This window comes from Oryza sativa, chromosome 2 (genome assembly GCF_034140825.1).
Source record: "Oryza sativa Japonica Group chromosome 2, ASM3414082v1".
Taxonomy (NCBI): Eukaryota; Viridiplantae; Streptophyta; class Magnoliopsida; order Poales; family Poaceae; genus Oryza; species Oryza sativa.
In genome coordinates, this window is record NC_089036.1 from 26,235,424 (window position 1) to 26,304,637 (window position 69,214).

Below are 69,214 nucleotides of genomic sequence, written 5' to 3' on the forward strand. Positions count from 1 at the left end.
TTGAAGTTTGTGGTAACTCAGCCAAGACATTGTGCTTTGTAAACGGATAAGGACGTACATTCACCGTGGTTGGTTAGCTTCTACGGCTATGTTCTTATGTCAAGGTTCCCAACCTCTACTCATTCGTTTCCCGCGCACACACTTCCCAAACTACTAAATGGTATATTTTTATTTTAAAAAAAATCTATAGAAAGATGCTGTAAAAATCATACTAATACATTTTTCAAGTTTTTGTTAACTAATACTTAATTAAGCATGTGCTAATAAGTCGTTCTGTCTTCCTAGATTGGTTCCCATCCACTGGTGACGAACACAACCTTATGCATGTTGGATCACATTCCATAAGGCTACTAGGTCCAGGATGGTTTGCAGATGAGGTCTTGTATCCAGGTCTTATTCTTCAAGTCTTGGTGCATTGTCCTTTTTTTTTCTTTAGATGTTACATTCATTGGTCGCTTATGTTGATTTTGGAGGCTACAACAAAGAGGGTTTTGTTTGTCTCGTCACAAGGCGTTTCCATGCCCACCCATGGCTTCCAAGATTCTACCCATTTGTGCCACAACCATTTAAGCCTTAGGGATTTGTAAATTTCTCGAGATCGAGCGTCCTCAACCCTTCATTTGCCATAGGTAAGTGTGTTCTCTTTCAGTCGATCTTGCATTTGGCTCCAATGAAGTTTCCGGAGCCAACCCATATGAATCGCTAGCATTGCTTGCCAATCTTCTCCAACGACTTCTTGTTGACTGTAAGAGCAGTGATTACATCTGAGGTGGTGGCATTTACATGCACAAATATAGTTTTAGACGATATTTGTAACGGAACTCTGGCTACAAGGTACAAATGCTCACTTCCCTATTAAGTACTTGGGCATGCCGCTTGCGTCGAGAAAGTTGTGCAAGCCACCTTTGAATGGATGGCGGGGCATCTAGGAGGATGGTAAGGAAGGAACATCGGGTTAGCAGGATGCACAACCCACGTCAAATCAAAGCTTTCCTTTTTTCTTTGCAAAGAAAATGATATCTTCAAAGAACAAGCCCACAAGAGACTTGTAGTCTACTAAGTCTCGTCATGACTAATTTTTTTCCTAAAAGGCGACAATTAATCTTAAAAAAATGTGTTATATATGCCAACATCATGTCATATCATGATATTCATGAGGATGACAACGCAAACGGCTAGCTACATGAGCGCCACGCCGTCACGTCAACCTAATTTAGATTTTCATTTTTTTTTTTGAATTGATCGTTGTTAAACTTTGTAAAGTTATGCATGATAAAAACGTCCTACCATTCGGTAAGAAAAATTACGTTGTGAAGACAATACTTACGTATTTGTCTTTCTAGCAGACCGACAGATTAATTTCCTGCCAAAGTAATAGCCCTCGTGCTAATAGAAGTATAGAACTTCTGTAACTTTTGGGGAACTTTTGGGTGGTCAAAAAAAATGTGAAAGAAAGTCGTTCCAAAGAATTTTAGTTACTGTTATAACTGAACTTTCTAATACTGCCACTTGGCCAGTGACTCGGCGAGAGGTACATAACACCCAGTTTTTTTGTAAGTATTCCATGTTAATTTGGACGTCGACAGATGCAAAAATTATTTTGATATGACGTAGAGGAAGCAAGACCACAGAGAAATTAGATTTATGTATTACAACAAATCACCGGCCTCGACACAAATTATTTTTCGCCGTACTTTTAAGTCGTGCTCAACGACTGGCTGCATTATATGCACAGTTACTTTGGGCCCATTAAATTATTAAAATGCTTTAATGTAAAATTTTGCTGCTAAAAATGCTTAGTCTATTCGTTGCATCGGTGGAAAATGCCCTCAAAACCAGAAGATAGGACGGTGATAGATAATATTGATGTCTTTTCTGTGTTTGTTACCCTCCATTTGTAGTTCTCGATGTCGTTTTATTGAGTTGTGGGACATTTGTGTCTTGTGCCTTACGTGGAACTGCATATGTTCCTGATGATTGCATCTGATGATCTAATAAGTCCTTTGGTTTTGGTATAAGCAGAGTTTCGCTGTAAATAATTACTCCCTTCGTCCCACTCACTATGTCATGTACGTATTTTAAAATTTAATTTATATTTGATCAATGAATATTTTATTATAAGTTAAATATTATTTGATGAAAATAATATCATTGATTATCATTTAAATTTACTTTTATATGATTATGATTTTGTTGCTACAAACATTGTAGTATAGTAATAAATTTAAATTTAAAGATTAGTTAGAAGATTGTGCCAAATTTAAATGTATCTTAGTGAGTGGGACAGAGCGAGCATTGTTTTACAAATGTTAAAAACTACTTAATTCTATTCAAAGAGATTTGCTCCGGTCCAGCACAAAGTATCTCAAAGTACCGGTAACTCACGGTACCAAATCGTTTTCGATCATTGGATCTAGCTGGGCAGGATGGGCATTGTTAGATCCAATGATCAGAAACGATTTGGTACGGTGAGGTATTGATACCTCGAGATACTTTTTATTGGACCGGAGCAAATATCTTAGAGTGGCATTTTCCTTTTCAAGCTTCAGACTAGTAGTATTTCACGAAATTCCTCCTTTTCACATAAAGTTAGCGTTTCTTTTATACCGAAAGCAAACTTGAATTTCTCGGGACTATTCGGTGGAGTAGTACCAAAATCTCCAGGATGCCCTGAGAGCATTACCTATTCCAATCTGCAAACAGTTGTACTTCGTTCCAATCTCAAATTAAAGTCCATTAGTCCAAGCAATTCATCAGTACAGAATACGAGTATAACAGCTCTGTTGACTTCCAAGTTCAACATGCTCCTCCTCCATCTTGATCTGGTCCTCCTATCCTGCATTGTATTGATACCTGATCAAGAATCTATGGGCTTTGCTAAATTGATTGCCTCTATCCCGGCTGTACCGCCGTACCAACTAGGCAACTATGTACAATTCAAAAAGGAAAAAAGAAAAGCTATATATGCAACCATAGAAATTGGAGCATGATATTATTAGTACTTAGGAGTGTATATGAATTCAGTTGTTAGTGACTCTAAATGGGCAGAGTTTCTCCCATTTTTCAAAAAATATCACTTCTGGCATTATTGTCCTTGTAAATAAGTAAGCTATTGTGCTCGTGAGTAAACGCCAATTGGGGGGTGTTTAGGTAGGCTCTGCATGAGAAAGTCTTGAATGTCACGTAGTAGCGGTCAGTGTCATAGTTGTTAGTAGTTACTGACCAACCCAGTACTAGGTACAAAATATGAACATAACAGATCAGCACATGACGCGTCTGGATCATGGAGTTTATGCACGTCTGTCTGTCTTGAGCCCCTGACTTACAAGAAGAGATTGCCTACTGGCTACTGCGATAACCCTGATTTGTCTACCTTTTTGTATAGTGAGCAAAAATAATCTGATGAGTCATGAGTTTCTTTCTTCAAAAAATATCTGATGGACTTAACATTAGCACTTCTTGCCCACCTTTCACGAACACTGACGTTTCCTGAAGTTGTGCAGTGGCTTCGGTTTCGTTCTCTCGTATGGCCCTTGATCATAGTTACTCTGTCAAAGCAAGCCGGATGCGTTACAACTTGCAACACTCTGAACACAAGAACAAGAAGTCAGATCAAAGAAGAAGAATCTGCTAGTACCATGCATGGACCAAGCTAAAGGCATAGAGAAATGCCATGTATGTTTAGTGTCCTAGACGATTAAGGCATCCCATCGCCACAGATAACGTAGGGTCGTCACACAGGAAGACTGTCGCCAATAATTGCATCTGTCAATATAAAATTGCTGGGATATCATCGGAACAAGTTGTGTTAAGCCGCCAAGGCTCGTGTATCGATCGGTTTCGGAGAAGATCGGAAGAATGCATGTCTGATTTGAGTTGTTGCACTTCTTTCAGTATAATGCATGTGGCTCAATTGTGTGATTGCAGTGATGATGTAAGATACAAGCACGTAACTCTTGAAGTTTGGCGGCTTCCTACTCTTTGCGAACTGCGGCTATCGATGACAATATGGGCTGGTGGTCAGGCTTGTACCTGCTGCTGCAATTAGATGCAGTAGGCCGGAGTAATCAATCTGCAGTTCAGTAACAGTTTGTTACTGTTTACAGAAGCACGGGGGAATTGGAGGTTCAAATCAAACTTGAGCAGCATCTTAGTTTTCGTCCCATAGGGAACTTGATTAAACCATAAAGGCTGCACAAGGGCACAATTATCTTTTTTTAAAAAAACGATCCGGCACTATACATGCTAATTTTATTGAATAGAGCAGGACTAAAAAGTTTTGTACAAATATAAAAGAAAAATATAAAAAAAAAAGTAAAACTAAGTGATAAGCTCCGAGAGACGTTCTGCTAAAGTTCAGGTCTTGGTTTCCTCCTCCATTTTTTGCCACGAGCACTATTGATGGATTTTATGAATGTTAAAATCCATTGGTGGAGAACTTTTTGATGAACTGCATTGGCTTATTGGTCAGTACATTAAAATCATCGGATCAAATTTCACACTACAAAGTGGTAGCTACTCAATCACCGTAAAATTACTCATGATTCAACATGAATGTATCTTGATCAATTTTATGGTCTGAGAAGGTAAAAAAGATGCCACATTTGTAGTACAAAATTTGTTAACAAAACTTACACTAAAAATTTAATGTATCTCCCTGTACCTCCCAAAGTCCATAAATTTTTTCTATATTTTGGTTCCGTTTTGAACTTATTTCATTTACATTATTTGATGGATTATTACCGTGGATTATCTACTTCATTGTAGGTTATATTAAATATTTTAGAAAATAAACACACAAATAGCTTAAAACAACCTAAATAATATAATAGCAGAATTTTTTTAAGAAAAATATTTTTCGAAGCGTGGAGAAAAATCCGTTTCAATAATCTAATGAATAATCGAAAAAAAGGGCCACCAGAACACTCTGTCCTTGAATTAGGACATCTAAAACGCAAGAGTGAGAAAAGGTCACAGAAATTGACACTACCTACTAATGCAACTGCATACCATAAGTTAATGATCACAGTCAGGAAACGACTTTAGGGAGACCACATACGTATATTTTCTTAGCACTAGCTAGCATAAGCATATCTTTCTGCAGAGTCCAAAACCCAGTTTGCTACCCTAACAAAATCCCCTCTTGGGGGAAGGATTGTATTTTTAAGAAGCATGGATCTGTCTTGTGCAATATTAATTGGGGTACTAGTACTAAATAAACTCCGTAGAGAAATGTCAAAGAAAAAAAAGTATTGTGCAATACTAAACTCCATAGAGAAATGCAACAGAAAGAAAAAAAAAAGGAAATGATTGTCAAGCAATATGCATTCACCTACTCCACGAGGTGATTAAGTTTAAGAAACAGTCAGCAAAGCCAGCAGCTTAGCCTTTCGTCGTTTCCCCTGCCCTATTCAGCCAAAATGCAAAAGAAAATGCTCCCGGCTCTCAAACTTGAGAGTTGAGACAATATCAATCAATCAACAACTACGCACATTTTTGCATGGTGCATTTTGCGTCCATTTTATCTTGACGTGGTCGTGATCTCACTACGACTCTAGAAGGAGTACAAAAATACTTGCTCGTTGTTTGCATGCGTACACAGCGAAAGTCCCCTCCTCTCTTTGTAGCCGACAGAAGCCAGCCGACATTTTGTTCCGTCAGGCTATACCACTTGTAGTCAGTAGAGTGATGTTCAGATTGTGACAGTGAATACCAAATACTGCACATGTCTGTACAAGTGGCTTGCGTGCTTGATCGTATAAGGGATTTATAATTATATAAATGGAGAGGCTAATTCAAGAAACTAGCCCGTGAAAGGACAAAACATTACTTCATGTATTCCCAATAAAATACTCCATCCGTTCAAAAAAAAAAAGCAAACCCTGGATTTCTGTGTCCAACTTTGACTGTCCGTCTTATATGAAATTTTTTTATAATTCGTATTTTTATTGTTATTAGATGATAAAACATGATTAATACTTTGTGTGTGACTTGTCTTTTTAATTTTTTTCATAATTTTTTCAAATAAGATGGACGGTTAAACGTTTGGCACGAAACCAGGGTTTATCTTTTTTTTTTTTGACGGATGGAGTATGTGTTCAGTACAACAAAATTCTCTGAACGTCACTAAATAGGTTTATTTTAGTTCATCCCAGTTCATAGGCTAAATATTTGTACGTTTCGTAGCTGTCCGTGAGCTTTTAATTATGAGACCAACATATATGTGGTCGTCATGAAGTATATCTGTGTATACGAAGTGTTATTATACCACTTTGATACAGACACTCTACCGTGCGCCAGTAGTTCTCTGTCAACGCCAAGCAGGGGATACATGCAAAACAAACATCTGGAGTTCATGTGTCCGCTTCAAATGCTGTTGCGGTCAAATTTTATTGAACTATCAACCTTATGTAAGATTTGATTGAGTTCTTGTAAATATTTTTTCAAGTTTTAATGAATAGTTGAGCTCTCTGCTTTACTTTAAAGAAAAGGACCGAGTTCGGGAAAGAGAAAGACCTCGCTTCACTAGAAGACATATGTCCACATAAAGACTAACTGAAATGCACAACATTAACGCTTTGACAATATTATTATACGCTAGGTCCAATCTTCAGGCATACTGGTCGCAAATTTGTTTATTTCTTGAGATAAGATACGCTCTGATTAATGAAGATTGCATTTTTCACTGGAGACAGACGAGAGGTATACTTGAGTAGTGGTTCTTTTGTTGAGAGACAAATCATATAAAAATAATGAGCTTGGTTAACTAGAAATGATATCGTAAAACACAGCAGTCTCCAAAAGCTAGTTTTTTTAACGAAAAAAAAAGCTAGTTTTGTGTACTCTCGCTATTGGTGGATCGCAGAAGTCCACAACCAACCCACATTTATGTATGTGAACTGGCAATTTCAAAATCAGATGATAAGGGAGGATTCTTGCTTAATTGGCTGCAGGTATCATTCTTCTGAAGTCGTTTGTACCAACCACAAAATTAACAAAAGGGGTTCCATCATCTCCTGATTGCAGGTGTTGCTGAACCGAGCAAACGAATTCTCTACTGCACAGTTGTACTTCGCCTCGTCAGAAAAGATTAGCCACAGTACGTCCTTAAAAGCCACTTTGCCATTATAAACTAGTACTAATCATGAGCTCTGTACAATGCGATAAGATTTGTTCCCATGAGCAATCATGCATTTTGTGGCGGCCACTGTATATATGTCCCCCACAGGTTAACAGGATGGGATGGAAGTGGTGCCATAAAGTTACGTATAACCTAATTAGGACCCATTCTTGAAATCGACAAAAGCAAGAAATAATTCTAAGCATTTTTTCAGAGAAAAGATTGGTGTGTGTCATGCAGATATGCAGTTCGCTGGCCCGGCGAAAAAAGATATGCAGGTCGCTAGTTCAGATAGATTTGAGGGCACTAGTCGGTCTACTTTACTGTATCAATAGCTCTAAAATTCAAAGTTAGTGATTACAAAATTCAATATATATAATCAACCATTCCAACATACTACTTTTGATTTCTGTTTTCTTAAATTTAATATTCGAAAAATTTATAAAATAATAGATACAAAGTTATTATACTCCTACTTGTCATATGGCCTTCATTTTAGTTTTTCTTAATTAAATAATATAATTCTGAACTTGGAATTAATCATTACAAAGTTGTCCTCGGTACGGACTATATCAGTTTATAGTATTTGACTATTGCCAGATTTATTTGCTACTCCTATTAGCATGAGATTTTTCTCCAAGTATCAATTTAGTGTGCGTGTGTGTGTATAATGGGAAAAGAAGTGCACTTGAACTATTTGCTCAATCCTGTATGTACCTTTTGTTACAAATTTCTCTTTTGTAGCAGTTAATGTTTGAAGAATGGTCAACTGTAGTCCTTCATTGGTACATGAGAAAAAAGAAATACTTTACCGTGTAAAGTCCACTGAAGAAATTTTCGATGAAAACCGACTTTTTCTTAATCCTTTATGTCTCCGACTACTTGAAAATGTGGATAAACATTATAGTTGTATTAATGTTCATACGAGTAGGATACGTAGATACCTGTCTACACTTCTACTGTGTTTTTTTTTAAAAAAATAAGTTTACAGTCTTTATGCCTTGGACTACTTAGAAATATGAATGAATATTATAGTTGTATTGTTCATACGAGTAGGATATGCCTGTACATGTTTATAATGGTATGTGCGTATGTACGAGCGTGTGTTAATCTGTACCGTGCTTTAAAAGGAGAAAAAAAAAACATAAGCTGTCCTACGAGTCCTCCTGACCATGACAATTTGTCACTAGCATCCGAGGAGGAAAATCTCCTCACCGTTGCTAGAGACTTGGGACGATGCGGGGAATCTTCCTTGGAAAGAGGTGCGAGAGAACTAGAGAAGGGCGTTATCAAGATGCAGGGAAATCCTCCATTCCTCCCATCAAATGCAAAGAACAAATGAAGTGGCGGGACCGCGCTCCCCTGCTGACAGTGCACTCGGCAGCCTACAACAGCAGCAGCATGGCATCCCCTTTTTTCTCTCGTAGCGCCATGCATGCACGATCAGCACCTACGCCCCCGCAATATTATTATATGGCTGTCACGATCCCACCCCTTTGATGAGAGGCCCATGCATATGCACGGTTACATCACGGTGCACACGAACGACGCACCCCTCTCGTCCTCACTGTCCCTAGCTCTTTTAAATTTCTTTATGGTTCCTTCTCTTCTAGTACTCGTGACCTTCTCGCAGCTCTCCACACGGATGCATATGCTTCACCCCTCTCTGTACATTCACACCTTCTGTCGGTGTGTCGATTTTAACCTGAATCATCTGGGCACTATCACACTACTAGTAGTTTATTCAGCTGTTAGTATGTTACTGCACGACGTGCACATCTGTACTTGTTCAGGCTCCTGTTGCAAACGCACAAGTCCCACTCACATCGAACAGTCCATACAGTTTTCTTTGTGTGGGGGAGAGCATGAAGGGGAGGATCCCCCACGATTTCACCGGGGCCTAGTGCTCCTCTTCCCGATTCGGCCAACTGGGCAGCTCCCATCCCTGCAGGTGGCCACGTACACCGTATCCCTGATTTCCTATGCGTGTCCGCTGGCCACCGAAACAGATAAGCTTATTTCCTACTCCTAGCTAGCTTAGCTATCTCCTGGCAGGCTGGCACCACCACCAGCTCCCGGCTCCTGACAAACCGAACCATCCAACACGTACACGTACACGCGCGTGCGTCGTCGCTGCAGGCGACACCGGGCGAGTGATGGCAACGTCCGGACGTCGGGTCGTAACCTGTGCATGCCATGCCAACCATCCTGGGGATGGACCGGATCCACTGCTCACGTCGACGCGACGTAGCGTTTCCAATTGACCGCGGCGGCGTCGGTGGGGCGACGACGAGAACGTACCAGCGCGCGCGCGCGCGTCGCGCGGGAGGAAACGAGACGAGAGGTCGATCGCTAGCGCCCGCACGCGGCACGGGGTGAAACGCTGGGGAGGCCACGTTTTTTTTTTCTTTTTTGGCCCCGTTCTCGTGCGGTTTTGCGCCGTCGGGTAAGCGGTTAAAATCCCCACACCTAATCAAACGCGGGCTCGATCCGTAGCCGGGGGAGATGTGGTGCTCCTCCTGCTCATCATCATATGGCAATCTTGGCGGATTGATTAGCAGGGGGGAGGGGGCAGCACAAAAGCGTGGCGTTGGTTCCGGGTCCAACGGCCCCGAATCTGAAACTCTGAAACTTTCAACAACGGCGATCGATGATGAGTATCATCGGCCAGTATGGCTGATTGATTACAGGGTCTGCGTGGCTGCAATTCGATTTCGTTTCCATCTTTTGGACTTTCTGTACTCGCGCGGCGTTGAATGGATAGAGGGGACGGGACAGGGTGTGAGCCCCTGTGTTGGTTCCTGCTGTGCCTGTGCTCTGCTACATCATTCTTCGCTTCTGCCACAAGTCACAAGGCCTCCTTTTTCTCCTATATATGGAGAAAAAAGCGCAAATAAATATTTTCCGCTTTTTAGACTCTGCTGCGCTTTGGGATAAAAACAAGTGAGGAAAATATGCAAAAGAAGGAAGAGTTAATTAATTAATCAACGCTACGTATATGCGCGCCGTGTTACGTATCTCTTGCTGACTTTATAGGTAGGAGTACTGATTTTTCCTTTTTACCGCTGATGATAGTATATACAAACGATGTTACTTACCAAGTGACAAGACGTGGACGTGTTGCTCACAATAGTTTGAAAAATAAGTAAAGAAACTAATAATGCGTTTTTAGACGGGCCGCGAGAGGCCAGCAAGGCGAAGAGAAAAACGGTGCCGTTTGGTAGTCTTTAAGCTGGCTACGTCATCGCACAATTTGATCGTTTTGCCCCCACCACGGGGACTCGGGGAGAAGAGCCAAGCCATCTCTGCAGCTGGCTTCGATGATTTTATGAAGTGCGTAGTACGAAGTTTACATGCACGGCTTGACTTTCTTTACGACCTCTCTCTCACATCTCACCTCGTGACCAAGCTGGATATAGCAGGAACAGTGCCATGCGCCCATGCTTGCCCGTGAGAAAAAAAAGGGGAGAAGTTAAGTAAGGTGAGAAAAAAAAAAGTTTAACCAGGATTCGACTGGATACGCCTTTGCGTATTTATTTGCGAAAAAAGAGAAGAAGAGAGTGAGAGGAAAACCAAACACTTCTTTTATTAATCACCACCGTTCACGTCGCCTATAAAACTCGTACCTACCTGTCTCCTCCCTGTTGAAACGGCACAAAGCTCCATCCGTTCTGAAGGCTTTGTGGCCGAGTTCTCCTCCCCCACCTCCTCCTCCTCCTCCTCCTCTGTAGCCGAGCTGAGGCCAACGCGAGTAGTGACATTCTCCTGCAATGGGGTGCAAGTCGTGCGAGAAGCCCAGGCCGAACTACCGGAAGGGCCTGTGGTCACCGGAGGAGGACCAGAAGCTCCGCGACTACATTCTCCGCCATGGCCACGGCTGCTGGAGCGCGCTCCCTGCGAATGCCGGTAAGACCAATCGCCGCCCGCCGATGCCGCCGACGCGTAATTCACTACCCCTGCCGGCCGCCGCATGCAGCATTTGCGCTCCCCAAGCATAATTCGCGAGCTCTAGGCGCATTGCACCGACAATTATGCACCGAGGCACACACACAAAATCGGTGAATTCGCGTAGCCTGGTTGCATGCGGTTCTCTTTGCTGAATTTCTCTTGCCGACCCGTCTGAATTATGAACCAAACCGTTCTCTGAACAAACAAGACTCTGTTTCTTAGCCAATTCGTGATTAAATGTGCATTGTGTGTTGCTGCTTGAGAGCTGGTCTCACAAGAATTTGTCCGGCGATCGGTGCAGGGCTCCAGAGGAACGGGAAGAGCTGCCGGCTGCGGTGGATCAACTACCTGCGGCCGGGGCTGAAGCACGGCGTGTTCTCGCCGGAGGAGGAGGAGACGGTGATGAGCCTCCACGCCGCGCTCGGCAACAAGTAAGCTTTTCTAACTAGCAACTCCCCCGACGAGTCTCGTCCCAGTCGGGTCCGTGCCCAGTCCCCACACACCTCACCGGCAGCGCGCACTCGATCGTTCGCCTTTACACGCAAAATGATTGAGCCCGGAGACAATTCTCCACGTTGTGCTTGCTAGCTGCTGCTGCTGATGCTGCCTTTTCCTTTTTCAGTTTAGTACTAATCTCTCTCTCCACACTTAATTAAGCTACCTAGTGTAGTACTAGTACTACTACTACTAGACTAGACTATTAGTACCAACGCAACAGCGGCACTAATCTTTTTCGTGAGAAAGCTAGTTACTCTAGCTGATTTGTCCCAGTCCGGGCGCGCTAGTGCCGAGCTGGCAATTCGGGTTCTAGAACGCGCTGATTGACAGATTGTGAGTGACAGAGTGAGTGAAAGGAGAGGAGGAGCGGAGCGGAGGAGCGGAGAAATCAAAATATGAAATGGTGGAAAGGGAGAATTAACCGGGGTGATGCTGGCTGGCCGCCACCGCGACCTTTTCCGTAGTGGAGCTGATGCTGACGCGCACACGCTCCAAGAACGCTCCTGCGCATTCGAAAACCGCGAGATTTTTCGGTGCACGTTGCGATGATGGCTAGAGAAACCGTTGTGTGTTTTTTTTTTCCCCTTTCTTCCTTTCGCGCTAGTACATTTGTTTATTGTAAAGTGCGGGCCACTCTGGCTGAGCATGAGCAACAAGGACAAGTTGAGGGGGGACGGCTAGGATAATGTGGACTTGCAACGCTAAATGCCACACAGTACAGTTGCGTGCGTCCCAGAACAAGTTAGCTCGAATTAATTTTTTTTTTGGGGGGGGTCTATTTCTTCGATTTTTCTATCTTTTTTGTACAGGAAAAACGGACACTATTCATTTTAGTTGTACAGCGACGACGATAACATGTCGTCGACTGGTTGGACCAATCCGTTCTCAGTTGCGAGTTAATGAAAACAGCTGCCTTCACAATGCGAAACTGTCACGTAGGAGTACTAGTCTCGCGAGAAGATTAGATTCTTTATTGGGCGTCGCAATTATGTGCTTCCTTACAAAAATAAAATATCAAAGGATTAGTGGTCCACATGAATAGACTACGTACACGCTTGTCCCTTTCACCCCACAAGTGACACATTACATTTCTTTAAGCTGGTGACAGAGGAAAAGGAAACGAGAAATTGGAAAGAAACCTCAACTTGTCAATGCAAAAGCTTTGGGTTTTCCACTAACCCCCACCGACAGAAACCAAGATTAGTGAATTTTAAGCTGTGGCATACTACTAACCGTAAGGCAGAGAGAGACTGATCGATAGATCATTCCAAAAGGATAAAAATAACCTGACTTAATCACTGACAGCAATTTTTCTACTGCAGGTGGTCTAGGATAGCACGGCATCTACCTGGGAGAACAGACAACGAGGTGAAGAACTACTGGAATTCTTACCTGAAGAAGCGAGTGGAGAGCGGCGGCGGCAAGACGAGCCAAGGGCCACCAACCACGCCTGCGTCAGCCGCGAGCTCTCCCGCCGATTCAGACGACTCGCACAGCCTGCAGCAGAAGCCGCACGAGCCGGCCAACTCCGACTCGTCGGAGCCGGCGCACGAGTCGTCGTCGGCGTCGGCCGACTCGAGCTGCCTGACGGTGACCACGGACCACCCGCCCGTCTCGAGGCCCCACGCGGCAGTGACACCCAAGGTCATGTTCGCGGACTGGCTCGACATGGAGTACATCTGTGGGCAGGTCGCGGCAGCACCTGGTCTGGACGCTGCCGGATTCGCGGTGGTTGGTGGTGCTGCAGGCGATCAGCAGCAGCAGCAGCAGCAGGTGATGAGCCAGGACGGATCGGTTCATCAGGCCGATGGGCCATCGTGCGGCGTGGACGATTCTTCCCTGCAGCAGCAGCAGCAGGAGGGGTTCGGTGGCAACGGCGGCTGCTGGGATTTTCAGGAGCAGTTCGACAGCATCGACCAGATGCAGGCGAGCGGCGGCGGCGGCGGCTTCTGCGACCTGCTCTCCATGAGCGACTTCGACCTCTGGGCCGAGCTGGAACGTACCGCGTGATGGGGGAACGACGTGCTCAAGGATCGATTTTTAATTAGAGCTTGTTAATTCATAGATGTCCCGTGGAAATCAAATTAAGGGGTGTTTGTAATACTACTGCATTGTAAATTATCGCGGTGTATTTATAGAGCTGTTTAAATTAGCAACATATATAAGGAAGATCAGAGGCATGATAAGTCACTTCTGTACGAATTTATGTTTGCCACTTTGCTTTGGAGAGCATGGGCACCGACAGAAAGATGGAAAGGAAGAAGGAAAGCTGTAGAGAATTGCGCCTATGGATGCAATTATTTTGGTTTGTTTATTGTTGACATTATCTTTGTGCTTATAGTGATAGCATTATGGAACAATCTATTCATATCTCACTTTCAAAGACCCGCTGTGAAGTTCCAAGTTTTGTTCCACTCCATGAACTGTCAGTGTATCAGAGGTCCCTTCCTTTACACGTAGGCTTTCATTTCCACATAACTCGTAATGATTAAAAGTGTTCTTGTAAATATTGGATCAATTTCAACTAGTGTTAAGAAATTGCACCCTCTTTTATAAAGACCAATCTGTTAGTGCCTCCACTTTCTTCCCTTTTCTTCCTGCAGAACTTTAATTTTATTTCTTTTTCTTCCATTCATCTCTTTAAATGTACATATATTAGTAGAAGCTCCCACTTAATAAACGTCATAGGGTTCATTTGTTTTAAGGAAACAAATCCTATAATATTATTGTCCCCATGACGTGGTTAATGGCATGTGAGACCCATTCCCCATGGGCCCACTTATCAGCTACCACGTCCCTACTACTCTATGTTATATTTTGCATTACTCACTCCTAAGTTGTCTTTTTTTTGGACGGAGGGAGTATATTTTTATGTTTGACTAGAATATCATCGTTACATTTTTTTTATTACATACTCCCTCGTTCCAGAATATAACAACTTTGAGCACTCAACATTTGTCCCAAAATATAACAACTTCTCCCCAGCAATCTCGTTCCAACCAATCATAACCCTCTACCATTCACTTTTCCCACCTACCTTCACTACTTAACCAATCATAACTGTAACGTCCCGCCTTCCCCCAGGCCGGGCCCGCTTACATCTGATAGCTTTCATAGGTCATACACTCGTGTGCACCCGAGAAGAATTTCCCGGTCGGTCACCCATCCCAAATTGCTCCAGGCCAAGCACGCTTAACCCTGGAGAAAAGAAGTTGCAACTTGCCCTAGGTCGGGATGTTACACCTTCACCCCCTTAAGAGAGATCGACGCCCCCGTCGATCAACCCTAGGCCAGGTCCCACCTACCTTCACTACTTAACCAATCATAACTGTAACGTCCCGCCTTCCCCCAGGCCGGGCCCGCTTACATCTGATAGCTTTCATAGGTCATACACTCGTGTGCACCCGAGAAGTGTAACGTCCCGCCTTCCCCCAGGCCGGGCCCGCTTACATCTGATAGCTTTCATAGGTCATACACTCGTGTGCACCCGAGAAGAATTTCCCGGTCGGTCACCCATCCCAAATTGCTCCAGGCCAAGCACGCTTAACCCTGGAGAAAAGAAGTTGCAACTTGCCCTAGGTCGGGATGTTACACCTTCACCCCCTTAAGAGAGATCGACGCCCCCGTCGATCAACCCTAGGCCAGGTCCCACCTACCTTCACTACTTAACCAATCATAACTGTAACGTCCCGCCTTCCCCCAGGCCGGGCCCGCTTACATCTGATAGCTTTCATAGGTCATACACTCGTGTGCACCCGAGAAGAATTTCCCGGTCGGTCACCCATCCCAAATTGCTCCAGGCCAAGCACGCTTAACCCTGGAGAAAAGAAGTTGCAACTTGCCCTAGGTCGGGATGTTACACCTTCACCCCCTTAAGAGAGATCGACGCCCCCGTCGATCAACCCTAGGCCAGGAACGTCCTCTCTTGGCCACGTCCATGTGTCCAGTGCCAGCGCATGCGCCATGCTGTGTAACCACTCCCGGTCTACACCAGCCATGCGCACCATGCCATGTCTTTTCTGCACACTTTGTCCTCACTCGTGTGCACCCGGGAAGAATTTCCCGGTCGGTCACCTATCCCAAATTGCTCCAGGCCAAGCACGCTTAACCCTGGAGTTGTTTGGAGATTGGCTTCCGGAAAAGAAGTTGCAACTTGTTGATATGAGTATTCTATTAATCCTATTAAGCCTTAGGTCGGGATGTTACAATAACCCTCCATTATTCACTTCTATCTATTTTCTTAATAACCGTGTTCAACTCTAAAAATGCTTATATTCTAGCACGGAGGTAATACTTTTTATTTCTAATTTTCCAACAGTGTAACAAAAAACAATATTACCATATTTCAACTTAAAAAATTTAATCTTTCGGTTGGATCTCCCATCAATGTGGAGTTTCAGCTTTATTCTATACTGTACCTTCGGTTGTATGGTATACTATGGTTATGCATCATCCCGTATACGTGACGTAGAAGATAGGAATAGACATAGAGCATTATTTAAGAAGGATAAAGCTTTCTTCAATTTAAACCAAAAGAAAATTGATCGTAAAGAGGAAAAGTAAATGGCAAATATATCAATAGTCATTTCTTCTTTCATGTTCTTCTAAATGGCTATAAAAGCATCTCCTTTGTTGATCAAACAATGTTAGAGATGGAGTTCAGGTTCGAGTTCCCTTAATAACAACGGAAAATACTTGTTTTACAAATTAGACTTGACTTATCGAGCCAGGAAATTCCTATGCATATGCAACATCTTGTGATGTCTCACGTCTCTCTTTGCTTGCCAAGGTCTAAGTGAGTGAAGATCAAGCACACCCTTAATAACAAAAGAGAGAAGTTATGTTTCAACTAAATATATAAAACATAGCTCGCCCAAAGTTTAGCATCTCTAAAGCAGATTATTTCCGACTTCCATCCTCTGTTAAGAGGGAATCCACAAATGCCCCATAGATCATACGCAGACTCTAATTTGACTAATTTGAATAATAATTCAAAACTATTTTAAAGAGACAGTGATTACGAGACATTCATGCTAGTATGTTGCCATTCAAACCTTCCAAATAACAACGGTAAGCTATGGATTTTTTTAGAACTACGGTAAGCTATGTTGATATACTCTTTATGCTTAGGGTGTAGTCACATACATGTTCTTTTTTACCCCAATTAAATATCATCTTTTGGCACCTAAAATTCTATTTTCATATTATTTGTCGTAGTTACACTTAATAATAACAATTAAAACACTACAACAACCATTTACGATATATCTATATTAATTATTTAGTCATTATATTTCTATGCTCCTGCTAATAGATTAAGGGTTAAACTTGATAGATGGAATACCAATCACAAGTAGATTAAAAAAAAAGTAAAAGGGTCTCATTGTTTGCCTTATGTTTATAAGCCAAAGTTTAATTTTGAATATGATTTTTTGTTTTCTTCATCATAGTTTATTTTACATCATTTGTTTTTGAGTTGCTATGGACATGTATATAAAATTTTACTCATAAATAATTTTTATTTGCTAACAACTGTGGAGATTATGGGTACCCTATACCCACACGGCATGGTTATCCGACTAGTTATAGGGGATAACTTATATCTATAGAATATGTAACAGATTATGACTTGGGTATTACGTTTCCTTGTATATTACGGAACGGCCTAAAGTCCTGGTTTGATAAGATTGTAAAGTAGATTTAGGAAACCGATACCATATTGGTTAAGGTTTCTATCTTGTAATCCTGCCCCCCGTCCTATATAAAGTGGGCAGGAGGCCCTCTAGGGGGCATATGAGCACATATGATCGTTAGATCTAAACTACATCTGGCGGATTCAAATCCTCAAACAGGAGTAGGGTATTACCTCTCATTGAGAGAGCCTGAACTTGTCTAAATCTTTGTCTCCGCATCCATCCACTTTTAGGTCTCGTGCGCTACCCCTTTTATTATTGCCGAATTCATGTTTCGACAACAACATATTTGGAGTCTAATCGGTAGTGCTTACTGCAGCAGCGCAGCCGCAGCCAACCAGCCCAAATCTACACAAAACAGTTGATTTGCAGCAACATCAACAAGGTGTGTGCTACTTGTTGGCTGCTGCTGCACTGTGGCAGCCAGCACAAACTCAATGCCTTAGATAATAAGGGAGTGTTTGAAGAGAAGGGGATTGAGGAGATTGGGAAGATACGCAAAACGAGGTGAGCCATTAGCTCATGATTAATTGAGTATTAACTATTTTAAATTTTAAAAATGGATTAATATGATTTTTTAAAGCAACTTTCCTATAGAAATTTTTTGCAAAAAACGCACCGTTTAGTAGTTTGAAAAGCGTGCGCGCGGAAAACGAGAGCCAATCTCCCCTATCACCCCTAAACGAACGATGCCTAAGTACTTTGAGTAAGCGAAACAATGGAACTGGAAGATTGTTTTGAATTTAAAAATACACATAAAAAAGTTTGAAAAGAAGACCCTGATTTATCAGCAATTGAGCATCTCGGCAAGGTTCTCGCCGCTCGGCGTCCCGGCCCAGCCTTTTACTCGTGGGCATAAAATAGACAGGGCCGATATCGTAATTTCCTCCTTCACAAATCCCAAACCGCCGGTGCCCTAGCTATCGACGACTCGGCGGCGACGCGCCTCCCTGGCTCCCTCCCGTCGCTCCTCCTCCCCGACCCACGAACTCCCCCCAATAGGGCAGAAAGGAAGTTCAAATTTGCTCCTGATCCGAGCGCCAAACGCCTAGATTCCACCACCCAAGCCTCCTCTCCCAATCCGATCTGCCGTTCCCTCTTCGAATCGGCTCCCCCTTCTCGCCGATTACCGACGAATCCGAGGCCCTCCTCCTCCTTCGAATCCATGGATCCGCGCGCCAGGTACCCTCCCGGCATCGGCAACGGCCGCGGCGGGAACCCCAACTACTACAACCGCGGCCCGCCGCTGCAGCAGCAGCACAACCACCACCAGCAGCAGCAGACGTCGGCGCCGCACCACCAGCAGTACGTGCAGCGCCAGCCGCAGCAGCATCACCACCACAACCACCACCAGCAGCATCAGCAACAGCAGCAGCAGTGGCTGCGGCGGAATCAGATCGCCCGCGAGGCCGCGGGAACCGACAGGAATAGCGAGCCGAAGGCTGTGGCGCAATCCCCAGCCGTCGACGGCATCGATTCGAGGTGAGACCGTGAGACGCGTAGGCCTTAGAGTTTGGCGATAGATTATGTGATGTTCAACTTCAAGGGATGAATTAAGGACCAGTGTTGTGGGTGGCTTGTTTGTTTAATTTTTTTGTGGCGAAATTGGACCAAATGCAGTTTGAGACATATGCTTTCCCTGCAGCATCCTGCGAAGTGAGCACTGCAATTTCGTATTCCGTAGTGGCAATCACTGAATGTTTTTTGTCCAAATATGTGTTCATATGTTGCCTAGGCTGGTACTGGAACTAGGGTTTGCTGCATTCTAGGTTTGTAATTTGTGAAACTAGAAGTTCTACAAACAGTAGGTAGGCTGGTGAATAATATATCTGATCATTGGCGCAGATATGGTTATCACATTGATCATATGCTCACCTTTTGTGCAGTTCACAAGACTGGAAGGCCCAATTGAAGCTTCCACCTCAAGATACACGATACAGGACAGAGGTAAATCGCATTTATAAAATTTTCCCCTATTTTTTCTTCAAAGCCAGGCAACCGGTGCTTTGTATGCTAAGGATTACACTTGACAATTGTAATTGCAAAACATGTTGACTGTCATCTGCGCTTTGCCCTACCTATCAATTGTTATTCTGCCAAACAATTCAGTGTGGCAGGAGTTCCTTTACCTTTATGATTTTTTGGTGTCGCACATTGTAAGCTAATTACTATCTCCAGTCACAAATACATGTCTTGAAAATTGACATGGCCTTCCAAATACAGCTTTGACACTAATTTCTAATTTAATGTATTAATAGAACCCACTAAAGTTATAATGTTATGAAAAATCACCTTTCAAGACAAATTTACATATATTATGTTCATGTATCCAATCTAAATATTGTAAATGGTCTTGAAAGTTTTACTAAATGCTTGTCCAAAACAAGAATTATTTGTGACCCAAGGGATTATTAATTCCGATGATTGAAATTTAATTTGCTAAACTGGGTTTGAACATCTTTTCACACCCATGAGATATCCTAATGTTGCTAATCGATGCTCTTTATTTCTGTTATCCAATTCAAACAAACAAAGTTTAATCCTATGTGGTCATTGTAATATCATGTTGATACCTTCTTGTCTAAAACAAAATAATACCTTGATGACTTAAAACATGCACATTAAGTGTTGTTAAGCTGGAATGCCCCAAGCTCCTTACTATCCTGGAGGCCACATGACTCAGTTAAATAATTAAAGTTTCATCTTACTGAGTTACTGTGCTCTTATATGTTTTCCCTTGTGCTCTTTAATCTTATTTGTATAATTTTATCTTTGTATAGTTCTTCCCCACTGTCTTGATTGAAAGAATAATTGAATTTTCAAAAGAATGTGCTCTCATGGCTTGAGTTTGCTCTGGATATCGACATTCTTATTTTCTTGCTCTTATTTTTTTTGCCTATTCTTTTATTTTATTTGGAGATATTATTTATGAGTTTATATGATGTTGGTGTCATACTCTCTGCATACTTTATTATATTCTGCTGTTGTTGCACAGGATGTTACAGCCACCAAAGGAAATGAGTTTGAAGACTATTTTCTCAAGCGTGAACTTCTGATGGGAATATATGAGAAAGGATTTGAAAGACCCTCTCCGATCCAAGAAGAAAGCATTCCTATTGCATTAACTGGTAGTGATATTCTAGCCAGAGCAAAAAATGGAACTGGCAAGACTGCTGCATTTTGTATCCCTGCACTAGAAAAGATTGATCAAGAGAAAAACGCTATTCAAGGTTTGTTCCAGAATCCAAACTATTAAACTTATTTTGTACCAACTCTCACAGTCAAACATGCTATAAACCTGTGCCTTTATAATGCCTGTTGGACCTCCTTTGGTACCGTTTATTTTATATTATTACTTTTTTTGGGGTGTTGGGGGGGGGGTGGCCTGTAGGGGATCTTCTTTAGTAAATATAATATTATATTGTGCAAGAATGGTTCAATGATTGCTCTTGTTATTTGTAGTTGTTATATTGGTTCCCACAAGGGAGCTGGCTTTGCAAACGTCACAAGTTTGTAAAGAGCTTGGGAAACATCTGAAGATCCAGGTCATGGTCACCACTGGAGGAACCAGCCTGAAAGATGATATCATTCGTCTCTATCAACCTGTCCATTTACTTGTTGGAACGCCTGGGCGTATTTTGGACCTTACAAAGAAAGGTATCTGCATTTTGAAGGACTGCTCTATGCTTATCATGGATGAGGTAATTCATCTATTCTTTGCAATTGATATTATATTCTCATGAAAACTGTTCAGCAGTTCAGTACTCAGTGCCTTCCCAGTTGTATATGTTATTTCATGGCTCAAAAGATTATTTTATAAGGAGAAATTAGGGATTGGGCTAAAAAGAATAGTAAAAATCTCATTTACAATCAAACAATTAGTGACAAAAAAAATTAGTGTTTCTATATACTTAATGCAAGTATTTTTTTTAGTTGCTCTTTCCTAAGTTTTTCCTTCAAATTAATGTTTGCATCCTTCTTGGGTTGTGCTGAACCAATGAACCCCGTTTCTTGTGTTTACAACTGATTATTCTGCTTGCCAATACCCATATGCTGAATTCTTGTTATTACACTATCCCTTGTTTGTACTTCTTTCCAGATATGTTTGTCTTTAGTAAATTTCACGAAAGCCCAGGTTTTCAGGCATCTGTAATGCAAAACCCATTGTATTTTAATTTGTTTTAATGAACCCCAGATTTTGGGAAACACTTGACTACCTATTGCACTATTTTACTTGGATTGTAAATTTATTGCTTAAGACAACAGCAATGACAACACAACTAGGAATATTTTGGAACATCCTGCATACAGGGAAAAATAAGCACAAAAAAAAGATTTGAGTAGCCCATTCAGAGTGTGCGGTGTGTCTATGATAGGTACTTGGCCACCGGGAGGTAGGGACTTAGGGTGCGTTCACGAAACGAGAAAGCTCATTAACACATGATTAATTAAGTATTAACTACTATAAACTTGAAAAATGGATTTATTTGTTTTTTAAAAGAAACTTCTACATATATTTTTTTTTTCACAAAACACACTTTAGCACTTTGGAAAGCTAATGGAAAACAAGGAAGTTGTTGCTTGGAGTTGAAGCTTAGAGCAGGGCCTTAGTATTAGTCCTTCTAAAAAGAACCAGTGTAATGGTTCATGAGGCGAAGTAGTATCTTCAAGTGAGAACTGAGAAACATCGTGGTTTTTCTTTTTTGCACCATTTAAGATTCTAGTGAACTATATGAACCTCTGTTTTTTGAGAATCTACGTTGCATGATTTGGCTTGATAACGATAATTTGTTTTGGTTGTGTAGCATTGAACATTTTAGTTGATAAGAATTTTTATCTTCTTACGAGTGAAATATTGCCTTCTGTTCAGGCAGACAAGCTTCTCTCTCCTGAGTTCCAGCCTTCCGTGGAACAGCTGATTCGTTACCTTCCAGCGAGCCGGCAAATTTTGATGTTCTCGGCAACGTTCCCTGTGACTGTGAAGGAGTTCAAGGACAAATACCTGCCTAAACCTTATGTTATTAACCTTATGGATGAACTTACACTGAAGGGAATTACACAGTTTTATGCTTTTGTAGAAGAAAGGCAGAAAGTTCATTGCCTTAACACTCTCTTTTCCAAGGTTTTACCGATGAGCACCTTTGCTTTGTGTTCAGTTAGCCACTTTTACCTCCCTTATAGCCTGTAAATCATGCACATTTGTTTTGATGCAGCTTCAAATCAACCAATCAATAATCTTCTGCAACTCTGTAAATCGTGTTGAGCTTCTGGCAAAGAAGATCACGGAGCTTGGTTACTCTTGCTTCTACATCCATGCAAAGATGCTGCAAGACCATCGTAATAGAGTTTTCCATGATTTCCGTAATGGGGCATGCAGGAACCTGGTTTGTACAGGTATGGAATTCTCCGTGTTCCGCATCAACTCTTGACTGGTTCTATTCTTGATGGATATTTGTTACTGTTCACTGTCTAGTGAAATCTCATTAATGTCCTACTAGAACTAATTGTTTCAGCCGATCTGAATGTATTTTGTTACTTCATCCCTGCTTTTGTATATTCTTTTTCTTCTTAAAAAGAAGCGTTGATGACAGTGTTGGTGTGCTTTATTTACCCGCAATCCAGATGTTCCGTAGATGGATTTATGTGAATACGCATGTGTTATATCTTATTTTACTAATGTATTCATTATTTGTACATGTGCATATGTTGTTGTTAGCTGGTGGTATAATTAAAATGTATGCAACCTTTTTGATCCAAGTGTAATTAATTTTCAAACTCACAATGTGTCATACATATATTTGAGATGTGTGGCAACACAGGTACAATGAAAAGGAGGAAACAATATGCTAATTTTAATACTTCACTACCAAGTTCTGTTTCTTGCAAGCCTCCATAATTCACTTATATGGAATAGTTTTGAAATGTTGTGATTTTGTGCAAGTATATAGAAATGTGTGGATATATTGCTTACGGCTACACGAAATTCTGATATTCTTTCTTCTATTTTAACTTTTCATTTCTTTTTTCTTTGCAGATCTTTTCACAAGGGGAATTGACATTCAAGCTGTTAATGTTGTTATCAATTTTGATTTCCCCAAAACCGCTGAAACATACCTCCACAGGGTATGGCATTTGAATAAATTCAGCTTTTGATCTTAGGCTTTAATCTAATTAGGATGTCATATGCTGCTATGAGAATAATATTCTAGAAACTAATCTTAACCAGTAAGATGTTTGTACTAAGAAGAAAATGCACACACAAGTGTTAGATCAAATGTGGAAACATGCACACATATGTTTTATCATGTAATTGGTTGCCCCTGTAATTTGTTCATAGTTTGGAACTAAATACCAACTGTTATTGTCATGGTATCTCTCCTTTGCAATGTTGTGTAGGCAGTGCAGTTCTTTAACTGTTATTTTGTTGGCCTTTTTCTAGGTTGGTAGATCTGGGAGATTTGGCCATCTTGGCCTGGCTGTGAATTTGATCACCTATGAGGATCGGTTTAACTTGTATGAACAATTACCCACCACAATTTTATTCATGTATTTTATTCTGACGTTTGGTTCATTGAACTAAGTTTTCTTTCTGGGAACAGGTATAGGATTGAGCAAGAGCTTGGGACTGAGATAAAACCAATTCCTCCTCAGATTGACCAAGCTATATATTGCCAATAATTTGACAGAGTTCCAGCGTGTATTCACTTTCTCTAAGGGTAATAAGAAGACAATTCTTGTAAATACCAGCTCATCAGGTAACTTATTCTTATGATGAACAAGGGCAATGCTTAGCTTTTAATTTTGTTATTTCACAACTACCGCAATGGAAACTATTGTTTTCTGTTTTTTTTAGTTAGCCTGGTTTTACTGTCAGAAAATGCAATCTGCACATATCCATCAAAGGCTTTTTTAGTTAACGTATGTCCACATGCGAATGTGGCATATCACTGGTCACATTTAGTCCAAAATGAAGGTGACTGTAAGAGCGAAATCTGCTGCATGAACATATTAGTGACACTAAAATGAATGTAACTGGGTGTTTTGGCATCCCTCGGTTGTCAATAACCATGCAAATCATCCATGCTGCAGCACATACATCTGAGTTTGATTTGGAGGTTGAAAAGCGAGGTAGATGGCAGATGTCTTGGAAATGTAACTTTTCATACATAAAACAGTGTTTTCAACTTTATCTTTTTTTCTGAGTCTTGCCTACTTTATTCAAAGAACTAGGAGTTATCACTATTTCTTTTTCTAGAATTTTTTTGCTGTTGTGCATTTTGTCATGGCATGTGCATTTGTTACTTTATTTTGCCTTAAAAGTACCATCATAGTATTTAAATGTGGCAGTTCCATGTTCACTCTTTTAACTTTTTAACAACATAGCAGACATGATCTCCGTTTGTATATGTGTTTTGCATGCTGAGATTGCTTGCTCAAGAGCTTATAAATTGCCAAAATTCAGGAGCTTTAGTTGACATTGTGTTACATGTGCAGGTTTTATCATGGATCTCCTGTGGCATATGGGAACATTCATTTTTGGAGTTTTATTTGAGATGAGACAGACTACTCTTCCGATGGACACCTTGTGCTTATATCATTTTGGCTAACTAAATTCAAACGCCCTCACTGAGGCACACAGTAGTGTATATTGCTAGGTGCCTGTTCATGTGCCTGTCCTGGCCTCTTAGCTCTTATGATAATCTCTCCCCTTCTCTAGATTTCGTTATCGGCTATTTCTCACAGGACATTTTAACCCTGTTAGTGGTTAACTGGTTGTGGGCTGTGCCATGTCAGTGCACACATTCCAGTTGACGTGCCATCGGGTGTGGACAAGTTCATCCAACTTGTGCTCTGAACTGTCAATGAACAGTAAGCAGCACAACAAGCGTCTTCAGATATTAGCGAATAAATCTGTCGCAAGCCGCGTTTCTGCATCCGTGCCATGCAGCTCTTCTCTTGCATGAGGCTTGTGCCATTATGTTTAGATTCTGCCTCTTATAATTGAGTCTAATGGTTCTACAAACTGAGTTTACCTGTCCTGAGAACTGGGTAAAACATGTGGTGAGGCACATGCAACTTGATAAATAAATTTTTTACTTAAGTGAAATTCTCACTCCTGGTTCATTCTATGTTTGCCTTTAACCGTGCTGGAATATTTTCGCTGATGGTTACCAAATCCACGGTGCTATGGTTGGTGAAATCTTGAAAAGATTATGTTAAATAGTCCCAATTAATTACAGCTATCTTGAAGGATATCATCTGTTACTACTTGCAATGATCTACTCATAATACCTTGTTTGGGTGTCTTAAATCCCAAGATACAGTCTGTTATACGGGTTCGTCGAAGGGATTTGTGCACCCTGCCATGCTTGTACCCTGCATATGCTATCGGTGGTTCTGAAATCCTAGCACATATCCCTTTCGTTTCATAATAAAACAACGTAATATTGAGTGTGACACGTTCTAAAATTATAAATCTGGATCTCTATCAGATTTGTAGTATTAGTTTGTGTCACATTTTTTATTTGTTATAAGGTTGGTTTTTCATGGGATTGATGGAGTATAGCATACTGTAGCAGCCAAGAACAGAAAGGGAAATATAATCATGCGCAATGAATGGGTTTGCGTATCAATCTCCCTTCCATTGCTGGACAAGCCCCTCTGCACAGCCCTCACGGGCGTTTAGCATGGTAAGCTGAGAGTGGCAAGTGTTCTCAAGCAACAGGGGTGGGGTGGTCGTCAATGGCTCCAACGTGTACTAGGCACTACTGAAACATACACCCCCTGATTCCCATGCGGTCGACTATTATATGCTTGTGCTGCGCCTTGCATTCAAACAGTAACAGTATTTTGTGTTCTTTTCTCATAGTCGATTTTTGCAGTTGCAGTGCCATCACGGTCAGGGGATATTTTTCTCCGGCCTGCCACTCTTTTTTAGATAAGTTTCTACTCATCTCTGATGCTGCGACTGTGAGAACGACAACACCTGACCTTGCTACGGAGTATTTTGTCGTAACTCTTGTCTTGCGATCGTCCTGGAGGTTATTCAAAGCTCGACTAGGCTAGTTTGAAATTGGACCACCAATTGCATATCCAGAATTGATGCACTGGAAAGCGACGCCCTGTATACGAAATGGGCAGTGTTGCAGATCTTGACCAATACTGGAGGATCTTTATCCTAAGAAAATTGTGGGAACTAGGAAAATTGTGGGACTAAGAAAATTATGAAACTGAATACTGAGGAGTTGTACATCTCTCTACCTTGGGTGAAGTAGCAAGACTCTATCCTCCTCTCCTGTTCCATGCCGTCTCGACTCCATCATACACCATGAATGAGAACTGACACTGCGTCGCCTTGGAGAACAAAAAACGTGGTACATTTGGCTCATCTGGATCGTCTGGCTGAAAAGAGCGCCACACTGCATCGGAACCGCTACAGTGCTTCGCCTACAGCATCAACGACAGAAACAGCACCGGTACATGTACCAACAGATTAACCGAACAGTGGCACTCCGAGTCCCCCCCACCAAAACACCTGTCCGTTTGAGATCATCATGGCGACGCCCGCCCCGCGCCCAGCCCACCCGCTTCAACCACGAGCCCTCCCCTCTCCCTGCGAGCCTGCGTCTGCGACTGCCACTGCAGTGCAGCGGCCACAGCGAGCAGTGGATCGCAGCGAGGCAGGAACTCATCTCTGAACTCCACATTTACTTCGCCCCTCTCTCCCTCTCTCTATGTGACCCATACGCTTTCCCAGACTCAAAATCCGAGCTACGCTCGTTTGGCCAGAAGCCTCATTTAAGATTACTCCCCCTGCTTTTCGTCTCGGCATCGCCGGCCTTGCTCGCACTATTACTCCCACGCAGTTGCTGCTGCTACCCCCACTCATCACACTGGCTGTCAACGTGCGGCGCTGCTACCGTGCTACGCTCACCAACGAAAGCTGCCCCGTGAAAGGCTGTAGGGGAGCATGGAGTTCCTTGAAATGCATGGTAACTGGTAGAGATGTTTTAAAAATAATAGCCATTTCCCTATAAATTTCTATAAATTTATTGAAATAATGGAGATTTATAGTAAACTGGTAGAGATTTATAGGGAAACTTGCGATGGGAAATAGCCATTTATAAATTTTAAAAATAATGATTTATTTCCATTATTTTTAAAATTTATTGAAGATTTTTTTTTTGAAATTTATAGTAAACTTCTTCAATAAATTTTAAAAATAAACCATACATTAACTTTTTTTTGAAACAAAACCTTCAGCTACGGTTCTAGCCATAGTGTTTGGTGTTACATGCTAGGATCAGTGCACTGTAATATTATTAGGGGGCTATTATACCACGAGATTATGTCTAAACCAAATGATACCAATAAGGAATTAGACTCTGATACTTATCAGTATCAGATATAGTACATCAATTGATACATATGGATACCAGCCGATACCTAATGATACCAGGCAGATAACTACTAGTACCAGACTTGGTACCCGTCGGGTATCATATATGAAGCTTAGAGGGGAGGGAGAGGAGCGGAGATGGTTACCGGCTGCGATTCTCTCACCGTGAGACGATGGCGAAAAACGCAGGCGATGCCAAATCTACCTTCCTTTTCCATTTCCCCTCCATTTCCTATATTCTTCCTCTTTCCTTCACATCTTCCTCCTCTGTTTCTTCTAAACGAGACCCATCCCGTCCTTTTGCATTGTGTGGCTATAGGAGACCAAATTGCCCCCTATCTATCAATGTTAAGGCTTCGTCACAGCCATCAGCTCGACCAGTCCAGTCCATACCATCACCGCCCCTGTGTGTGAAGAACCCGCACTGCACCAACGCACCACAAACAGCCGCTGCAAAATCTAGCCACCACCGTGCAACAATCTCGTCGTGGAATCTAGCCATCTTCAGGTCGTTCTTTGTCATAGCGGCGCGAGGAAGTGAGAGATCCCGTCCCAAACACGAGGAATGGATTTCCTGTACCTAGCATTCCCATAAATATTATGATGGAGTTAATTTTGCTAAGAGCAATATAGCTTAAAAAGAGTTACTAACTGTACCCAAAATTTAAACATTTCAATCTAAATTTAGCTAGAAATGCTTGTATTTTAGGATCGGCCGAGGAGGTTGCTAGATGTACACTTGCGTAGGACGGTAGGAGTAGGCCCAAATGCGACATGAGGTCACGGCCACAAAGTTATGATACACTTGCGATGGGTACCCAACAATTAGTACTACTAGTGGTGCTTATCATACAGTAATAAATACTTCATCTGAATTACTCACTTGAATGCTTGATCTGATGGCCCGAAGTTACTCTTCGGCTAGTTTGCTTTGGTACAAAGTACTCCCCATGAAAGGACATATACCAGTGATAGTTCTATCTCTCCCCCGCTTGCGTATCCCGGCCACTCGACTACTCGAGTAGTGGCAGCAGCACGACTGCACGACGCTAGTACCCGGGCGTCACCGTCGCCGTTGCGCGCGCGCGCTGTACTTGCAAGCAAAAGCCCCCCTCGTCAATTGAATGCGTGCGTCGCGCAACGCAACGCAAGCACGCGCCGGGTTTTATTTTCTTTTCTTCGTCGTCTCCCACACTCTCCGCTTCCGTTCCGTCTCGTTGTTGTTGCTGCCGCAGCAGCGCAGGTGAAAATCTCCGGCATTTAAGGTTGCGCCGCGGGGGATCCTCCTCGGCCACAAACAAAACCACCCTCGTCCTCCGCGCCTCTGCTAGCGAGTACTCCTACATAGACTAGCCACGTCTCCCCCCAAATCTTTTCGCACTTCCTTTCCCCTCCCTTTCACCCACTGAATCACTCGAAGTCGTCGTCTCGTCCACGGCCCTGCTGCCTCGTGCGCTCCGGCAGCTTTGCCGGGGGTGGGTGGGGGAGCGCGCGCCATGGGGAGGGCGCCGTGTTGCGACAAGAAGGGGCTCAAGAAGGGGCCGTGGACGCCGGAGGAGGACAAGCTCCTCGTCGACTACATCCAGGCCAACGGCCACGGCAGCTGGCGCCTCCTCCCCAAGCTCGCAGGTACCGGCTGGCTTCTCTGTTCTTGCGAGGCAATGCTTTGCTTCTGTCACGTTTTCGTGTTCGCGTGCCGCACTAGTGCTGAACTGCTGATCAGCACATTCTGAGAATCTGTCTTGATGATTTCGGCCTTAGATGCTGCTTATACTCGATTGCATCTGCATACCTTCAAGCTGCAATAATCACCCACAAGCTCGATTGGGGCTAAAATACACAAATTATTTCATCGTATACAAAGTAGGAGTACTGATTAAGTCGTACACTCGGCGAGTACTAGGCTCACTCGTACTACTCCCTGCTGGGTTTTCCTTGATCTTCACTCCAGGCATCAGCATTGCCTCCAGCTACGAACACTCGGTCACTCACTCCAGGGCTCCAGGCTCCTACCATTACCATGCCCATGTTGTGCTACTCTCTTTTCGTGCATGAGAAGTACTCGGTATTATTCACAGGAGCTGAGAGACTCTAGTCCGTTCCATCTGGATAACACTTCGTTTTGCGTTGCATGCAGGGCTGAACCGGTGCGGCAAGAGCTGCCGGCTGCGGTGGACGAACTACCTCCGGCCGGACATCAAGCGCGGGCCCTTCACCGCCGAGGAGCAGAAGTCCATCGTCCAGCTCCACGGCATCGTCGGCAACAAGTAAAGTCCCCCTTGCTCGTCTTCATCTCCTTCACCTAGCGAGCGAGTAGCCGAGCAGGACTGGCAGACTGACCAGCTCACATCGCACAGCCACTGTGTGCTAGTGTGCACTGCTCGGTGCGCAGCTAAGCTAGCGCACCACACCGTAGCACTGTACATGCACACTGTGCATGGCTCCTCACTCATTCAATGTTGACACATCGCATTCTCCGATCATCACATCATATATGATATATCCCAAACCGGCCGGCTGGTGTACTACCAGTATATATAGTAGTGGTACTTGCTTGTTTGGAGTATGTACATGTCTAGTTTAGCTTGGAGTCCCAGTGTATATTTAGGCCATTCCACTCTAAAATTTTTCTCCCTATCACATCGAACATTTTACGTTTGAACACCTACGCGAAGTATTAAATATAGGCTTAAAAATGACTAACTGCACAGACACAACTAATTTGAGAGACAAAACTTTAAAGCTAATTGCTCCATGATTTAACAATGTGATGCTAGATTAATTAGGCTTAATAAATTTTACTGATGAATTCTATAATTAGTTTTTTTTATTATTGCCCAAACACCTTATATAATACTCGATTATAATACCCGATGTGATACGCAAAATACTTACATCCCGGATCTAAACACCCCCTTTACTCATTTACTGTAGTTCTATACTGTGGTAAATATTCAATCCAGTTAGATATCACTAGAGTGTACTACTACTAGCAGCGCATTGATTAGAAGTGGTGGCACACACCTGCTGTTTGTTCTGGCCAGGTGGTCCATGATCGCGGCGCAGCTGCCCGGCCGGACCGACAACGAGATCAAGAACTATTGGAACACTCACCTCAAGAAGCAGCTGCGCCGGATGGGCCTCGACGATCCGCCGCCCGGGCCGGCGGCGGGCTGCCCGGCGGCGCGTCACATGGCGCAGTGGGAGACCGCGCGGCTCGAGGCCGAGGCGCGCCTCTCCCTCCTCTCCTCCTCCGGCGCCGCGGCGACGACGACGATCACCGCCGCCACCACCACCACCTCCGCCTCGTCGTCCTCCACCACCGCGGGGCCCGTCGCCGCCGCCGCGACGTCACCCGCGGACGTGTTCCTCCGCCTCTGGAACTCCAGCATCGGGGACTCCTTCCGCAAGCTAGCCGTGGTGGCGGCGGGGTCGTCGTCCCCTTCGCGGGCGGACGTCACGAAGGACGCTGTGAAGCAGGAGGAGGAGGCGGCGCCGGCCGGGGACGACTCGTCGGCGGCGTCCAACGAGGTGGAGGCGGCGACCATGGCGGTGGACGAGTACCAGATGTTCCTCGACTTCGCCGGCGAGGAGCTGGGCCTGTTCCACGGCCGGTACGGCGGCTTCTCGCTCTTCCCGCCGGTCGACTTGCTCGAGGCGTCGCTGGAGACGGCGTTCAAGTGACCCGTACGTCGACGACGACCTTGCTCGCCGCGCGCCATGTACGACGTACTACGTACTCCGCAGCCGCAGCAGCAGCATCATGCCTCGACGTAGGAGTATGTATATAAGCAAGTGTTCTGGGGCGTCCGGACAGTAGGCGCGTCCGTGTGAAGGGTAGGACACACGTACGAGACGTGGGAGAAAATTTTGGGGATCAATTAGGGTTCTAAGGATAATCTGTAGCTTGGGGTTTAGGCATGGGGGGAACATCATGGTGTGTATTAGTATTACGGCCTTTTGGATGGCATTCTCTGGGGGGCAAGGGGCTTACCGGAGATGCTCTAATACATTCAATGATGTTCGATCTTTCAGTGTTGGATATGGAGCTGGTTTTATCTGTGTTGGTTGATCTCAGCAGGAAACCAAGAGAAGAGAGAGTTTGACGCCAAGAAAGAAGAGAGGAATTCAGGAAAGTTATCTACCAGGAAACTACGGCCCTTGACTTTCTGTAGACCAACAATGGACCTCGTTACTTCTGCTGATTACTCTTCAGCCTTCAAGCACTGGAGCTGTGCTATAGCCCCTAGTTTATCCTCGTGATCTTTCTCTGAGGTTGTGTTGAATATATATACATAATCGGTTATAGTTTAGAACTTAAATTTATATTAGATATTAGGATAGTAGCGAATCTTCTGTGAGCGTATCTTTTGAGTTTACTTTTACTGTCTTATGAGCATGTCGTGACTATCCCGACGTACGGTAAGTATACTATCAAGATTGAGGAGATAACTTCGATATACGATAGAAACAACATGCTACTTTGAAATGTGAGACATGTGTCAGAACTAAGGAAGAGATCAATTTCACTTGTGAGCCTGCCTACATAAGAAAGAGTGGTCGTATTAGGTGGATTATGATAGAAAGACCATAAACATCATGAATAACGGAAAGACTGTTATGACTAGTGAGAGGATGAGGCTCATGTTTGTGCAAGCTACATGGGGACACGGTTATAGGTGGAGTCATAGAAGATGGGTATGTTGGTGTTGCAGTGCACGTTCTTGAAGACCGTGAGGCAGGCAAAGGTTCGTCGAGTGGCTTGACGTGAGCGGCGAAAGGAAATAACTTAAGTCTAGGTACACGGAGGTTTGCACATTGAGTAAATTCAGATTTGCTTGACATATTCGCTAGGTGGAGTTTGTTAAAATTTGTATCTAATATATGTACGTAAATGATTATGACTCAGAGTCGAACTATGTTCTAGGCTCTCCTAAATAGAGATACACATATGTTCTAACCACGTAGCAACTTAGCATAGATGATTCTTTTAACCATAGTGGTTATAGTCAATTATCCAGTTCCATTCATTATGCATGCATATCCCTTCCTCCCTACTCTACATCTTAGGCTGTGTTCTTTCCTTCAAGTTCCCAACCCCTCTCCCTCGTTTTCCGTGCGCACGCTTTTCAAACCGCTAAACAGTGTATTTTTTATAAAAAGTTTCTATACGAAAGTTGCTTAAAAATCAAATTAATATATATATTTTTTTAAAAATTAGCTAATACTTAATTAATCATGTAGTAATGCCTGCTCCGTTTTGCGTCCCCTCCTCCCGAACGCAGCCTTAGATAGCTTGAAGATCAACCCCGTCTCCCTGACTTCCCACCCTTTTGGTCCCGTTCGTTTCTGCTTTGGATTAAGATTAAAAACGGGCATGTAAAACAAAAAACTATTAGCGTATGATTAATTAATATTTAAGTACTACAACTTGAAATATAAATATATTTGTTATTTTAAAGCTATTTTCATATATATTTTTTCGCGAAATACGACGTTTTAATAGTTTAAAAAGTATGCTAATGAAAATCAAGGTAAAATTTTAATTTTATTGAGAAAAATGTGCTAACGAAAACCAAGGTAAAATCTTAATTTCATCCTCCCTCGCAATTCTTTTGCTCCTTGATAATGCTTCTACTTTGAGCCATTGATCATCTTCTGTACATAATCGTCTTTCACATGGCATCACTTTTTTTCATTTCCCAAGGTTCGCACATGTAAACACTATTATTTTATCACCCTTTAGTATGTAACTTTGGTGGTGCCATTATCATTATCAGGATTTACTAAACCATTGGGAACAAGGTTACTGTCACCCCACGGTTTGGTGGTTACCACGGTAGCCATGCGGTTACTGCGAAAATTATAAAGTATATCGTGATTTTAAAAACTGAGAATATTATCACCTATAATAACCACCATAGCACGATTTTATAAACTCTGGTCACTATACATAATTCTTGAAAATCCGTTAAGAAGGAATGTACTTTTTATTGATAAATTTTATATTATAGTAGTGCTAATATGCATGCATCGAGATGCATGAATTTTTATGTAGGAATCAGATTACGGTTTTCTTTAGAGCTAACATTGCTATAATACCACTTTGCTTAAAGGATATTGCTACCACTGAGTAAAAGCGCGTGGGATCAGAAAAAGGGGTCCCTGATGTGCAGTGGCTGACTCTGTTTGACTTGTTTCTATTCAGAAAAAGGAGTAAATGCACCGGATAGCCGGTGGGGCCAGCCCGACGAGAAAACGAATTTATTGCCACGCTCAGATAAAAGGCCAAACCAGAGCAGCGAAAGGTTTGCCACGACACCTGCAGCACAGGAGCAGCCTGTTGCCTGTGGTGGCTTCATCGCCAGGAAAGAACAGAAATGGGCAGGGCAAGCTCGTCGCCCCTACGCTAATGATTCTCTTCTGGGAGATACTATTAAATGCCGTGCCATTGTGGTCCTTTGGATATGATTGTCATTTAGAGTTTGTATAGTTCATGTTAAAATTTAAAGTTTGGTTGAAATTGAAACGATATGACGGAAAAGTTAAAAGTTTGTGTGTAGAAAAGTTTTGATGTGATGAAAAAGTTAAAAGTTTGAAAAAAAAATTGGAACTAAACTCGGCCTTAATCAGGACTGTCGTGATGGATAACAGTGAAGAAACGATTCTTTTTTAGGAGTAAAGTAACCTTCCCACACTGTTTGCTCGGTTTGTGATCGCGGCAAAATTTTCACTTCATACCCAGGGAGAACGTAAAAATTACTACGTATGTTCCAGTCATCTAGTAGAATATTTAGGCCCGCTTTATTCGAAAGAAAATTATATGATTTATATGGATTTTATTCCTATATGATTTTTTTCCTCATATAGTCCTTTGAATCAAATTAATGGTCACTATAGAATCTCATAAAATTTATGCGAAATATCTCATTCCGTCTAAGTTTTGGAGAAAATCTAATATGAGGTAAAACCTTATGAATTTTTTTTTCATATTTTCATCTCTCCTTAAATTCCTATGTTTTTTTATGGTCCAATCAAACGATCATTCTCATCTTTTTTTTTTCAATCATGTATGTTAAACTTGATACTATCAAAATAATGTGTTTTTCGTGTTTCTTCATTTTCTCAGTCTTGCATTTTAAAAGGCCCTTTATACTTACTCCATTTCAAAATATAATCGTTTCTAATTTTATCCTAAATTAAACTTTCTTAGTCCCACCGTGTTTATAGAGAAGAGTATTAATGATGATCATTTGGTGTCGCAAACACTATTGTCATTTCAATACACTCGATCAAATTTAGAATAATTCGACTTAAGTAGGATGATGCTTATGATATAGGACGAAGGGTCACAAATCTGATCCAACAACACGCTGTAGATGGCGAGTCTTTGATCTTGTCAGAGGGTAGAGGATCCTAGCAACTTAGGGCACCTTTGAAATGGAGGATTAGCAAAAGAATTTTGGAGGATTCATTTTTCTAAGGATTTTTTACCTATAGAGCCCTTTGATTCATAGGGAGAGGATAGGAAAACTTCCATATGATTGTATTCCTATGATCAATTCCATAGGAAAATAAGCAAGAGGTTAGACCTCTTGTGAAACTTTCCTTCGTTGAGTGTATACTGTGGTATAATCAAATGGCTCTTCTCTCCATTTCCTGTGTTTTCAATTCCTGTAGAATTGAAAAAACATACAACTTCAATTCCTACGTTTTTCCTATTCTTGTGTTTTTCCTATCATGCGTTTCAAAGGGGCCCCATGTACAATGGTCTTTATTAGTGGTCTATCTTTATTGTCATGCAAGCATATTTGGTGACGTGGAAGAGAGAGAAGGACAAAGAAAGATGGTTGCTACGCATGACAACGACATAGAGTCGACTCTTAGCATTATTAGGAAATTTTTTGTTGCATTGAGTCTAATAAAGAAAAGATAACTAGTAAGAAAATATTTTAGTACATTAATGGTTAGAGACCGTATTGTCTTAACTATTGTAACGTGATAGACTCTAATTAACGTAGAGACCATACTGGTTTTTGTCTTTGTACTTGCCCTTAAACTCCATAACAATATGCCAATCCAAATCATTATTTGTCATGAATAGGCTCTTTTGGACATCCAAGTCCTTACATAATAACTCCCATGGACAAGAGAAAGAAGGCATTAATAGAATGAACAGCCTAATATGTTACACTTACCGAACAACGTCTATGTTTGGTCATGTGTTCTACAAGTGATGTTGTAGTTCCCATATGGTGGAGATAATTTCGGTACTTGCTATATTTCACTCAAGAAGGTAGAAGGCAAATTGCTTTACGCGATCCACAGAGAAGTCAACTTGATTCACTTCCCCGGCCGGGGATCCTATAGATAAGAAGATTAGGAGAGTTGCCAAACTCTAACCATCATGCATGTACCACACACTTCTACTATGCCAAGGGTTGTTTGGTTCACCATCAAACTTTATCATGTCACAATTCTGGCATCCCATAGTTTGTTTTATCCATATTTATTTCATAATCACACTTATGAGTTACCGCGGTTAAGCTAATCATGCTACAAACTTGTACCCTATAATTTATTGGCGACACTTTGTAGTTTACCATAACTTGGATGCAAGCTTATACCCTACCAATTATGCCCTATGTTGGTCCTACAGACCAAAGACACACCAAGGTTCTAGACTAATAAGCCATAACACCTATTAACAAAAAAATATTTTTTGTACATAAAACTTTTTTATATGTGCTATTAGCGACTTACAAGCCAATGCTAGAAAATAAAATACAATGAAAAATAATAAAAAAATGAACTTTAAATTTAGGTTTTAAAACTCAAATTTTATTTGGGCATATAGGCTGAAGAGCAAACAATAGAGTTGCAAAATGTTTAGGATTTAAGGTTTTGTGTATTTTAGAAAAAAAAACTGATCTACTTTCATTTTATATTTCAAGAAAGCATGGGTAATAGAACATTTAAAGGGATATAACTAAAAGCAAAATATATATTATTACAATAAATACATATGTTGAGTATATATACTCCTTTATTTAAATAGACTGCAAAGGTGGTGACAGTGAGTTTGCCACCCTATCTATTCCTATATATTGTAGTTTTATGTATTACAACTTGAACTTCTTAATATGACAAGATAGCTAAATCTAAATGGATAGCTATATATAAAATTAAATTAAAGTGAGTATTCTCTAAAACAAAAGGCTGGTAACATATTTGATGAAAATTATGCCTTTTAGTTTCAGGAAATATTATGATTTTTTTCCTTTAATCATATTAAGGCATGGACATTTAGATAGTGCTACAAATAGATAAACGATAAATTACACTTACTTTGGTCTTGAACAAAATGTTTTAAACAATCATGATTTCAGTGGTTGTATTTGTATTCTACTAGTATATCCTACGACTGTAAGTGTAACAGAAGATATCGTAAAAACAACTCTTCCACAACCATCAATCTGCTAGTACAATACATTTGTCTCGGTTTAGAAATTCCCATGCTATATGTGAGATCATAGTATTGATTATACGGACTACCCACACTTATAAAAAAGAGTAAATTTCACAAAACTACAGGTGTTTTGACCAAATTATCACAAAACTACAGATTTAAGGAGTTGTATCACAAAACTACATATTTAGCACTAAATTTATCACAAAATTACAGATTTTAGATTAAGTATCATAAAATGCATATTTAATATTGAACTTATCACAAAACTACAACTTTTGGAGTTTAAATCCTAGCACCATTGTTATGGTGGAGCTATAAACATCATTACTTTGTGATTAAATTGATTATAAACCTGTAGTTTCGTGATAATTTAGTTACTAAATATGTAGTTTTGTGATACTTCATCTTAAATGTGTAGTTTTGTGATAAATTTGGTGTTAAATGTGTAGTTTTATGATACATCGAGTTAGATCTGTATTTTTGTGATAATTTAGTCATAGTATATGTAGTTTTGTGAAATTTACTCTATAAAAAAATAATGCATTCGCTCTAAAATATAGAATATTAATAATATAGTTATATGGATAAATTTTCTTTATATTTCAAAATGGAGATAGTAACGAAAGATATATACTACGTGCTCAATCCTTATTTAATCTTTTGAACCGTCCTGCTTTTTGCCGACCCTTAGTTTGTGTTTAGTTCACGTTAAAATTGAAAGTTTGGTTGAAATTGAATTGATGTGATATAAAAGTTGGAAGTTTATGTGTGTAGGAAAGATTTGATGTGATGGAAAAGTTTAAAGTTTGAAGAAAATGTTTGGAACTAAACTAGACGTGTAAAATGCCACGAAATTTGTGGGAGGACATCACAGACGCGGCAATACCGCCAATTGGCTGAGATGCACCCGATCGTTGGATGCCACGTACCCTAGTCTCTATGGCATTGTTGGCTCTGAACAAACCCAAAGCATGGCATTTTCTGGCTATTTACTCCCAGCTCCTGGGCTCAAATAATGCTCAATCAACCAGGGACGATCGGAGCTGAGGGAGCTTTACAAACAACCGGGTACGAGACGAGTCGATCAGCCGGCGATCGACGCACTCTCCAACTCTGGGGCGAAACGAGAGAAGACATGCATGCAGAAGTTCACGTTGTCAAGGAGGCGATCTCAGAGTAAGTTTAATAGTAGTATAACTCTAAATCACCTATAGATAATGTAATAGACAATTCATACAATAATTACTTACTATACTATTAATATCCGGTCCCACTATCATATACATATTACGTCTTGGAGTCCGTACTGCAGCTGGCTACAAATTTATCGCTCGCTGCTCTTCTCTCTTCTTTTATCTTTTTAAAATATATTTATAACTGGCTTATAGGCTGCTATGGTAACTGCTCTCACTTTTGCTCGGTGTTGGCTCTGGGCATCATGCATTGAATGCGCCTAGGACGACGAAGAGAACGGAGTCGGAGGGAGAGAGGCGATGCAGTTGGGGTTGGGGCCGCTGCGACGACGCATGCAGCCGCGCAGACAAGCGTAGGAGCAGCAGGGGAACAGTAGCAGGTCAGATAGCGTGTGCGGCGCGAGCGAGCGCAGCATTGATTGCTTGTGAATGTGCACTGCCTCTGGCACCCACGTCAAATTGGGGAAAAGCTAGGCCGGTCGACTTGACCGGACGATGCGCCGTACTCCAACTCTACTACTCCAGTCTTTTTTCTCGGTTGCACGAGTACTCGGTGTACCGATCGGGCGGGCCGGCACGACGCTACCTCCCCCGTACGCGAGAACGTGGTGCCTGATCGGAGGAGTACGCTACACTATGAGCGGGGAAAGAGCGCGGGAGGCAGAAGCAGAAAGAGTTAGCGTGTGCCTCAGACTTTGATTGCGGTACGGCTCCGTCTCAGGGGCGGCATTCAATGGTTGTAGGCATTTGGCGTACGTCGTGTTTTGCTCGACGTTTTGTGCGGTTATTCGTTGATGAGAAACAGCCGGGGGACGACGAGGGGTGGCACTGTACTGGTGGGCCTGGTGTCTGGAGGCCTTGGGTTCCATAAAGTTCAGTTTATCAGCCAGATTACCGCGACCAGACCAGGAGTCCATGCCGTTTATTGAGCCGTGAAGACGCCGAAGTAAACACACCCTTGGCCTACAACAAGGTCTTCGTCATCCATTGATTTGATTTGATTGCGATTTCAGAGCTCAGGCCAGATGACACGAGCATAAACATCGTGAAAATAATTTTCCAGCAAGTCAACCTGTCACGTTGAACGAAACTGCTTTTAAAATAACTGAATGAGTCAATTTGTACCGATGTACGAAGGTAAAGGAGATATTATATCCGGTTTTACGGTTAAGGAATACGATTCAATCCAAAAGGAAGAGTTGAAAGTCGAAAACAGACTTATACGAAGTGACGAGCCATCAAAGTGTGGACACCCAAGAGCCCAAAACTTTTGCAGGCTGTAGCAGCCTATCCACTGCGGATGTCAACGACCCAAATTCCCGTGCCAGCTGTTGCGGTGTTGCTCCCTTCACCTCGTGAGTCCCGTGCCCACCACCAGGCGCGCGCCCCACGTTGTTGCCCGTTGGGACCGGAGAGAGTTCACGCGGCACCTGCGCCGCTCCCGCTCCATCGCGACTTCCGCGGCCCGTCTATGCGCCGCCTCTTTTTTTTTTTCTTTCTTTCGGGGCGATTTCTTCTCTGTTAGTGCAAGATAATAATAGAGCTCACTTACTATTATTAGCCAATCTTAAAGCCAACACATATAATAAATTAGCTATAAAGTTGGCTACAATTTTCTTCTCATCTCTCTATCTCTCACTTATACATTAATTGTATTTGTCTTGGAGCTTGTGTTAAGCTAGCTCTTGTATGAGAGCCAACACCCTTAACTTTTTGTTACATCTCTCCTCCACATAAGCTTATAGTAGGATTATAGCTAACAATTATACTTGCTCTTAGAATCTTTCTCAATAAGCTGATAAGAAAAGTTCGTTTTATGAGAAAATGCATCGACGATTATCAATCTTAACGTGTTATTATTAACTGCACTCGAAATGTTTTAGACCACACAAAGAAAAAATCATGAGTCAATGACATGTAGGACCTACATAAGTCAATGACATATGGGTCAGATAGCATATCTCAAATTTTACAAAATTATAATGGCATGGTTCCAATTTTTCCAAAGAAAAAAAAGTACACACTTACAAGTTACAACCCAACACAAATAACTTTCGAAAGAGAAAGAAAAACAAGTATATGGCTCGGATCGATGTTTCTTATGCCCCAAAACACCCGATATGTTTCTTCGGTGTCACTCCGGTTGCACGGTACTTAGCTGCTATCTCCTCGGCCTTGATCACTTCTTCACCGCGCCGGGCCATCACCATTGCTCTCTTTTCTTCAGCTTCCTTATGGACGATTGCTTCCTTGTTCTTCGCCTTCTCAGCGTACTCTGCCTTCTTCCTTTCCAACTCTTCCTGTGTACTCACAGGTTAATTGTAGAACAGTGTGGGTGATACACATTTATGTTGCCAATTCTCAAACAAGCAACATGGACTACTTAAAGAACCAATCACTCATGGATTTTGAGTGTCACCAGAAAACAGAGCAAATTTCTTCCGTGTATCATTTTTCTATGTACTATATATTGCTCGTACTTCACACGCTGACAAGTTAATCAGGAATTCATTGCATTGCAATTAAACATCATATCCTTTCCCAAAATAAAACAAAATCCAACATCATCACAAACCATTTTGAAATTCTTATAGATGAGATGTGCAGAGTATTCAAATTTCAAGCACCAGAAAACATAATAAAATTATCTATCTTTTTTTATTAAAAAATTTATCTTTTTTTTCGCGAACGATTAAAAAAAATTATCTTGACAAGTGAAAAAACAATGAACTTACTTCCTTCTTTTTCAGTTGAGTTTTTATTACTGCCTTCTTTGTGTTCTCCCATGAAATAATATCCAATAACTTCTTAGAGGCCCTGACACAGAAAAGAAGTGATTCGGAAGGTTATGTGCTATGTTTCCTCAATAAACACAACATGTTGTAATGGAGCCACATATGCCCTGACAGTAAGACATGGTTTCATTTTGGTTTACACATCATGTTCGCACGGAGAGAGATTCTGGCCAATACGGGCGATTAAATTTTGATTATGTACCTGTTCTCCGCTTTTGCCTTTTCGTTCTCCTCCCATGCTTTGATCAACGATTCTCGCTTGTCTGTCTCCACCTTTGCAAGGGCAATATCTAAAAGTATTCAGGTGTTAATTTAGCTAGAGGCCCTCAATTTGCCAGTGTGTAAAGGGAAAAGGACAGCATAAGTTAATCACCTCTGTCATTTGAGGTCCTTGTTGGTGTTGCTGTTGCTGTTGCCTTCTCAGCATGAGGTTTATCAGCAACCTCTGGTATGTGAAAAATCATGATCAGATAGGTAGAAATCAGAAGAATGACTTAGGTCGACCTTTGCATGGCAAACAAGCTAAAAAGCTATAGCGTTCAAGAAATCATGCACACTAGTCTAATCTCCATTTCATATGTTGTTTGAATTGAAAAATGAAAAGATGTGAATGGCTGAGCATTCTCAAATAGTATTACTATAGGTAAAAGACTGCACGCCAAATTCGACAAAACTGAGCCAGCAAAGTACTATACTCACTCTCGACGAAGACGACGAGAGCCTTGGAGTCATCGGCCGGCGGCTCCGTGTCATCATCGGTCTTGGAGATCACCGGCGATGTCGAAGCCGCCGGGATGACGGCCTTCTCCTCCCCCGCGTTCGCTGCGGCGGGCGTCGCCCCCGCCTCCTTCAATGCCTCCCCGGCCATCTTCACCGCGCTCACGCTACGCTACTGACTCGGCGCGGCTGCTTACAATGAAACCAGGCACCGTACTGCTTTTGGTAGCTAGTATACTATACGTTTGGTCACGACGACTCACGGGCTGCTGCGTAGTGCGTACTGAATACCGACTGATACGCTGAGGCCTGAGCTGTGGGTCTCTTTATATACAGCTTCTACCCGGCCGGGCTTCTGCCTAGAAGAGCCTGGAGTGAGTGCGATCGGTCCATCATCAATACATTAGATTTTGGATTTGAATTTGACCGTAAATACGAGGGATTTGGAGTACAATCTTTCTCCATCCATCCGATCATCGTATTTATTGCTAACTGGTTGTCACATGGCTAACGTGATTTTTTCCAATCAAATAAACTTTTAGGGACAACAACGTAATTTTTACTTTTTTACATTAAACTCTGCTAGAAGCCTAGATTAACTTAGATTTATTAAGCCGAGCAGGTTATTGTCACATAGTATTATCTACTTGATTATAAAAGTAAATTAAAAATTTGAGAAATAAACTAAACAGATAGATTAAAATACGTGATCTTAACAATGCAATGGAACGAAATTTAAGTTTAGCCGTAAAAGTCATGTTGGGATAGTTCGATGAATAATCTTTTTAAGAGAGAAAACTGAAAATCCATTATAGTTATCGACGGAGAGTGTACTTATTTTAGTAAGTAGTAGTAAGCAGTAGTAAGCAGTAACGTGACTGGAGAAATATGCGGGCGCGTACGTGCGGCGCACAGGGTGCCGTCCTCTCCAGCTCGCCGCCGGATCGGTCGTGCCATCCATCCTCAACCAAGCGTACCGCGCGGGCGATGTACCGCGGCTCCGTCCGTGTATTCCTTGACTACGTGCGTTGCCTCTCAGACGTGGAAGGCAGGGGAGCCGCGAGTTTTCCGAATGAGCTATTCTGCTGCAATCCGCAAGCTAATTTACGTTGTGGCTACTTGTTTCTAGGGTGAAAATGGACTGGGACGATTGGATTATGACATTCCTATTATCCTATATTCTAACCCATATTTTTTTAAAAAAATTCGGAACCAGGTACGGATAATGCCGAATAACATATCACTCATCTCATATCCTATCCCATATTATTTCCTTCGAATCGGATTTGGGAACATGTCTCCATTTGTATCTCTAATTCATAGATATTAAATATAATAAGGTACTCCCTCCATCCCATAATATTAGACATGGTAAAAGTTACACGGTCTTTAAAATTAATCTTTAACTTATAATTTCTCATATGCTATAAGAGTTGTAGCAACAAAATCTATCTATTATATTATTAAAACAGCCTTGAAAGGAGGCACCACGTTCGCTGTGGGGGCTAGAAATTCCCACATTAATCGGAAAAAAAAAGAAGAGTGCAAATAGAAATACAATCTAAAAATAACTGAAATTCGGAATTAAAAGTAAGCAATATTGAAAGAGGAGTCCATATAAGAACCCAATACGAGATTAATCAAAATTCTAAATAAAAATGAAATAAAATCCGAAATTATCAAAAAAAAGAGAGAAGAGTTCGAGTAGGAATACAATTTTAAACGGAATTAAAAATAAGGAATATTGAAAGAAGAGTACATACATGAATCCAATACGAGATTAATTAAAATTCAGGATAAAAAATAAAAAAATAAAAATAGAAAAATGAAAATAAAAAGAAGAGTTCAAGTAAATACAATTTAAAATTAATTAAAATTAGGAATTAAATATAAGCAATATTGAAATAAGAGTAAATATAAGAACCCAATAGTAGATTAATTAAATTCGGAATAAAAAATAAAATAAAATATGAAATTAGAAAAAGAAAAGTAAAATTTCAACTAGGAATATAATTTATAACTAACTAAAATTGTTGATAAAAATAAAGACTATTAAAAAAATACCATCTAAAACACATGATGAGATTAATTAAGTAGCAGGTCTATAGAGGAGCAGAGTGGTGGCGGTTCATAGGACATCTAAAAACTATTAATAAAACGCCAAACAAAATCCTAATGATGATTAAAACGAAGGACGACGGGCAGGTCGTGAATCAATCGGTCAAGGCGGTTGGCGGGGCTTCTAGAAAGTAAAAAAATAATCCCCAATGATAATCATATTTGATTTTTAAAATCTCAATTACAATAAAAATAAAAGGCAGCTGGCGGGTCGTATATGAGTACAATGGCAGAGCCACCGATGGTTGTGGGTCTTCTATAAAGTAAAAAATGAATTCCAACGATAGTTATGTTTGAGTTTTATAATCCCAATGGCAATAAAGAGTATGTGGCGGATGGGTCGTGGAGGAGTATATTGGTAGCGCTTGATAGGATTTCTATTATGAAAAAAATGAAACCCAACAGGACAATAAACTCTAAAAACTATAAGGTCCAATTTTTAAAGGTTCAAGCTTCTAAAAATAAAAAAATAAACCCCAATAATAATCATGTTTGATTTTAAAATCTCAATGACAATAAAGAAGGGCGGCAGCGGGCGAGCCGTAGAGGAGTACAGTGACAAAGTTGCTGTAGTTTCGGCGGAACTTCTATAAAATAAAAAAATGATCCTAAACAATAATTATGATATATTTTTAAATAATAATGATAATAAAAAGAAGATGTAATGGACGGTCGTAGAGGAATATAATGGCAGCGTTTGACGGGACTTCTAGAAATTATAAAAAAGAAGTCCAACAGGACAATAAAGTCTAAAAAGTTTTTAGATCTAATTTTTAAAGGTTATAAGGAGAATGAAATAGAAACAGTGGTAGATCGAGTTATATAATAACGAATAATATGATAGAAATAAAGGGTGCTGATGTGATTTTTAAAAACTATAAAATTTGAAACACGAGGATAATAAGGTTTGGCTTTGAAACACGAGGATAATAAGGTTTGGCCTTTCAAAATCTTAAGACATCGAGATAACTATTTAATAAATTTTAAGTAAAATTATATTAAAAAATATATAATTTTATATGGGTGCTAGCCACGCAATTGCGCGGGCCACCCAGCTAGTTATAATTATATGAAAGTAAATTTAAATGTCAATCTAATGACATAATTTTTAACAAATAAAATTTATTTCATATTATATTAAATGTTGGTCAAATGTTTTAAAGGTTAAATCTTAAAATACGTGTATGCCTTATTATGGGATGGAAGGAGTAATTAAATTATTAAAAGAGATACATCAGAAAAAAAACATATAATATTACGTGTGGGCATGTAAAATAGTGATTAACCAATCTTTTATCACATTTTTAGGTGGACTTATAATAAATTTTTGTACATATTTTATAATACGGAACATACGGGTGGATACATGTCTTTCCGTATCCTAACCCGTATTTTTCCAACGAATTTGGATTCGAACTCGGTTAGTATCGGGTATTCCTTTTTTCTCCCATATTCCTCCCGCGAGTCTTGAGTTGGGTGGGCGGTCGGGAAATACCCGCCCCATTTTCACCCCTACTTGTTTCAGCCTTCTGATGATCGATCAGGCCTTTTATACGCGTCGTCCAGTGAAACTTTTATCCGTTTATGGTGAGTATTTGCGCCCTCCAAGCATCTCCACCGTTTTTTTTTAAAAAAAAAGATGCATCTCCACCCTGCGTGGCTGCCGCCCAGCTGCCACGGCGTCGAGTTTGAGGATTTGGATCAGGTGCAGTCACAATAGTGACTGCAACTTAATCAGTAGCATTAGCACCATTGGATGCGAACTGGACAGCTCAGATCGCGAACTGTAGCACTGTAGCACGGGTACTGTTCACATGGCCACTGTAGCTTTACATCTAAACCGTTGATCAGAAAAACGGATGGCTGGTGTTGTGTGCAGTGTTAACTTGCAGTTACAACTGTAACTGCACCGGATCCGAATTCCGAGTTTGAGTATAGCCAATTTAATTAGCCACACAACCAATGAGGGGCAGGGTTTTAAGTTTTAACTGAATTTTGTTTCGAATGCGAAAAATATTACACATCAATATATTATATTAGAAGGAAGAAGTTTTAAGCGAGTGATATACTTATCGATTAAGGCCATATTTGTTTCAGCTTAAGATTATTGTAATCTAGATTATTAAATCAGATTACTCTAAGCTGTATTATAATAAGCTGACATAAAATAAGCTATGAGTTGTTTGTTTCTCTGGATTATTAGAGGCATCTAAGAGTAGTGGATCTTTAGCCACTCAATAATCTGAAAAAAGCTAGCTTCTCTAGAGGAGATTATTGGATTATAGTAATCTGGCTTATATGTTATAATAATCTAGCATAATAATCTACTTGTTTGTTTCAGCTTACAGTTAATAATCCAGATTATAATAATCCTAAGCTGAATAAACAGGGGCTAAAACTAGACACTTGTTAGTTGCCGTGTTTGTTGCAGCCCATCATTTCTTTCCTATTCCTTTTCCAGCGAGGTCGTTTGCAAATATTTAGACGAAACAAATTAAATATAGTGATCCAATTGCTCAAAAACAGTGGTTGTTGATACAAATCGCGCGCTATTAGGTCTGTACTATCGTGCGTTAGTTTTTTTATATTTTTTCTGTTGTGTAGTACTGTATAGTCTGTATGGAACTAGCCCTTTATTCAGCTTCCCCTAAACTGTACTTTTTTGTTGGCAAAACTTTTTCCGTCCTTGTATTTTTTTTTCAGACTATAAATACAAACTTTTTTGAAAGAAAAACTGCAAATACAAACTATATGCACTCCCACACTTATATAACTATATAGGACTCCCTATCTCATCCTTTTCCCCTTTCACAAAGATGTATGCAATTTCGTGCTTTGACAACAATTGTGACTTGGAAGCAGTTATCTAACTAGCAGCTTTTGATTATTCTATATGCGTGTTACATTAAGCACGTTTAATTGGATCGTCACTATAATAGTATAATCAATGGAGGTTGGAGATTCTGCCAGCTAGTAGAATTTTACTCCTTTTTTTTCCAGAAAAAAAATGAATTCTGATTCTGCTGAAAAAAAAGAGGGTGTTACTCATGTCGAAACCATCTGTTGCCAAGTGGTGGTGATCCCATTCTCATCATCTACAAGAGTACGGCCCTGTTTAGGGGAGTTTTAGATTCTGAGAAGCAGCTGTTTGGTAGCCAGCTTCTGAGAATCTAGAAAAGCTCTGAAACCCAGCTTCTCCAGCTTCTGCCTTCTTAGTTCATTTTTCAGAATATGTAACTATAGATTCTCAGAAGCTGTGGACTGTTTGGGGCAGCTTCTAGCAGAAGCAGCTTTTGAGAAAAGCTGCAGCTGAGAGAAGCTCCTCCAAACAGGGCCTACAAGTCCGATGAGACATCCAAAGTCACCTCGCCATCAGCGATGCCAATGACTGTTTGGTGGCGCCACCACCTACCGATGCGAAGGATCATGAGACAAAATACGATTCAAACTACCAACAAATTTGCCCTTTTGTGTGACAGACTTAGAGAGGGTATAGGTAGGCTGAACTGCAACGATGATGTGAGCGGCTATTGGATGGTGGCACAGGAGGACATATCAAGGTGGGAAAGACAAAGCCAAAGTAAAAAAAAATCCACATGCTGGTAGCATGGGAAATATGATGTGAGCGGAACAAACGAGTATTTCCAAAATCAGGAAAAATCCTTGCCGCAGCTGCTAGACAAGATACAGAATGAAATCAAGCTATGGAAAATATGTGGAGCAACAAATATCGTGAGATTTATCGGCCTAAGATGTTTTGATTGATTAGTAGCTTTTTTCTTTTTTTTTCTCTGCCTCTTTTTCCTCTCTTTTCCTCTTTCACTGTTTGGTGATCTTGTAAATACTCCCTCTATAAAAAACGAATCTAGAACCGGATGTGACACATTCTAATAAAATGAATTTGGACAGAGATATATCCATTGTAGTACTAGGATGTGTCACATCTAGTACTAAATTGATTTTTTATAGGACGGAGGGAGTACTTTCTTCTTCCCTACTTAATATAACACCTGCTTTGCTGGCTTTAGTTTCACCAAAAAAAAAAAAGCCCAATCCACACAGCTACCACGTAGCATTTTCACCTATCCTCAAATTAAACACGTTAAAAAATAGGTTTGTCCTAACCCGATAATCCATGTCCCTCCAATCAAACGCATGCTTTCTTACTCACATTAACACAAGGATTGTTGGCCAATTTGAGGAATGCCACCCCTCACGGATTGAAACGAAAGAGAAATCAGCTCGGACGGCTAGAAATGTTCCTTTACACGAACATGGCATGGACGGTAGTGACACGTCCGACGCCTTCTATATTAATATAGATTAACCACATAACAAATACACACACAACAAATATGCATATTTCCTTTCTTTGTATGTCCAGTATGTTCTTTCTTTGTTTCAAGGGGAGTTATATGAACACCAGCCACCAGGTCTCACTGTGGCAACAACAAACTTCTTTGGTTGTGTTTGTATATGCTGTAAAGTTGTAAACTACAGATGTTCTAACTTTCAGGGATTGGAGCATACTCATGCGGTTCTTCAACGCGAGCAGGAGAAACAGCAGCAACCACGACGGAAGCACCGAATAGCACAACAATCAAAGCCGTGAAGTTCACCAAAAATGCCTCTGCGCCATATTTGTCGAGCCCTGAGCTTTGGAGGAAAGTGAGCTTCTCAAGAAATCCGAGTTCTGCGGTGGCCAGGGCTAAAATGTAGACGAAGAGCCCAAACAGTATATGCCAAGGAAGAACACCCTTCCTCACGCTTGGCGAAGCACGGGGGAAGAAGAAAGCAACAAACCCGAATATCCACTGCAATAGACAGGCGCATTTTACAAGAAGTTGTCAACAATCAAGTAAAGTTATATATAAAAAAAACTCTCACCGGGCAGATATCAACTACTACAATAAAACTTCGCAGTTCAATAAATGTGTTGTAGATCTTTCAGCTCTGAAAAGCAATCCATTTTTTCATGTCTTTCGGTGGCCAGGAAATTATTGGTACTAACAGCTACTGGTGTCTGCTAACTTATTCAGATTCATGAGTTTTTAGTTGTGAACAGCACAACAGGATACAGAGTAATCATTTAACCAAACACATTCAGAAATTGATGCAACATCATAATTGACTAAATTGTAAAAAAAAAAAAAAAAAAAAAAAACTCTTCTATGTGCATGCTTTACCAGCTATTTTACCAGTTGGTTCTGTTGTAAGTTGACGGTTTCAGACAAATCATAATAATTGGACTAAGTCAATGGCTTATATGGAATAGAATTGCTGCCATATGCAAGGGGTTACCTGAATACCATACAAACAAATTGTTCCAATCCCAAGCCAAGAATGCAGACTGTAGAGGTTGGCAATTCCACTTTCATTGTGAAATTTGAAAGCGCAGTATATCCCAACCGCACCGAATACAAGGGCAATTGCATGGAGAATTAGATGGATCAGCTTAGTTGTATCATGCTTCCAAGTAGGAAGGACCTTGTATACCATTATAGCTGCCAAAATGGAGAAGGAATATTACTAAAACTTTTCCACGAACCACAGAAATAATAATAATAACAACAAAACAACTTACCTTCACTGCCTAGGATTATATAGCCAATAAGCATAAGAACAGGGTGAACCTGCAATGTCTCAACATTAGAGATATGGGCAACCGATTTGAAACGCTAATGTACAGTAGTATCCTGAATTACTAGTAGTAAGGAATATGCAAATGATTAGAAACTGCAGAACAGAAAAGAACCGAATATACAGTTTAAATTTTAAAAGGTCCATTTGCCGTTAAGTCCAAGTTTAACGTCTTTTAAATTGGGCATGCAAAATTAGGTGGCGCGTTTACAGAAATGTGTAGCAAGTTGAAATGCAAAATACGATTGCTTTTTAACATCTTTCTGTGGACCAATTGCATTTTTAACATGACGTCATGACCCGCTTCATCTGATATGAATTCAACATCATGCAATCATTATTCAGCCCTCCATTTTCCCCATCAGATGGACAACATGCCAATGTGTTGACCAACATGGATGCATGAGCATAAGAGCATCCATAATTCAATACCCAACAAAAAACATGCCAATGTGTTGACCAACATGGATTCATGAGCATAAGAGCATCCATAATTCAATACCAAACAAAAAACCAAATAAAGAATACACCACATGGTGCCTAGTTCAATAACCTACTCCATCAAGCAATCAAACGATCCCTGATTAGATGTTCAAACTGAACGCTCAACACTTTGGCTAACTTAACACATGCAGCAAGGCCTGCAAACTTATGAAAGTCAACCCAATTCTCATTAAGTAGTCACAAATCCGAACAGGTTAGCTAAAAAATTGCTTAACTACATACGTATAGCGGGGAAAAAAAGCAATCTTAACAACAATTCATCTGTTCATTCATAACCGATAACACAACCTCGACAGGACTAAAATTTAAGCACTATCCTAATCACCATGGCAAAATTAACAGCAAAAGGTAAAGCAGATGCCATCAACATCCTGCTTTTCTTGATCAAACGCCAAACGGATACGACGGCCAAAGTATTTTTGCGCTTCCTTCCTTCCTAATAAAGCTACCTACCCCTACTGGATATGACTCCAAAATTTTCTTTTGGGAAACAAAAAAAGAAAAAACAGCGGCACCCAAAATTGTCCATCCAATCCAATATCTCGGGACGGTATCACTAGAAAGATAACTAGAGAGACGGGGGGCAGACGAGAATCAAGTACTCACGTTGAAGATGAGGTTCTTGTTTGTGGCCTCGAAGGCGAGGCCGCCGCGGAAGTGGATGCACCAGACCAGCACCATGGTGGCGGCCGCCACGGCCAGCGCGTGCGCCACGTACGTGAACGGCGCCGCCCTCACGCCGAGCCCCATCGCGCCCCGTCTCCTTCCCCTCCTCGCTTCGCCGCGGCCGCGCTGTGCCGTGCCGCTGCTACCGGCGGCGGGTCTCGGGTGAGTGGAGAAGAGAATGCCGGAGCGTAGTTGTCCCCCACCCCCAACGCCTCCTATAATTAATACTCCCTCCGGGAAAAAAAAAACAAAAAACATTTAACCGTCCGTCTTATATAAAAATTATATAAAAAAATTAAAAAGATAAATTACGTATAAAGTATTAATCATGTTTATTATCTAACAATAATAAAAATACTAATTATAAAAAATTTCATATAAGACTAAAATGAACAGTCAAACGTTGAACACGAAAATTCAGGGTTTGTCTTTTTTTAAGACGAAATGAGTACTAGTAAAGGGATATTTTGGTCTTCTTTAAAAAATCCCCGTGTTGTTTTCGTGGGTTTCCGATGAGGCCGGAAGGTGCCAATGTACACCAATCAGTTGACGCCACGGCTGTATACCTATTGATTTGTAAGATTGTTGTGTATGAAAGCATGATAATTATATTTGAAAATGGAGATTAGAGGTATGTAAAAATATCATATGCCTTCGTTAGAGTGAAAAGGCAGCGAAGGGAAACGGAAGAATCTGGTCTGATCCGTGACCTTCGTGTCTTCGGCTCCGTGGGATTTGGGAAGAAAGGAACCGGCCGCCGGCGGGGCCCGGCATGACAAGCGACGGCGCGAGAGAGGTTGGTTGGTGGGAAGTACTGGAATGTTCAGGCATAACAAGAGTTGGGATTATGCACCACGGCATTATAATGAACTGTTAAAAAAAGTTTATATACACATTTCTCAACAAAGGGCATTTGGTCTAGTGGTATGATTCTCGCTTTGGGTGCGAGAGGTCCCGAGTTCAATTCTCGGAATGCCCCCACTTTTTTTTTCAGAATACAAAATCACTTTTTTTTTCAGAATACAAAATCACTTTTTTTTTCAGAATACAAAATGTGTTTTCTTGGACATTGACAAGTTCTTTTTTTTTAGTTTATAAAATGTGTTTTCTTGGACATTGACAAGTTTTTTTTTCGGTTTACAAAATGTGTTTTCTTGGACATTGACGAGGTTTTCAAAATATACTTGTGGCTACTTATTTGTATTGTAAAATATTATGTCAAAATTTATATTTATACTTTAAAGCATCTGCAAAACCGGGCAAACATAAGATAGTACGAAAAATGTTTTTTTTCAATTCAAATGTCCACATGATACTTTCACAAGGTTACAGAATGTGTTTTCTTGGACATTGACAAGGTTTTCAAAATATATACTGACTTATATTGTAAAATATTACATCAAAATTTATATTGTATTTTTAAAGTATATGCAAAACCGGGCAACACATAACATTGTATAATCATGTGATGATTAATCTTGGTGATGAACAATTGTCAAAGGTGAGTGTTTTAAAAAAAATACAGCGAATAGTGTTTTCTGTTGGTGAACAGTGCGTTGGTACTATGTGGCCGAACTAACTAGAGGGATTCAGGCGGCCTGACTGGGTGACCCGATGGTTAGACTAGAATACTTTGGGTTGGAGTCGGTTTTAAGTTGTTTTCATGATTTTTTTAGATTGCTTCATATTTATAACTTCTAGATTGTTTCTATTAGTATGTGATACTATCGTGTGCTGATGTGAGTTAAGTTGGTGCGAATTGTACTCAAATACAATTTTTTTATTCATGTGCAGGTGTTGTTGGAGACCATAGGAGTATAGCCGGTGATGGATCGGGACTAGGCCTGGGAGAAATTAAGGTCTAGACGGCAAATGATATCACGTGGAATGCTCAGGCTAGAGAATAATGCACCTGGAGGTAAAGGTTTCTATATGATATATACGTGGTGTTGTGTATGTATGAAAAATGAGTCAAATTTGGATTGGAGTTCAAGTTTGAAAAAATTAGAGTGTGGAGTTGTATGGGAATGTTGTTTTTCAGGTTTCGTAAGCTTCCTATGTGATTAGGAGTCCTAGTTCTAGTTGGATTCGTGGCTAGGGGCAGCCACGTTGTGAGTATAAATAGATGAGGAATTGAGACCGGAAGATATCAACTTTTTTTTTTTTAAAAAAAGAAAAGTTAGGGTTTGCTTTGAGGTTTCGATTCTAGTTCGTGAGTTAAGATATGAGTGCTTTAGATGCACTTTATAAACATATATTAGTGTAATAAAGTTGATATATTTTCAAGAGTTTTGTACTTTCGTCGATACATGTTTTTTTGCATACCGACGGTTTGATCAAAGTTCATTGGGTGGTCTAATAAGCAGCATGGCAACGTCAAACCGGCATCAATCTAGCTGTGTGATTGGTGTAATTTCATTAAGTTTAACTATAACTTTTATTTCCACTAAAAGTTTAGATTTTCGGTGTTCGTACCATTCATCTCTCTAGTAGGTTTGGTTTATGTATTCGATCCTATCAAGATAGTACAGAAAATGTTTTTTTCTATACATATGTCCACATGGTTTTTGTTATGTGTACCATAGTTAATATTCCCTCCATCCTAAAATATAAGAATCTAGGACTAAATGGAACATTTCCTAGTACTACAAAACTAGATAGGCATCTTATCATCCGGTCCTAAGTTATTATATTTTAGAACGGAGGGAGTAGGATAGTAACGATGTTTAAGGTTTTAAATGGTTAACTCTAACTCCCTCCGTTTAAAAAAAAAACCCAATTCTAGATTTGAATTTGGACACACCCAGGATTGGATTTTTTTGACGGAGGAAATAAGTCCTCAGACATGTTCAAAACAACATGCTTTCGTGCTTCCGTGACCGGTATGAGTACAACAGTTATTTGCAGATAGTGGCAATGATTCCCTAATTTTCAACACCAACAATATACGTGCTTCTTAAACTGCTAAATAATATGTTTTGTTAAAAAAAATATAGAAAATTTGTTTTAAAAATTACATTAACATTTTATTCAAATTTAAAATAATTAATATTTAATTAATCGTGCGCAAATGGCTCATCTCGTTTTTTCATATTCTCAGCTGATATTACCAGCGTCTCCCCTCTCCAGCTCTCCTTAAAAGAGCCTCTGTCTCCTAAAGGCCTAACTAGAATTTGCTTGAATAATTTGCTACTGCAGCCCAGCACAAGCGACGCCATACATGCGCGACAAAAGATCCCAAGCGGGCCTGCTGTGCTGTGTACAGAAGCGGTCTATAAACCTACTGAGCCATCAGAGTTTGAATGCCCTCCCGGCTGGCCCTTCTCCGGTTGACCGTGTGCCGCGCCACCTGGATGCGCCGCCGCCGACGGCTGCCGCCCGCTACTCGGCCCCGCTGGTGCTGTCGCGTCAGACCCATCGCCGCGCACCCCCACCACCCCGCCAACATCAGCGCCAGGCGCCACTCCCTGGCCATGCCCGGGCTCCCCTGCCGTCTCCGGAGCAGCGGCGCCACTCGCGCCGGGCCGACGAGAGGGAAACCGCCCGCCGCGTCCTCGGAACGTCCCGCCGCCGCCGCCGCCGCGTACTACTGCCCGCTTCGCGATATTGCGGATCGGGCCAACCGCGGACGAGCGCGATGCCTGGAACCCATGCTGCGGGTGCGGGCCTTCGTGCCACGGGTGTCCGCGCGGCGGCGGCCACTGGCGTTGTTGGTAGCCCTGAAATGGCGCGTGCGGCGGAGGAGGCGGGTGGCGGCCCTGCAGCAGCGCGTCCGGGGGCAGCTCGCCGATGTTCACGAGGTACTCCGCGGCGAGGCGGCCGGCTCGCAGCAGCACCTCGTCCCTCTGCTGCGGCGTCATGACGACGTGCGGCGGCGCGGCCGCTGCCGGGTGGTGGTGGTTCCGTGGGGCGTTGGGTCCGGTACTCCCTCGGCGGAAGCCCGCGCCGTGGTTGTTGCTGTAGCGACCGAACGGTGCCGCGTTGTTGCCACGGGGGTTTTGGCCTCCGGGCTTCATTGCCTCGACGATGGCGACCGAGATGGGTTTACGCAGACAAGAAGAACGACAGCGCGGCACGATCGAACTCGGGAATTGATCGCGGGGCGCTGGTGATTGATAAAGGCGCTGGTGATTGATCGAGTCCGTGTTAGATACGGGGCCTCGGAGTCCATCTTAGAGAATGTATCGGACACCAATTCTGAGCCTCCCATGTATGAAATCGTTGCTAGTATATTTGAGGAATTCAAAATTGGAATAAGTTCACTTTGTGACCCTCAAAAGCGATCGAAATCTAATCTGTGACCCTAAACCACAAACCGGATATCTTGACCCCCCCCCAACTCTTAAAACCGGTGCAATTTGACTCCCTCGGCGGTTTCTCCTACGTGGCGGTTTTCACCGGGTCTCCTTTACATGTGGCGTTGACATAGCGCTTAGGTGGCATTAAAAATAAAAATATGTGTGTGAGACCCATTTGTCATTCACCAAAAATATGGGTGGGACCCACATAAATCATCCTCCCCCTCTCTCTCTTTCTCTTCCCTTCGGCGAGCCGCGAGCGTGTGACGACGGCGGCGGCGGGCAGGAGCCGGCAGCGACGGGCGAGAGCCGCCGGCGGCGGCGGCTGTGGGCCAGAGCGGCGGCGGCAGACCGAAGATGGACGGAGAGCGACAGAGGTAGGCTCGGCCCATTCCACCCCGGCGACGAGGTCCCGACGATTTCTCTTCCCATTCGGTTGGCGGTGGCGGTGGCGGCAGGCCCAGCTCCCGCCCGTCGCCGTCGATGGCCGCCGCATCTACCGCTCTCGCCGGCCCTCGGCCGCCCGCCCGCCGATGGTTGTCGTCCCGTCCCCACTGCCCGTCGATGGCCGCCGCATCTACCGCCCTCGCCGTCCCCGCCGTCGCTCCAGCTCCCGCCCGGCGCCCGACCCATGGTGCCATCGTCAGCTCCCTCCGTCATTCACGGCGCCGCCGAGAGGACAGAGCCTATCCTCACCTCCACCGGCACAGCGCCCTCACTAGGGGACAAGCTCCCTCACGGCGCCGCCGCTATTCCTGACCGCCGGCCGCCGCCGCCACTACTCACGACCACCGGACGCCGCCGCCGCTACTCCCGACCGCCGGATGCCGCCGCCGCTACTCCCGACCGCCGGACGCCGCCGCCATCCCCACTGCCACTCCGGTGGTGAAGAGAGGCGGGGGGAGAGAATGAGAGAAGGGAGAGAGGGAGGAGGAAGAAGGGGAGGAGAGAGGACGACATGTGGGCCCCACATGTCATCCTCTGTGTGAATGATAAATGAATTATTTTTTTATTTTTAATGCCACCTAAGCGCCACGTCAACGCCACGTGTAAAGGAGACCCGGTCAAAACCGCCACGTCAGCAAAATCACCCTCCAAAACCGCCGAGGGAGTCAAAGTGTACCGGTTTTAAGAGTTGGAGGGGGGGGAGGGGGGGAGTCAAGATAACCGGTTTTATGGTTTAGGGTCACGGATTAGATTTCGATCACTTTTGAGGGTCACGAAGTGAACTTATTCCTTCAAAATTTCCCCTTCTTCCATAACGACTGAAGTTCCTTACTGGGCCTCTAGCTTTTGAAGCCATTCTTTTCAAATCTCACGGTAGACAGGGAAGCCCTCTTTTTCTGGCGTAAAATGGCCTTGCCCCGTAATACAAATGATGCACCATATGTTTATTATAGGAGCTTTGCCACTGATCGGAAACGATTTGGTACATTATACTGGACCAGAGCAAATCTCTTATTATGGTTGCCTCGGATGTCCTGTAAAGAGAAGTCCACACCCGCAAAAAATCATCGACATGCGGGCTACAGCCTACAGTACATGGAATAAGTATGCACATCCGTGTAAAATATGGGTTGACATTTCACAGATAAATGGAGTGCACTGCACCCCAGAAATACCCTTTTTATCGTAAGCTTTTTCTTTGTTTGAACGAAAGGACACAAGCTATGCCTATTGCACCAAAGAGTAATAAAGAGGATAAAATAGAAGTTTACAAGCAGAAGGGAAGAAGGAAGCAACACAAAAACGAAAAACTCATGCAAACTACGCTAGAAAATATCCTCCAGGCAATGTCTTGTGACTAAAGGCACTGGTCTCGAAAAGTTAGCCTATTCAATATACCATTTAACCTATACCGCCAGTGCTTTTGAATGCATGAGCGGCTTTTAGGTGTAAATCACTTCTTTACGTAAGTTAAGAGTTTAGACATATCTTCATGGAATATCTTTACAAAATAAAACACCAGCAACTTAAATTTGAGGATACAGGGACAGGGAGCTTATCTGACCTGACATGAAAATCTACGTACTTTCCTCTCGAAATCTATTTGAGGATAGGGCACAGGGAGCTTATCTGACCTGACATGATAATCTACGTACCTTCCTCTCGGAATCTTTTCCGGAAGCCACACCCAACACCAGGGCTGTTCTGGTTTCGCCAGACCAGCTTGCTCTGTTTTTCCTTCCCATATGTAACAAATGAAAGTTTCTGCACAAAATTATTCAGGTTTTATCTTCATTGCATCTCAAACACTAGAAAATTCACAATATCAGAAAATGTTTCAGCACGTACCTGTCTTGCTCTCTTGTCAATAGGAGTCCATGTTGGATCAATGGACGGTTCTATCCTCTTTTTGTGACTTGTTGGTTGTACATTGAAATCTTTCCTTGCTCTGCGATTCTGTGCTTTAGCTCCTTCCTTGCCTTTCCCATAATGCTGAGTCCCAATTGAAGGGCTCTGGTCCCTCGAAGGAGTGTCTCTATCTCCTCGGTATCTGAAGGATTCTTTAGGTGGAGGATTTAGAATCTTTGAGTTGCTATCTCTCATTCTTGGGATCGACATACCTGGTGAATTACTACATCTAGATCTCTCCTGACGTGCTTTTCTCTTTGCACTCATTTGCCTTAGATAATCAATTTCCCAGCATGACCCCTGTGAAGTTGCATGGCTACCAAAATCTAGTTTCTGAAAAGCAAGCGAACTTGCTGGATGTTGCATAATTTCATCTCTTGGTTCATGATATCTGTTGTCCATATCATATCTGTAAGAGTCGTCTACAGTACCTCCATGTGCAAGCCCCTTCCATGTTTGTTTTGTACCTCCTGAAATGTTCCACTCACCAGGATCATCGTTGATCTCAAATGCAGTTGAAAATACTGGATTGCTATGAGTTCTGCTGCAAGATGGTCTGCTTGTGTGAAAAGTGCTTTTGCTTGGATGCGTACCACCAAATTCAGGTTGCCAGGGTAAGTCGAATGTGTCCACCATATTGCCAGTCCTTCTGTTATATGCTTGATTATTTGGTGTCAATCCATTGCTGAAATCATCATTAATGACTTGATTACCAGGTATTGCATCCACATCATGCTTCTTTTGTTGATAAGAGAATCCCTCACTTCTCATATTCAAACTTTCGTCGAATGTAAAGACATCTGGGAGCTCGGGAATTGTATTATCCATGTCAGAGAACTTCCTCAACTTAGAAGGTGAGAATACCTCAGCATGTTCTGCATAGTCACCAGGTATTTGGTTTAGAGAATCAGAAAAGAGGAGCTTATTAGTTGGTACTGCACAAGCCTGCAATGAACGCTGTTTCCTTTTCCTCGGAGACTGCAGGAATGCACTACTGATATCTGAATCGACTGAAGAGCATTCAGTCATTACAGACCTTGATTCACCTAACTCACCAAATTTGCACAAAGCATTAAATAGGGAAATGATCTTTGGAGACAAAAGATACTTTCCAACTGCTTGAATACGGCGCTCATGTGGCCAACTGAGGAACTCCACAAGGCTGCCTCCAGAAGAAAGTAACATATATGCAGACACGGGATTGATGGAAGGGAAACTTGTGAGAAATGATTCAGCCAGGCTTTCTGATTCAGGTATATCTGGAAGAGGAGCTTTATAACAGCTAGTCACATTTGTAATGCAATTGAGAATTATTTCATCTGTTGACCTGGGTGTGTGTGAGAAGAACAGCTGCAAGTTCATGTCCAAACTAGCAGCTGCAGTATACAATGAATCAGATGAGTCCATTACAGCAGAAAGGAAGTCAGCTTCTCCCTCAAAGACCTGCAAAAGTACAAGGAAACTGTTCTCTTATGATAGATCAAGAATTATCACATTCACACCAAACCAAAACAGACAGGTGCATTTGCATCAATAACATAGCAATGGCCTGTGATGCTAACTATATACGAAAAAGTAAATACTTCTAGAGGGATACAAAATTAATTACCATGATGCAGCCAGTGAAAGAGAAACTAACTGACATCAGAATGTTGGTCGCAATATTCTCTACATTTTCTTTTATACCAGATGTCTCTGCTGATGTTGTTAGTTCATTGGCCTCAAAGAGCGCAGTCTCATACCATACTAGGCAGACAGCAGCACTGAGTATCAGATCCACAGGCAGATCAATATCTCGCTCCACGACCTGCATTCCTCCTTTCTCCAGAGCTAGTATCTGCTGATAAGATGATCTTCGCGAAACAAGCATCGTCTTTCCATGATTTCCAGTATTTACAACTATCACTACATCTGGGACGGACAGTCTTCCTGGCATGATGCAGTCATTTTTCACACAGGAAGGTAAGTCAGTAGTGGACTGATTCTCTTGAGGGTCTTTCAGCACATTGGCAGATACAGAAGAAGTAGAGCTACTCTTCTCAACTGTGGGTACACATTGTGAATTGACAACAGGTTTATTACTCAGTGTTTGCTGTATATGTAGCTGTTCATCAGCAAGCACAACGTTATGTGAATCAAAAGTATTCTTCTTGTTAAGATTTTGTAATCTGTGTGGTTGATCATCTGGAAGCAGTTCTTTTGTAGCATCAGCAGCAAAATGTTTGCTCCGTTTTTCTTGAAGACCTTGCAGTTGATTTGTTGCTGGTATGAAGTTTAACGAATCAACAATACGCATTTTATTCATCCTCTCCTGCAAATCCTTCTGAAGTGTAAGCAAAACTTTATCCTGCAAATAGTGAAGCATTCTTAGGAAGTTAGGATGTTCCATGTTGATCATTTGCTACAAACACCTACTGCCCTATTACTAAGTGTAGGCCCTCAAAAACAAATATGTGGGGAAAAAACTCATTTGTATGGTTTTCCCTCTAACAAGATCATGCAGGAAACTCATGCTCAATTGAAGTACTCAACTACAATGGATAGAAGTTATGATTACAGAGCTGAGACTAAGTGTTTCATATTACAATGAGCTGTGTGTACAAGATATAAAAATTTTCATGTAGTGCCCCCCTCCCCAACACATACAAAGGCTGGCTTAATAATAAACAACATGATTGGCATATGACAACAGAATAAATGGCAGCATGGAGTGAGTGATAATCACCAATGTAGATTTCAAATCCTGGTCTTTATGGTTGTCCTCGACTAGAGCAGCTGGAAAGTCCTTGCCATCAACTTTGACATAGAGGAAATGCAGAGGTGGCAAACCATCTAATTTAGGAGCGAGAGATAACAAGGTAGATGATTTATTCGGGCCTCCATATTCCAGTATGATGCCAAACTTGTCAAAAGGGAATGAAGCTGGAATGTTCCTTCAAAATGATGACAAGAATGGATATGGCATAATATTTAATATCAGACAAGCAAAAACTAAACTGTGCATAGAAACAATTTTTTTGACAAAAAGAGCCAATGAACTTCTGGTACATTTAAGTTATTGTAAAAAAGACCCCAAAAATATGTCTAAACTCTAACCACAGTTGATCAACAATATGAACAACCAGTGCAAGATGACTCAGTGGCTCACAAGGCAATTGATCCTTCTTAAAGGGCAAGCTACTTCTAAAAACATGATCGTCTTGTAATATGTCCATGACTCCATGCACTAAGAAATGAAAGTTGTGGCAAACATGGAGGGACTGTTAATGTAACACATTCATTTAGCTCACCAGAATGAATTCAATAAATCCTGCACTAATTCTTGTACAGTAGAAAAAGGTACAGCAAATAACTAGCTAACCCCCAAGAACCAGCCTATCTGCTTGTTGAAGTTGATTTGTAATAAGAAAATGAAAAGCAAGGAATTGGAAAGAAAATTGGCTTGGTTTATTTATCAAATGGACTTACTTGTTATCTAGCAGAATGCAATCTGATTTCAGTAATTCTTCCAGCACCCAAGCTGTAGAGTTTGTCTTGTTCACCAGATCCACAAAAGTTGTTGCAGGGTTTTGTCCAAACTCAACAAATGTCATCCTCATGGATGCTAGCTTTTGACCCAGTGGCAGCCAGAAAGCTCTATCAGCAACTATAAGGATCTTTTGGTCGATTTGTTTATTAGATCTCAGGATAGTCTCAATGCATGACAATGACGGATGAGATTCAAACAGTTGCCTCTCAGATTTCCTCTGTGCTTCAGAAATGGACCATAGAATATGTTTTAACCTCTCAGGAGTGTTTTCCAAGCTTCTAGTCAGGTTGCTAATGTACAAATGGGCCGCATGCAGACCAAAGAAACATAAGTAATATGCAACCTGCTTTAATGCATACAGTACAATGAGTTCCATCTTATCTTTGTGTTCGCAGTGATTGTACGAGCCTTCTGAACCTTCTCCCGTTATCAGTTCAAGAAGTTTCTGCTTTGAGATTCCTAAACCTTGCTCATCTGAGAAAGAATGCCTCCAATATGTGCTTTCTTGCAGAGCAGATGTATAGCTTGCATGGATTTGTTCTATAAGGCCTTGAATAAGATTTGAGGGGCTGACAGGATGAATTTCTATGAGTTTGTCAACCTTAGCCCTGGTTGAAAGAGATAATGCTTGCTCTTCTGAATGCGGGACATCTAAAGTAGAAGTATTCTCATTATTGGTTCCACTCTTAGTGGCACTTCTGACGTTTAAGTAAAAATTTAGGTCACCAGAATGTGATATTAACTCAGGGAAGGAAGATGACTTTTCTGGACTCGGTCTTTTCATGGAACTATGGTTTCTAGTACCACCTTCTTGTTCGCATTTTTGAGTTGCTTCCAATTTTTGTGGATCATGAGACAGTGGGGCAGGAACATAAATATCGCTATGTTTATCCTCATCTTGAAGCTTTGGACTTCTCTGAAAATCCTCCAGAAAATCGCTAACAAATACTGATGTACTCTGACAACTCCTTTGCAGCTCAGAACTTAAATGGCAAGTTTTTGCCTCCTCAACCATGCTTGCATAAGAACAACAAATCTCCCGGTTGCATGGTCCTTCCAGTAAGAGATGCCAATCCAAATAAATTCCATCAGATGCTGATAGAGGGTGTGGTTTTAGGGAGCATAGTATTTCTTGAATGGGAGGGACCCTAGACCTAACTGCTATATCATCATTTAAAATAGGTGTAGGCAATGACCTAAATGTATCATCAACCAGTGCTAACTCGCAGCTAACCATTGATTCATACAAACGTCTTGCTGGATCAAAATCATCTTTGAATATTTCATCAGATATATTCATCTTATTTGTCTCTGACTGAACAAGCATTTTGAATACATTATCTGAAGGAAAATCAATGATCTGTACCTCCTCTAAAAGAATGGAGCAAGGCAAGTCTGAACAGGTGCCATCAGGCTTGAGAGGGTAGAGTGCTGAATTTTTCTCAAGCAGAATATTGCCATTGATCCTCACAACATCCATTTCTACTGCAGCTTTGATTTCTGCTGGTTTATCTACTTGAATGTCATGGCATGGTGCATCTTCACAAACAAAGGTCAGCATGTCCATGTCAGTTGATCTCAAGAACTCGGTTGATTTAAACACTGAATGCTGAATCTGTGCTTCATCCAAGTGTCTAACAACATTATCAAAAACACCGTATCTGTCAGTCTCAGTCAGACAATCGTCGAGCTCCCAAGAATTCCTACTTACTTCCAATCGAGGTATTACTGCACCATGATCTAGTGCTGCAATCTCCAAGCAGCAGTCTTCTCTCAGAGAAGAATGGCCATTGCCATCATTGTCTTTTACAGGGACCTTTTCTACTTGATACACTGACTCTGGAAGATCAGATTGATATCTTATTTTTATGTCGGTCTCAATATCAATGAAATCCTGTGAGAAACAGAGACGAGAACGTGAGCATGATGTATCAAAGAATATGTTTGAGTTAATAAAACACAAGGGAATCAAATCAACATGTTCACCAGCAGGCATAAGCAACTTCAACTGATTTATGTTTTTGCAACTTTGATGGTATGATAGTGATAGTTACATAATACAGAAATATGACAGGGAGGATACAAATATTACTAGTGAATCCACAATTAACACAAAAGGTAGGAGATAACCGCTTATCATGTTATTGTGTAGAAGTATATATTTTGGGTGATGCGCGCATTACAATCGAAATACAACATGGTATAAGAACGGAAGTATCATAACCATTTAACTCTAAGTACAACATGTTCATATGTCTCCCATAGCTGAACTGCAGCTCCATGCGCATTATTGATCTTTTGGGAGTATAGAGGAGCGAATTATTTGATATTGTGATGAGATGATGTAGTTACCAAATGGATTTTCATATCTGGAACACGAAGCAACAACGTGACACCACCACCAGACTCCTCTTCACCAAAGGATGCAATGTCTTCTTGCAAAGCCTTAGACACCAGAACAATCGAGTTTGAATTTGAAAAGGAAACAACATAATAATATCAACCAATATCACTGAAACGCTGCTCACCATTAGGAGATCCACCTCTACAACCTCAAATCTAAGCTCCTTCAATTGTTCCCACCTCTAGCACCACATAATGCATAAATCGAACATCAATTCCCTAAGAACAGTCAAAGCATGTACAAGGCTAGCAAACTAACTACTATGTCACCTTCATAACTGAGGAGATCTCCAGACCGTCTGATCTAGAGCCCTCCCCCTTTTCATCCTTCTCGCGGTTGATCACGCCATACCCCTATAGAAAAACAAAAAAGTGTTCGCAAATGCTCCATAGGAAATTCAGCCTACAGAATCCAAACATAAAAACTTCACTTGCCTTAGGGATTCTGAATGCACCAAACTCCCATGAGCTGAAATCCTCGCCGTATCCGCCTCTGTCGTACAGGAAGTCGTCCAATACCTGCGTGAAGCAGAATCTAGCAGATGAGCTGTTGCAACTCACAGATGCCACACGATTTTCTCACATAGAAATATCAATCAACCAAAAACAGCACAGAGCAAGCAACAGCAACCCCGAGCCACCCCCAACCAAGCCCCGCACGACTCGAGAACGCGAAACCCGAATTCGCAGGTGGCTCGCTCACCTCGTCGGCCGCGGGCACAGTCGGCACAGGCAGGGCCTGCGGGATAACCGCGGCGAGGAAATCGGAGAGCGCGGAGGCGATGGGGAGAGGGCCGAGACCATCGTCGGCGACCGTGGCGGCTGGGAGTTCGTCGGCGGAGGTGAACGGGAGGAAGTGGGGATCGGGAGGAAGGGCGGGGACGGGGAGAGAGGGGAAGCTGAAGAACTCTAGGGCTAGCGCTTTGCCGGCGGCGGAGGAGGAGGACGGCGCGAAGTAGTCGGTGGCGAGGAAGCGGGTCCTCATGGCGAATGGCGCGGCGGAGAACGAAGCGAGGGGAGCAGGAGGTTGAAGACGAATTTTTTGGTTTTCAAAATGTTTTGATACGCCAACTTTTGATCTTGGCTTGCGGAATGCGGAGTTGCGGTGGGTTTCCGCTGCATTGCCTTGTGTGTTCTACTAAAAAAAAATGTGTGCTCTTAATTAGCCGTTTCTAAAGTGTAGGAATCCGTTTCAGAAACTGGGCCTAGGATTAATGGGCCGGGGTGGTGGTGCCATTATGGTCGACGTGAACACTCGTGTTTCGTCCGGGAAAAAGTCCACTGTGACTTCCTCAAAATATATATAGCTCCAATCTAATTTATATTCTTAAACCGCAATACCGGATATCTTGATTCTCTCAATTATTAAAACCATTATAATTTGAATATCTCAATGGTTTTGGAGGATGGTTTTACTGATTTGGCACTTTGACTTGGTATAACCTGTTAAATCATCTTGTGAGACCCTCCTGTTAATGACCCTTTTTATTTCTTGTTTTCCTTCCCTTTCACCTCTCACCTGTTAGGAGGGCAGGCAGCGATGCCCTCCTCCCTCCCCCACCCAACCCTAGACATGTCAGTGGCCAAAACCGGCAAGTCCTCGTTGCGGTGGTCGAGGGGGATTGAAGGGTTGAAGTGAGGAGGGAAAGGGACGGAAGACAACAAAAAAAAAGTTACATAGGATGACTCAATAGTTTGGACCAAGTCAAAAACGCCAAGTCAGCGAAACCGTCCTCTAAAACCGTTAAGGGAGTCAAATTACACAGTTTTAGTAGTTGAGATAGTCAAGATATCCGATATTGCGGTACATGGATATGAATTAGATTGAAGCTATATTTGAGGCCATCAAAGTGGACTTGTTCCTCGTCCCGAAAGCGAGTCGTGAGCGTGATCGCCAACACGGCCCATTTCAAGGCGACGTGGTGCGGCTCTTCAACATTTGGGATGGCGTCTTCGACCATCTCCACAGCACAATGGTAGTACTACCTCTTCTGTTCCAAAATATAACAACATATCTTTATCAAAATATAATAAATTTTAAGTGAACACATGACACTAGGATGTGTCTCATTCGTTAAAGGGCTGCTATATTTTAAAATGGATGTAGTAGCTCATAATTTGATCTGTGCATTCTTTTTTTTTGTACAAATACAAATTTTGATTTGATTTGTTCATTCATCTTGTTAGTATTAATTTGGTTTGATCATGGACACCAAGTCATCAAAGCCTCTGTTTAGCAATGGCCGGGCCGCCGGGGCTCACGTGCTCGTTGGATCGATCCGAAGATTCCTCGTCAAAATTTACAATACTACTACTACTCCGTGTCAGAGTCAAAAGACTCAAAACGCCTCCTCGTATCGTGGATTCGTGGTACAGGGGCTCCCCTTCCTCTCAGTGCGCCCGCGGCCTCCGGGTGGCCTCCAGAATCCATATCAGGTGCGTCTCCCACTCGCAGCTCCAACAAACTCCCCGCATGTCGAGCATTTCCCTCTCCATCGATCCAGTATCCCCAGTTCCCAACTACTAGTTTCTTTCAGTTGCAGCGCGCGATCTCGTCACTCTGGTGACCATCTGACAAGTTCTCGGCACGTCGCGGCCGGGTGGATTTCGCATGCGCGCCTGACGAATTCTTCTCGTGAAGCAGGGCATCGATCGCCGGGGGCGATCAGATCACCCGGTGAGGTCGAGCTCCGATCGCTCGAGTGGCGTTGCCGGCCAGCCTGGAGTCGCCGGTGAACGGCGGCAGCAGAGAACCTTCAGCGTAAAAAGGTTTGTCCTTCTCGTACAACCCGCTCGATTCTTCGTGTTCGGTTCCAGCGTCGTCGGATGGGTTAAACCACACTGAAAACTCCTGTGCCGTTGAAGGGGACACAGGACTTAAATCCAGTACGGTTATCAGCATGCCCACGTCCACGTAGTGACGTGAAACAAAAACCAACACAAACTCGTTCGCACACGTGGACGCGCCCTCCTGAGCGATCGGCGCGAGCGTTTTTAACGCTCTCCAGCGATCGACTGCCGTGCAGCACTCCCTCCCGCATCCAGTGCTGTGCTCACCGTGTTGTTTCGTCTCAGGAGCAGAAGGCCAATTCAACCAGCCAACCAGAGGCTGATCTCGCCGAGGAAGCGGCGGCGAACAACGCTCGGACCGCGTCAACGATCGAGAAGGCAGAGGAGGGGGAGGGAGGTGCGGGCGGGCGGCGGGTGGGAGGGGCGGCGATGGCTTCGGCAGCCGCCGTCTTCCCGGACGGCCGGCGGTGGTGCAAGGGCGGGAGCTCGTCGTCGTCGCCGGTGACCACCGCCATCTTCCTCTTCTTCTTCGTCGTCGTGGTTGGCGTCCTCGTGTCCGCCCGTTGGATCACCACCACCGTGAGTTCGGAGTTTTCTTTGTTTTTTCTTCGTTTTCGAAATTTCAGTCGAGCATTCATGGCGATGGCGATTCATCAATGTTTATCTGACACTAGTTATTTTATTGGCATGAGCGCAGAGTCATCTGTCGATCACCAATCTGGATGAGTGGCGCACAAAGACGGTAGGTAAGCTCCATCCTTTTGTTCGATCGAAAATTGTGAAACTTAGGTAGTGTTTGGTTGCAAGGATGGGATGGGATGGGATGGGACGAACCCACTTTTAGGGGTGTTTGGTTTAGGGGTGGGTGGGATGGGTTGGTCCCTGGAGAGGAATATTCCTCTCAGATCCGGGACCAACCGATCCGCCAAAAACTGGCGGACAAACTCGTCCCACCTGGGACGAGCGACGGCGTCACCGCGCCATCCACCACCTTCGCGAGCTCCGTCGGGCGCCCACGAGCGTCGCCGCCTCGTCCACACCCGCCGCCACCTCCGCACGTCCTTCTCCGCCGCCGCCGCCTCCTTGAGCGCCGCCGCCTCTGCCTCGTCCGCGACCGCCGCCGCCTCCATGAGCGCCGCCGCTTGCCCGCGACCACCACCTCCGCGCGTCCACGAGCGCCGCCTCGCCTCCACGGCCGCCGCCGCCACCTCCACGAGTGCCGCCGCTCATCCGCGACCGCCACCTCCGCTAGCACCGCCGCCGCTCCACTCAGATCCAGCCGCCGCCTCGCCTCCGCGCCCGGCGCCTCCTCCGCTTCGTCCATGACTGCCGCCACCTCCACGAGCACCGTGACCGCCATCTCCACAAACTCCGCCACCTCTGCCTCGTCTACGACCGCCGCCGCCACCTTCGCAAGCGCCGCCGCCGGTCCTCTCAGATCCGGGCGCCGCCGAGTGCCTCCGCCCCTAGACGGCACTAACGGTGAGTACAAATCCGTCCATCCCATCCCACCTCAATCCCTTCTACCAAACAAAAAACTATAACCATCCCATACCATAAACCAAACAGACAACTGGAACCATCCCATCCCACAAAACTAGGATAGGTCTGACCCATCCCACTTCGTCCCCAAACCAAACACTACCTTAGCGAATTCTACTCCTTACCATTTTACTCTTTCCTAGAGTGACAAATCAGGGTGCATTTTTATCATGTTTGCAAACCAGAAATTCTTCCTACAATGAAATATCTGCGGTTGCATAAACAGATTTACAGGATTGATCCATTCTGCATGTCTTTTTACAAGAGAGTAAAATTTTTCAGCATTTTTTCATGTCTTTAGATGTCAGCATTTTTTAGTAGTATATAGTACAACATAACATGATTTACCATACAATCAAACAATAACTGCATTGTTCTCTTTTTATTTTCCTCAACAAACTTCTAACAATATGAACTTCTCTAGATATATGTTTGCAATCTTTAGACTTATATACAAATATGGCCTAAAAGTAACTGATTGTAGCTTATTTGAAGTAATAAAGGCCAGAATGAATTCCGTTACCTAGAAGGAGAGTAAATTTTGCAAAACTATAAAAACTTTCGATGAAACTATATTACAAAACTATTAAATTCCAGCAGCGGCCTAACAAAACAATAATGCACCAAATTATTAGGATACTACATATGTAAATTACGATATCACAAAACTATATATTTCCGCGTAAATTCACCATAAAACTTCAAATTCGGAGGTTATAGATCTCTTGCGTTATTGCCAATTGGATTTCAAAATTTATGATTTTGCGATACTATGATTTATAAAGTTGTAGTGTAGTTTTTATTACTGCTCCCTCGGTTTCAGATTATAAGATGTTTTGACTTTAGTTAAAGTCAAACTGCTTCAAATTTAACTAAATTTATAGATAAATATAGTAATATTTATATTACCAAATTAGTTTTATTAAATCAATAATTAAATATATTTTTATAATAAATTTATCTTTGGTAAAAAAATATTACTATTTTATTCTAAAAACTTGGTCAAACTTGAAGTAGTTTGACTTTGACCAAACTCAAAAACATCTTATAACCTGAAAAAAAAAAGAGGGAGTAGTTAATTTGATGCTATATAGGCATGTAATTTTACAATATCATACCTTAAATATGTACATACTTAAGTTTTGTGATAATAATTTTATTATTAGGAAACACTACTGGAGTAATTTCTGAAATTTACTCTGTTTGCGATTATTTGCAATTTTATTATCTCAACTCATATTCTTCCTTCCCCTGCAGGCAATCCTGACCTCCACGCAGGCCACATCCATCCCGGGCACCCCCACCGCGCCGCCGCCGCCGCGCCGGGCCTACTCCATCTCCTGCTCGTCGCCGCCTCTCCGCCGCGACCCCGCCGTCCCGAAGAACATCTCCCAGACGCTCTACCTCGCGCTATCCTCCCGCCCAGCCTGCGCCCGCGTCCCCGAGCCCCAGCCACTCCCCCCTACCACCACCAACTCCTCCTGCCCGGCCTACTTCCGCTTCATCCACGAGGACCTCCACCCATGGCGAGCCG

At 42.3% G+C, this 69,214-nt stretch overlaps 8 protein-coding genes and 1 non-coding gene across 11 annotated transcripts in view; 5 read left to right on the plus strand and 4 right to left on the minus strand.

The window, feature by feature from the left end:
- The first annotated feature begins 10,763 nt into the window (after positions 1-10,763).
- Positions 10,764-13,887, plus strand: LOC4330115 (transcription repressor MYB6). Its single transcript, XM_015767513.3, has 3 exons — positions 10,764-11,026; positions 11,370-11,499; positions 12,889-13,887. Exons 1-3 carry the CDS (start codon positions 10,891-10,893, stop codon positions 13,574-13,576), a joined length of 954 nt encoding a protein of 317 aa, XP_015622999.1. The 5' UTR covers positions 10,764-10,890; the 3' UTR covers positions 13,577-13,887.
- A 4,244-nt stretch (positions 13,888-18,131) lies between these two features.
- LOC4330120 (DEAD-box ATP-dependent RNA helicase 8-like) lies at positions 18,132-25,386 on the plus strand. The gene is made up of 10 exons (NM_001416779.1): positions 18,132-18,741; positions 19,146-19,206; positions 20,255-20,489; positions 20,722-20,960; positions 22,130-22,381; positions 22,473-22,653; positions 23,294-23,382; positions 23,699-23,772; positions 23,859-24,014; positions 24,754-25,386. Exons 1-9 carry the CDS (start codon positions 18,425-18,427, stop codon positions 23,935-23,937), a joined length of 1,527 nt encoding a protein of 508 aa, NP_001403708.1. The 5' UTR covers positions 18,132-18,424; the 3' UTR covers positions 23,938-24,014; positions 24,754-25,386.
- A 3,331-nt stretch (positions 25,387-28,717) lies between these two features.
- On the plus strand, positions 28,718-31,720 carry LOC4330121 (transcription factor MYB17). The gene is made up of 3 exons (XM_015768814.3): positions 28,718-29,287; positions 29,796-29,925; positions 30,703-31,720. The coding sequence occupies exons 1-3, from the start codon at positions 29,155-29,157 to the stop codon at positions 31,340-31,342; spliced, it is 903 nt and encodes a 300-aa protein (XP_015624300.1). The 5' UTR covers positions 28,718-29,154; the 3' UTR covers positions 31,343-31,720.
- An 8,514-nt stretch (positions 31,721-40,234) lies between these two features.
- On the minus strand, positions 40,235-42,136 carry LOC4330124 (remorin). The gene is made up of 5 exons (XM_015768770.3): positions 41,818-42,136; positions 41,492-41,563; positions 41,321-41,408; positions 41,059-41,140; positions 40,235-40,623 (listed from the first exon to the last, which is right to left on the minus strand). The coding sequence occupies exons 1-5, from the start codon at positions 41,984-41,986 to the stop codon at positions 40,423-40,425; spliced, it is 612 nt and encodes a 203-aa protein (XP_015624256.1). The 5' UTR covers positions 41,987-42,136; the 3' UTR covers positions 40,235-40,422.
- A 6,083-nt stretch (positions 42,137-48,219) lies between these two features.
- Positions 48,220-50,940, minus strand: LOC4330125 (probable ascorbate-specific transmembrane electron transporter 1). Its single transcript, NM_001416781.1, has 4 exons — positions 50,704-50,940; positions 49,538-49,586; positions 49,255-49,457; positions 48,220-48,767 (listed from the first exon to the last, which is right to left on the minus strand). Exons 1-4 carry the CDS (start codon positions 50,845-50,847, stop codon positions 48,459-48,461), a joined length of 705 nt encoding a protein of 234 aa, NP_001403710.1. The 5' UTR covers positions 50,848-50,940; the 3' UTR covers positions 48,220-48,458.
- Positions 50,941-51,670: 730 nt separating this feature from the next.
- Positions 51,671-51,742, plus strand: TRNAP-UGG (transfer RNA proline (anticodon UGG)). Its single transcript has one exon. It is a non-coding gene; the product is annotated as a tRNA-Pro (tRNA).
- A 2,293-nt stretch (positions 51,743-54,035) lies between these two features.
- Positions 54,036-54,779, minus strand: LOC136355282 (uncharacterized). Its single transcript, XM_066307668.1, has one exon. It carries the CDS (start codon positions 54,777-54,779, stop codon positions 54,036-54,038), a length of 744 nt encoding a protein of 247 aa, XP_066163765.1.
- Positions 54,780-56,745: 1,966 nt separating this feature from the next.
- LOC4330127 (protein SHORTAGE IN CHIASMATA 1) lies at positions 56,746-64,488 on the minus strand. The gene is made up of 10 exons (NM_001416782.1): positions 64,052-64,488; positions 63,784-63,867; positions 63,619-63,702; positions 63,474-63,530; positions 63,298-63,390; positions 60,885-62,839; positions 60,142-60,349; positions 59,026-59,763; positions 57,357-58,859; positions 56,746-57,272 (listed from the first exon to the last, which is right to left on the minus strand). The coding sequence occupies exons 1-10, from the start codon at positions 64,331-64,333 to the stop codon at positions 57,156-57,158; spliced, it is 5,121 nt and encodes a 1,706-aa protein (NP_001403711.1). The 5' UTR covers positions 64,334-64,488; the 3' UTR covers positions 56,746-57,155.
- A 1,192-nt stretch (positions 64,489-65,680) lies between these two features.
- Positions 65,681-69,214, plus strand: part of LOC4330128 (uncharacterized) — a 6,132-nt gene continuing 2,598 nt past the window's right edge. Inside the window, exons 1-5 of one of the 3 annotated variants that reach the window (XM_015768082.3) lie at positions 65,681-65,784; positions 65,993-66,117; positions 66,424-66,717; positions 66,836-66,880; positions 68,938-69,214. The exon at positions 68,938-69,214 is cut by the window's right edge and continues 331 nt beyond it. In XM_015768082.3, coding sequence (XP_015623568.1) covers positions 66,568-66,717; positions 66,836-66,880; positions 68,938-69,214 — 472 coding nt within the window. In that variant the 5' untranslated portion in view covers positions 65,681-65,784; positions 65,993-66,117; positions 66,424-66,567. The other 2 variants (XM_066308042.1, XM_066308041.1) reach the window with 2 other exon arrangements.

Bases quoted from the DNA above. Each gene is read 5' to 3' on its own strand.
- LOC4330124 (XM_015768770.3), bottom strand. From the start codon at position 41,986: ATGGCCGGGGAGGCATTGAAGGAGGCGGGGGCGACGCCCGCCGCAGCG. The intron at 41,564-41,817 runs GTGAGTATAGTA...TTCACATACCAG, and splicing joins TCTCGTCGTCTTCGTCGAGA to AGGTTGCTGATAAACCTCAT. The intron at 40,624-41,058 runs GTAAGTTCATTG...GTGAGTACACAG, and splicing joins CTCAACTGAAAAAGAAGGAA to GAAGAGTTGGAAAGGAAGAA.
- LOC4330121 (XM_015768814.3), top strand. From the start codon at position 29,155: ATGGGGAGGGCGCCGTGTTGCGACAAGAAGGGGCTCAAGAAGGGGCCG. The intron at 29,288-29,795 runs GTACCGGCTGGC...CGTTGCATGCAG, and splicing joins CCTCCTCCCCAAGCTCGCAG to GGCTGAACCGGTGCGGCAAG. The intron at 29,926-30,702 runs GTAAAGTCCCCC...TGTTCTGGCCAG, and splicing joins CACGGCATCGTCGGCAACAA to GTGGTCCATGATCGCGGCGC.
- LOC4330125 (NM_001416781.1), bottom strand. From the start codon at position 50,847: ATGGGGCTCGGCGTGAGGGCGGCGCCGTTCACGTACGTGGCGCACGCG. The intron at 49,587-50,703 runs GTGAGTACTTGA...GAGACATTGCAG, and splicing joins ACAAGAACCTCATCTTCAAC to GTTCACCCTGTTCTTATGCT. The intron at 48,768-49,254 runs GTAACCCCTTGC...TGTCTATTGCAG, and splicing joins TTTGTTTGTATGGTATTCAG to TGGATATTCGGGTTTGTTGC.
- LOC4330120 (NM_001416779.1), top strand. From the start codon at position 18,425: ATGGATCCGCGCGCCAGGTACCCTCCCGGCATCGGCAACGGCCGCGGC. The intron at 20,490-20,721 runs GTTTGTTCCAGA...TGTTATTTGTAG, and splicing joins AGAGAAAAACGCTATTCAAG to TTGTTATATTGGTTCCCACA. The intron at 20,961-22,129 runs GTAATTCATCTA...CCTTCTGTTCAG, and splicing joins CTATGCTTATCATGGATGAG to GCAGACAAGCTTCTCTCTCC.
- LOC4330127 (NM_001416782.1), bottom strand. From the start codon at position 64,333: ATGAGGACCCGCTTCCTCGCCACCGACTACTTCGCGCCGTCCTCCTCC. The intron at 63,391-63,473 runs GTGAGCAGCGTT...CTGGTGTCTAAG, and splicing joins TAGAGGTGGATCTCCTAATG to GCTTTGCAAGAAGACATTGC. The intron at 62,840-63,297 runs GTAACTACATCA...TGTTTCTCACAG, and splicing joins CAGATATGAAAATCCATTTG to GATTTCATTGATATTGAGAC.
- LOC136355282 (XM_066307668.1), bottom strand. From the start codon at position 54,779: ATGAAGCCCGGAGGCCAAAACCCCCGTGGCAACAACGCGGCACCGTTC.
- LOC4330115 (XM_015767513.3), top strand. From the start codon at position 10,891: ATGGGGTGCAAGTCGTGCGAGAAGCCCAGGCCGAACTACCGGAAGGGC. The intron at 11,027-11,369 runs GTAAGACCAATC...CGATCGGTGCAG, and splicing joins CGCGCTCCCTGCGAATGCCG to GGCTCCAGAGGAACGGGAAG. The intron at 11,500-12,888 runs GTAAGCTTTTCT...TTTCTACTGCAG, and splicing joins CACGCCGCGCTCGGCAACAA to GTGGTCTAGGATAGCACGGC.